General features: G+C 42.8%; 1 protein-coding gene across 2 annotated transcripts; it reads right to left on the bottom strand.

The window, feature by feature from the left end:
• Window positions 1-3,048: 3,048 nt before the first annotated feature.
• Window positions 3,049-37,974, bottom strand: LAMP2 (lysosomal associated membrane protein 2). Of its 2 annotated transcripts, none has more exons than XM_047081895.1 (9): window positions 37,736-37,974; window positions 25,569-25,687; window positions 24,717-24,930; window positions 20,189-20,347; window positions 18,053-18,240; window positions 16,896-17,018; window positions 14,418-14,481; window positions 13,757-13,921; window positions 3,049-3,557 (listed from the first exon to the last, which is right to left on the bottom strand). In XM_047081895.1, the coding sequence occupies exons 1-9, from the start codon at window positions 37,971-37,973 to the stop codon at window positions 3,418-3,420; spliced, it is 1,410 nt and encodes a 469-aa protein (XP_046937851.1). In that variant the 5' UTR covers window position 37,974; the 3' UTR covers window positions 3,049-3,417. The 2 variants fall into 2 exon arrangements, with proteins under 2 accessions (XP_046937851.1, XP_046937853.1); XM_047081897.1 differs by lacking the exon at window positions 3,049-3,557 and adding an exon at window positions 8,899-11,413.
• Between the last annotated feature and the right edge of the window lie 34,115 nt (window positions 37,975-72,089).

The raw sequence follows: 72,089 nt of genomic DNA on the forward strand, positions 1-72,089 counted from the left end.
GCCCAAGGCCACACCCACTGCAACAGGAATAAGAAAGTTGAGGTCAGAGTCAGCAGAACATTCTTCAGCTGTTAGAAAAGAACAGACAGAGAGCAAGGAAATTAGTAAGGAATGCAATTAAGCAGAAATGAGCCAACAAGAAACAAGCATTTCGAAAGTGAATGTAGATTAGTCTTTAATAGCATTACCCCCACGTCCTTATCTTCTTGATATTCACCCAAATATCTCTAAGGAACTGATCCTCCGATATCTCTCATTTTCACTTCATCTCAAATCACATCTAATTCCTCAGTACAGAAAGCAGAAGTTAAGGGATGAACAAGAAAAGAACTGTACTTGCCTAACACGGGAAATTTTTCTGTTTGTCTAATGGCACCAGGAAAAGAGCTGTCATCTGCACTTAACACACCGCCTGTGTGTTTTCCCACTCCCTTTCTCCCTTGCCACAACTATCATCAAAATAGAAGTAAGAATTCTGTAGGAGTAATACAATTTAAGTTAAAAAGGACTTTGGATCAAGAAAATGCAGCATAATGTTTCTTTCACACAGGTATCAGGTAGTGAACAGTGGCCTGGAAGAATAGTAGAACCTGAGACATGGCAGTCCATTCCAGGACCACCAGGAAGGCAATGTGTGGTGTAGGTTTTGAGCTGTGGATTCAGACAGAGCCGAGTTCGAATCTCGACTACTTCAATAAGGATTTAAAGGATCTTGGTCGGGGCGCCTGGGTGGCGCAGTCGGTTAAGCGTCCGACTTCAGCCAGGTCATGATCTCGCGGTCCGGGAGTTCGAGCCCCGCGTCAGGCTCTGGGCTGACGGCTCGGAGCCTGGAGCCTGTTTCCGATTCTGTGTCTCCCTCTCTCTCTGCCCCTCCCCCGTTCATGCTCTGTCTCTCTCTGTCCCAAAAATAAATAAACGTTGAAAAAAAAATTTTTAAAGGATCTTGGTCAAGTTATTTAAACTGGGCTCCACTTTTCCTCATCTGTAAAAGGGGGATAATAATACCTGTATTTTAGTAAAAGGGGGATAATAATACCTGTATTTTAAGGTATTTGAGGATTAAATACAATTGGATTTCTAAAGCATCTGACACACATCAGATGGTCAACAAGTATTCATTCCCTTCTCTTTTCCTCCCATGTTTATGATCCCATCCAAGGTTTAGGTTTTGAAGCAGCAAGTAGGGATCAAAATAAGAGTGTTCACTATATTTTTATTGGAAAAGCCAATATTCAGTGCCTTCAAAAAGTACTTAAAGTTGGTATCATGTGTTATTTATTGAAAGTAGTTAGTAGAGAAGCTCAAAGTGCCCCATTCTAATGTCACAATTTTATGTTTAAACTAGTTTTACTATTGAGTGACTAGATTTCCTTGGGACAATTTTGATCAAAATGCTAATAATAGTTTAACCTCAGTGAAGTCACCCTCTTTTCTGTAAAATTATAGGGTGGGGCGCCTGGGTGTCTCAGTTGGTTAGCGTCCAACTCCTGGTTTCCGCTCAGGTCATGATCTCATGGTTCAAGCCCCAAATCGGGCTCTGCACTACAGCATGGAGCCTGCTTGGGATTCTCTCTCTCCCTCACTCTGCCCCTGCCCCTCCCCTGCTCATGCTCTCTCTTGCTCTCAAAAAAAAAAAAAAAAAAACCACAAAACTTTAAAATTATAGGGTTAGAGGGGAGCCTGGGACTTCAGCTCAGGTCATGCTCTTGTGGTTCGTGGTTCAAGCCCCGTGTCAGGCTCTGTGCTGACAGCTCAGAGCCTGGGGCCTGCTTCAGATTCTGTGTCTCCCTCACTCTCTGCCCCTCCCCCACTCATGCTCTCTCTCTCTCTCTCTCTCTCTCTCTCTCTCAAAAATAAACAAACATTAAAAAATTTCAAAAATAAAATAAAATAAAATTATAGGGTTAGAGTAAATAATCTTTAGGGTCCTTTCCAGTATAAACCTAATGCGATTAACATGGCATATTTGGTGTGATTTATGGTTAATACCTTGCACTTTTTCCTCTAATTTTACCTTTTATTCCTCTTGTGTTTTTGTCATTAATTAAAAAAAAAAACAAGACAAAACAAAACAGAAACCAGTTGCTAAAGGTACTGAGTACATGAATTTCAGTAATGACCATAGCTTTTATTGGAAGGATTTACTATATTTCACTGAAAGCCTTCAGACACAGATGGCTGGGTACGAAGATACTGTCATCAGCGAGTTACAGAAATTCTGAACAAGCCAATATATACACAGAATGAATTAATAAAATAATCACTTCAGTGTGAATGTCTTCTCCCGTCCATTGGTTAAACTTCCTTCTCATTTGCCTATACATTCAATATGCACGCTGTACTTATAATGAGCAGTATGCTTCAATAGGGGCTGATTATCTAGCTCATTTTAATGCCAACAGCTTCTCTCTACCCCCCTATCTATGCTCTGCCCCACGGGGGCCTTCTCGAAGAAGCAAGAGCCTAGTTGCTATGCTTCAGTGCCTCCCTTCTGAGATTGCTGTTAGCTTACATTTTATAAGTACCAGTCTGATGACAACACTAAATAGATTTTAATGCTCTAGAGATCAACAAGATGAGGTAGAGAAACACAACACAATCTGTCCTAATTAGTTCATAGAATATTTCTATCTTTCAATGCTAATCAGGCATCCAAAGAAAAGAAAAACACAAGGAAAAACAAGGCAAGTGGTTAAATACGCTTGAATCTTTTCAGTCTATGTTGCAGAAAAAGAAGCAGGTTTTTTTTTTTAACTTTAATTCTGAAGCCAGTTTAAAGTTCTGTTGTGGTCTCTTGGGTCTGTTTTTCACCCAGGGAAAAGTCACAAGCCTGAGATCCTGGCTTCATCCTTAAATCAAACTCAAAGAAAACAGCAAGTCACATAACCTAAAAAATGTTGATGGTCCTGAGGACATTCGACTAAAAACCAAGTTTGAGCATATTTGATGGGCATTTATGTCACATCGATATTTATTGAATGAACTATATGCAAAAGTACTGTGATGAGTTTAAATCAGGATAGTTCTAATATTAAAACAGAACACCGGTAGTGAAACAGGATTTATTAATTCCATTAAGAGACAGCTACATATTTTATTCTTATAATGGCCAGGTTAATAAGTTTAAGGCATCTGAGGTTAGGATCAAAATTTGGCCAAGGCTTCTAAAAGGGTAGACCTTAACACACCACACACCAATGTTTTTAACCAGTTTGTCTTCAGGACCAGTAAATACAGTATTTAATTTTAAGCTGATAAAAGAGAATCGTTTTTATTCATAAAGACTTATCTCTAAATGCTGGGACTGATTTCAAAAGTTTCAACACATCAGTCTTAAGAGAGCAACGTGTTTCAAAATTGAAAGGCAAAAAAATCTTATGTGCATGTATTTTTATATAATCAATCAAACTACAGGTTCTAGAATTGCTCATATCCAGCGTGATGGCGCTTGAGACCAATAAAGTAAGCCAGCAACACTAGAATAAGTACTCCTGCCAATGCTGCTCCCACCGCTATGGGCACAAGGAAGTTGTCGTCATCTGCACTGCAGTCTTGAGCTAGACATGGAGAAAGGACAATTGAGAACAGAAACAGTGACAAAATTTCAAATCTGCAAATGTTAGGTTAAAATGACAACACTTCCTGACACGCGTATTTGTCTCTGACGCCAAGGGAACAAGTCACTGGCCCTCCGTATCGGCAAATGAGATGTTCCACCAAAGCGATTTTCCAAATAACCAAATCGTACACTTTTAAGGACCTCCCCCGCCCCCCTGCAAATGCAGTCATTTTGGATGAAAGGTACATAAACTGATCACATACACTTCCCAGGTTTCTGAAACGGAAGATAATGATACACAGAATGAATCTTTCCTTGATGACCAGGCTGTGAGCTTTCAGAGGCCAACTGTTATAATGTAGAAGCAGCAGAGTGCCCAGAACACTGCAGATTGTGAAGCATTAATGCAAGGAGCCAACTGAACAGCCATACAAAGCAGACATATGAACTCAACACGTAGCAACCTGAGGTCATTGAGCAGAAAGGAGAAGCTGACCCTGATAGCATAGCTGCCTGCCTCTGGTGTGAGTCAGACAAGAAAAGCAGGGGTTAGGATCTCAAAATGTGCTGTGATGGGGCGGCAGCCCACAAAGGGCCATGGAAGTGTTTCAGAGGCACACTCAACTCGGCCTTGTTACACAAGGCATACTTTGAAAGGGGTGACACTGGTGACTGAGGAATGAGCAGGAACCGGGGCGCCTGCGTGGCTCAGTCAGCTGAGCGTCAGACTCTTGATCTCAGCTCAGGTCATGATCTTGTGCTTCGTGAGATCGAGCCCCGTGTTGGGCTCTGTGATGAGAGCACAGAGCCTACTGGGGATTCTCCCCCTGCTTCTCCCTCTGCCCCTCTCCTCCCTCTCCAAAAAAAAATTTATGAGTAGGAATTAACCATGCAGATAATGCGGGAAGGGCATTCCAAGTATATGAAACAGCACAGACCAAAATATGGAGGGCAAGAAAACATGGCATTTCAGGGGAAATGCAAGCAGGTCGGCATAGCTAGGATGGATCAAGAGGTACTCTTGGCTGGAAAAGCAGCAGAAAAAGGACTCCAGGACCAGCTCACAAAGGCATTGTATGCTCTAGGTAGCCTGGCCTCATACTGATGGGGGAAAAAAAACAGCGTAGTAAGATTTTAACCAGGATATTGTTTTGGAAGTTACGGCAGCTGCAGGACTGGAAGTGAGGAGGCGTCTCTATTGCTAGAGGCCAGAAGACCAATAATATGGTCCCCAACCGGGTTAACGAAGCACAGATACAGAAAGGGACAGACTAGCGATCCAATGAGAAGGCAGAATTGACCACACAGATATTGGGGGTGTGGTAGGAGGTAATAAAATGGCTTTCAATTCCACACCTGAGTGATTATGTAGATACCGGTGCCGTTCATCATGATAGGGAATACAGGAGGGAGAATCTGTGCATTCAGATTTGTTTGTAGTTATTTTTATGTGTGTGGCCTGGGTTTTTTTAATTTATCTATTTTATTTTTGTGAGTGTGGACAGGGTGGAGAGAAATATGTGGAAGAGGGAGATGGTCAGTTTTGGATCTTCTGGGTTTAAGATGCCTGCCGGTGTCCCAACTGAGTGGTTGATGAACCTAAGTGACAATAAAAACCAGGGACACATTTATGTCTCAGCAAGGGCAAACAGAATTTAAAAAGGACCAGAGACAAAACCCTTGGGAACACTAATATTTGAGGAATAAAGGAGCAAGGAAAAGAAATAGAAAAGGCATGTAGAAAGTGGTGCCACAGAAGCCAAGGAAGGAAACAGCTTCAATCAGCATGGAAGAATAGTGAAAAATATTAGAGAACCTACTGGATCTCTAGCAATATGGAAGGTGTTGGCTGTGAGTCCAATTGCTATAGGTTTAGGAGCAAAAGGAAAGTGATCGGTTGGGAGATCAACGACTTGGGATGGGGAACATTCAGTAGTCGTTCTGACAAGTTTAGAAGAAGAGAGGACAAGGAAGTAGGTAGTTAGAAGACAAAGGCTAGCTTTAGGGTGGAAGAGACTTAAATACAGTCTGTAGACCAAGGGAAAGAGCCATTAACAATTGACTGAAGACGGGGCGCCTAGGTGGTCCAGTGGGTTAAGCGTCCAACTTCAGCTCAGGTCATGATCTCACAGTTCGTGGGTTTGAGCCCCGCGTCGGGCTCTGTGCCGACAGCTCGGAGCCTGGAGCCTGCTTCGGATTCTGTGTCTCCCTCGCTCTCTGCCCCTCCCCCACTCACACTCTGTCTCTCTCATTCTCCCTCAAGAATAAATAAACATTAAAAAAAGTTAAAACAAACAAACAACAACAACAAAACAAACAACTGACTGAAGACAATGGTACAAAGTCGCCTAGGAGGCAGGTGAAATGGGATCCTGGAAGCACCGAGCAGGAAAAGAAAAGCTACTGAGAGTGGAGAGGAGGAAGCAATGGTACAGATGGAGGGACACCTGCAGAGGAAGGCAGCTGGGATGTTGACCCATCACTTCTACTTTCCATTTCCTTGCCTCTTACTGCCCTGGCTTGCAATCTACCAGGGTTTGAGAAATCAGATAATTAAGCTCGTTAGAACTGTGTCGAAATAAGAATGGACAGGCTACAAGGCAATTCTGATTGTGCCTACATTTAAGAAATGGGCCAAGCTTTTGCTAGCCTCTGGGGCAATAACTGGGAACAGGATGCAATCCTGGAGTTTATGGACTTTATGATATCGGCTTTGGCTGCCAGCTCAATGATCTTTTTTACTTGCTTCTTGGTTCTGTTAGAGATCCAGATAGCTGAGATTGCCAGATGTGACTTGTGAGTATATGGGCAGGAGCACCCGGTGAGCTGACTCCTCCCCTTCAATTTCCCAAATTACCACCCAGCATATAAACTATGAGGTGACATGAACCATAAAGTATTATGCCTTGGATGTAATATAACTTGGTTTTTAAAAAATTCATTAGCAGATTAATTTCTTATTCTGGCAACGGATTCATAGTCCTCTCTTTCCCAAATTGGGTATTTGACCTAGTATTGAAACGACTTTCATAAATACTGCCAATAAGGCTTTCATGTAAGACAAATATTCCCAGAGTAGATCAAAAAGGCAATTCCACTAATACAAAGACCTTTCTAGATGCTGTCACTTACTTAAAATGCTCTCAATTAGTATGTGAAGTATTAATTTATAATAACTATTGATTTTACGAATTCAGCCTTTAAAAATTCTTTAGGTGATGGAAAGAAATTTTGGAAAACGGTAATTTTAACAGGATCACATCCTGAAGGAAAGAAAATCTCTCAGGTCATTTTGACCTGATATATTTGCAAAATGTAGACTTGAGACCCATACTGAAAATATTTCTGGAGAAACAAAGAGTGTATTTGTGGAAGAGTTCAATAATTAATTACAGAAGCACTGAAGATTTTTAAAGATAAAAAGGTTTCACGGCCGCTGAAATTTCAATGAAAAGTTTCATATAGACTAAAAATTCTATTAATCCTCACTTTTCCATTAGCTCAGAAATTTTTCAAAAACTATTTTCAGTGTACAGTTTTCAGTCGGAAAGCTGAGATATACATTTGTGACAAAATATAAAACAAACTCATCTTAAAAACCAACTGTCTCAAAATTTCTCTTTGGAAGAATCAGCATTAAGAATCGTATTTTTTTAAAGAAATTTTTAATGTTTATTTTTGAGAGAGAGTGCACAGGTGCACAAGCAGGGAAGGGGCAGGGAAAGAGGGGGATAGTGGATCTGAAGGGGCCCCCACACTATCCGCAGAGAGCCCGATGCAGGGCTTGAACTCACCAAAGGAACCGTGAGATCATGACCTGAGCCGAAGTCGGAGGCCTAACTGACAGAGCCACCCAGGTGCCCTAAGAATCATAGTCTTATGTGACACCTAATTATATACCTTTTAGATCTACAAACTGTTTGAAGTGTATCACATGAATCTGAAGATACTTGAAGCTACTCAGTATTACCCAAACATGTCTATACTAGTTTTCAAAAACAAGATATGGTAATTATTGATGCAGAAAGCTAGTTACCAGAATAAAAGAGATGGGTGGGAGCAAGAGGAGCCCAAGATAATTTAACATTATCTACTTAAAGAAACAAAGATGAAATGCTAAAATCTTAAAAAAATATCTGGGTCTTTCTTACAAGAATTCCTCCTGAAAAGTGCAAGAAGCTTCAGATGGTATATTTTACGCTGTATATAAAGTATGCTCTTGATTATATCTAGTAGCTTCTTTTCAGATTTGTTCTAAAAATACTCAAAATTTTCACTGAAATGGAAACTATCACTCAAAGAAATCAAGAGTAACAGGATTTTAAAGCCCTCAGCCCCCAGATGAAGAAATGGAGACCCCAGAAGTTAAGCAGCTTGGCCAAAGTCACATGGCAGCTAGTAGCTGGAAGTTGTGACAATTAACTGGCAGTCACATGGCTGAAGTGGGCAATCCAGAGGAAAGTGAGGTTGGCAACGCCAGGTTGCCAAGTTTTTGTGTGTGCTAGGTGACTGGGAAGCTAGGTGAAAATTGGACGATTCAAGTATTTTAGGGTGATCTGAGAGAGTGATTGCACCCAATCTTATTTTGGTTTAGATCAATAGCTGGGTTTGTATGGCTGCAATGTACAGCTACTATCTATAGATATTAAATATCAGCCTCAACTTAGGGAGTTGAGAAAAGTGAACAAAGAGGGGCACCTGGGTGGCTCAGCCGGTTAAGCATCCGACTTCGGCTCAGGTCATGATTTCACAGTTCATGAGTCTGAGCCCCACATCGGGCTCTGTGCTGACTGCTCAGAGCCTGACGCCTGCCTCGGATTCTGGGTCTCCCTCTCTCTCTGCCCCTCTCTGTCTCCCTCAAAAATGAACATTAAAAATCTTTTTAATAAATATAAAGGAAAAAAGAAAAGTGAACAGGGAGATACTCTAAAGCTCTTCCTATGAAATAAATATTCCAGATCACTGGTTCTCTAATTGGCTACATGCCAGATCTTACTGGAGCGCTTACACACACATACACGCGCACACGCACACACACGCACACGCACGCACACACACGCACACCCAGACCTGCTAAGTGAAATCTTCTAGGAATTGAGGCTGGCATGTGAATTTTTCTAACAAGCTTCCCAGGTGATTCTTAATCTGTAGCCAGCCCAGCATCACTACAGACCGATGCACGGGACCACTCTTCCAGATGGTAATACACAGAATATTTTGGAAATAACTTAGTTCCACTTCTAAGCTTTTCTAAAGTTTTCCCTTTTGGAAGAAATCATCATCATAAAGTATACAAAAGTTTTACTTTAACCAACGGGAAAAAATGTGAGCAAATTTCCTTAAGAAATAAAAGAATCTTTATTGTTTGTTTTAGAAGCAGTATGTTGAGCAAATTGGACAGGCAAATATCTAAACACCATACATCAACTAGTGGTTTAAACATACGAGAAAAAAACATGAAAAGTATTTACATGGACCAGTTTCTTTATACAAATGCTAAAACATGAGAAACACCTAGAATCAAATAGCATGTGAGACCAGCAAGGTGTAAACCCAGTACAAAGAACAAAACTACAAAAGGTACAAAGAACATGTGGCTATAGAAAGTAATAGTGTAAGTAAGAGGATATAAACTGGCCCATGTAAAATACAAAAATATTCAATGAAGTCAGATTTTCTACAAAACAGTGCTAATTAGAGGTATTTTAATATGAATTAGGTATATAATCTAAATGTAAAAACTTTTAGAAACATCAACAGCATTAAGCAAGCGCCACCCACTTGTGCTTCCGGTTTTTATTTTCAAATAAAAAGCTGCTTTATTTTGACTCATGAGAAATATCTAACGCCCATTTTCTTATAAGCATTATCTATTCATGTAAGGTTAACAATCCTACACTAGAACACTATTTAAAGTAAAAAATAACTTTTAAAAATCAGATTTATATTTAGTCTTTAAAAAGTGCCTTAAGCTGGCAATGCAGCTCAATGTAGCTTTAAGGGAGGGGCTGGCCAAGAATCTGATTCTGAGCCAGTAAGAGTTTCAGGCTACTCTAAGCAGAGAGCAAATCTAAGTGGGAGAAAGTATTTGCCACTCCAGCATAACTCGAAAGATACCTATAGACATACACATGCTAACATGCAATTGCCTGTGTGTGTGTGTGTGTGTGTGTGTGTGTGTGTGGTATATATAGCCAGACTACCAAAGTAATTCAACATCAGTCATAGTTTGGAACCCACATATCCCATTTTCTAGTGAATGTGGGGGCACATAATCTCCCACTCCAAAGTCACAGGAACCTCCCTTCCATATATGGCTGCATATTAAAAACTTTTAAATATTTGCTCAGCCATTCCAATACCAAAAAAAAAGGTCTCCTAGAGCAGTGAAAACTACCTGATGTGTTAACTATCAAGCTGAAATGTTTTGCTTTCTCATATAAACATTAGGCAGTGCATGATAAGTGGACAATTGGTGCATCTCTCCAGGGCACAAAACTGAACACAAAGTACATGAATTAGTAATGATTCCATCATAATGAACAATAATAACGTTAAGTTTTGATTAGCACAGAACCATTTAAATGTGAAAGTCAAATTAGTAAATGCTGTAGCAATCGATGCAAGCTGGAAGAAAGCAGAACTTTTTAATGGACTAAGAAAAGACCAAGACTTTTAGGTTAGGTGCGAGTTACTTTCTAAGTGTAAGTGCACTTCTTTGTCTGGGTTCTAGGACATCCTGGCATTTCTTCTTTAAGAAAAAGAGAAGGAAAGGAAAGGAGAAGAGAAAAAAAAACACAAGAAAAGAAAGAGCATACTACCACCGAGAAGCATACTGCAAGGCTAAAGAGAAACCACATTGATTTCTGCACTGCGTGTAGAGGCCAATTTACAGGTACAAAGGTCTAACGCCCCAAACTGGCACTGCCTAGCAATTATCTCTAAAGCACCTAGAAAATGGATTGAAATGCCCAGTTGGAATAGTCTTGTGTCTTGCCATTAAAAGATCGAAAGAAATCCACTTTTTTCTTTTTTTAAAAAAAAAAGGATTAAACAAGATTAACACCTATTCCAAAATTTATACAGCTTTTGTATCTTTTGTCATTACAGCCACATTAAATACAAATGTATTCAAAAGGCATTAGAAAAGCATTCATCGCTAAGAACATAATACCAGACCCTGTTCAAATCTATTGGCATATCTCTCATAGGTCAAATATGCAGCAATGCCAAGGTAGCTAAGTTAACCTGCAAACAAAATCACAAAAAAATGCAAAAGGAGCAAGTACAAATCCACTGTAGGATGCACTGTGTCAATTTTGACTCCATGTAGGAAAAAAAAATCTCTTTTTGAAATCTGTTTCCTGAACTGTAGATTGCTCACCAGAATACCTAGAGCAAATATGCAGAAATACTAATTCAAGACAATAGAGTAGAACCAATAACCCAGGTGATTTCACACATGCTTTTTTGCCGTGGAAATAAGTTTTAAATTCCTTGGCTGGGTGGGGGGAAAGACCCAAAATCATGTGATTAATGTGTAGTTTATAGTTTTCGGGGGGGGGGGCTCTATTTATTTAAGTTCGAAATCCCCCACACCACCCATTCTAAGATCAGAACTGCAACTAAAATATACCTCAAACTGAACAGTATTGCATGTTGGAACTTGTACTTGCTTTGTTATTTTGTAACAGAGATCACATATGGATCAGTATTACAGAGTCTGATATCCCGCATAGCTTTTTCTTCTGCCAATTAGGTAAGCAATCACTATAACGATAATCAAGCCTGAAAGACCAGCACCAACTATAATTGGTATTAGAATGGTGTCATCATCCAGCGAACACTCCTGGGCTGTAGGTGAGAAAAAGTGTGTGACAAATAATGAGTATAATCAAAAATGAATGTCCAAAAGTAAAAGATGTTGATTCAAAAGTCAGAAACGCTCTTACGAAATCAACGTTAAGTAACTAAGACAGGTATATTGTAATGATAAAGCTACAGAAAATTATGGATTGCTCTAGAATTAAAATCCTAAAACTTACTGGTCTTTTCTTTCGTGTGTGTATGAATATAGGTATTCACGTATATGAATACATATATACTCCTTTATATCTCTGAGTAAGCACATACATACGTGTACGTGTTTCATATTTCAAGTCCTTTCCAAAATAGAGGAATGTTACTTTACCAGAAATGAAGAGAACTAATCCAACCCATTTCTACATGGCCAGATTAGCCTCTTAGTGGTAGTAGAGTCTTTTGGGAAATTGAGCACAGATCAGAAAGGTTTAATCATGGGATTAGAACCGTGATGGCTCTGGAATCCTTTAGAGCAGAGAGCAAACTATAGCCTGGAGGCCAAATCTGACCCAAGAGCTAAATATGGCTTTTCGGCATTTTTAAATGATTTTAAAAAAAAAGAGGAAGAAGAAATTTTGTGACACATGAGAATTATATGAAATTCAGATTTCAGTATCCATAAATAAAGTTCTATTGGAACCCAGCCACACTCATTTGTTTATTGCCTGTGGCTGTTTTCATGCTACAACAGTAGAACTGAATAGTTGTGACAGAGCCCATATGGCCTCCAAACTTAAAAACACTTACTGTCTGTGCCTTACAAATACACTTTGCAGATCCCTGACCTAGAGTGTATGATTTTAATGGCTACAGAAGTCAAGAGACTGGGACCTCTTACTAATTTGTGTGTGTTTACTGCATTTATCAACCTGCCCAGGGCTGGCAGCCCACACGGGCTAGCTTGTCTATTTCTGGAGAGTAGTCCCATCCAGTACAATCCAATCAACACTCTTTTACCTTACTGCAAGTCTATTTCCTCCTCCTCTACAGTCAAGTATATCATATTTATGGGTACCCATGGTCAAGAACCTAGCTCCATGAGTACATTACACATCCATTACCAGGATTAAATGCTGTATATTCCCTTGGGTACCATTTTTAACTCTACATACAAAAAAACCAAAGTTTCAGATCCGAAAAGGAACGCAGCCCATGTCTATCTCTATTACAGCTGACTAGCTAAGCAGACCCGAGCTGCTATCACACTGAAAATGATTTTCAATTCTAAACACAAATATGGGCCTAAAATTAGGGTAACAATGTAGGGGAGCTAGATAAAGACTCAAAAATAAAACTATGAAAGGATCAAAATAATCGTAGTACATAAGCAAAACTGACGAGGGAAAAGGAAGGCTTCAAAACAATTTCTAAGTGTGATTGACCTCTCCGGTCACGAGAATGGTGGGATAAAGGCCCCCCACTTACCCTAGCCTAACCAGGTCGGGCAGGGGGATTCAGCACCACTGCAAAAGCAGTTCAGGGGCTCATGGCACATTTGCTTTTAAACACAGCTTCCACATTTCCTTCTAAACCAGAGAATTAATTGTTAAAAAGGATGCAGACGGTTTGAATGGCTCTGCTCAGCAGAGCTGTGATCCACAAACCCCCAATTTTAGGTAATCAGTCTAAAAGGACAAGTCAATTAAGGAATTTTATGTACTTTTTTTCCCTGTGTGCAAATGTTAATCTTGTAATGCCAAATGCATCTTTCATATTCATATCAACGCACTGAACTGAGCCCTCCACAAAGGTTTCATTAAAAAATCTGATAAATACCACCATTAGCCCTGAGTAGATCTTCCAAAAAAACCTCATTCACACTGGCACATGCTTTTAAAAACTCTCCAAGTCATTTTGGCTGACCAAAACACTGCTCATGGTATTTGAGGCTTTGCTAATCATAATCTTTTGTCTTAACAAAATAAGACCCAACTGCTTTTATTCGCGTATGAAAATATTTCCGACGAGAAGATGGCCCCCCAAAAACAGATCCAAGATGCTCAAAGCTGCCATCCTTCTCACAAACTAAAACCTAGGAGTTTCTGTACCTTAAGCTCACTTAAGCTCACTGAAAGCTTCCATCAGTTTTTAGCCTTAAGAACTTAGGTGCAAATGGTTCTCAGATCCACACAAAAAAATCTAGTTTGAGCAAACCGATGTGCCAAATACAGTTCACACAACTTGCTCAAGGCTATGCGAACTCTCCAACAGAGTCACAAGAGGTGAATTCATATTTCTGTATTTCAATGCTTCGATGCCCATGAGTCAAAGGAAAAGCCACCTATCAGTCAACATGAGAACATAAATTATCAACAGAACTTGCTCAACTCTTACCTGTAGAATACTTTCCTTCCATCACGTTGAAAGGCTGAACCCTTAGATCAAAGGTATTTATCTGAAATGCTCCAGACACTGAAACAGTCTGCTCTTTGTTGCACATATAAGAACTTCCCAGGGGCGCATCCCAGTAGCTCAGATTGTTATTTGCGATGCTGAAAACTTTAAGGAAAACAGACATGTTAGTAACTTCTTTTTAAAGTAGGCTCTACGCCCAATGTGTGGCATGAACTCACGACCCTGAAATCAAGAGTCGTATGCTCTACCGACTGAGCCAGCCAGGCGCCCCTGTTAGTAACATCTCATCCTGTCGACCTAAGAAATGGGACAGTCCTCAGAATTTTCCAGGGAAGTATGGAAGCTTGGGGTACAGGGTCTACCCACAAAAAGCCATTCTTACGACCACTAGGTTTCCTTTCTTTCTATAGAGGTTTCTATGGTCAAAAAAAATCAGTCACATCCTTGACTATTAGCCACCACACTTTGAAAATAAGGGAGACTTAAGTTACTGATTTTCATGTGTGGTCGAGGTACAATTTCCACACAGAGTCTTCTGTTGCATTACATAAGGTACTATTTGGTAACAAGACAGCTATGGTTTCTATTTCTTCAGTGAAACCCAGCCCACTCTTGTCCCCGAGGCCAATGCTTTGCTTACCAGAGCCATTTACCAAATACATGCTGATATTCACTTCCTTCAGATAGAATCGGTTTTCATTTTTCTGTTAGGAAAAGAGCTTCGAGTTAATCAACACATCGCAACTGTCCACAGGTACAGTTAATATCTACAGACAAAAAGCAATCTAATACTATTATCCAGAAAATAAAGCCACAGATTAGACCCCGGGGCAAGAGAATAAACTGCAATGAAGTAAAACGTGACAGAATCTTTTTTCCTCTGCATTTTGTTCCCATTTTTGGACCAAAGGTGTAGTCACATGGCTCTTCGACACTCAACAGTTCAGCCCCTCATTTTATTCCTCGTGTCACTTGCTGAGCCCTCGCCTCCTCTAGCCTGGATCTCAACAGTCTCTTCTTAACTGGGCTCCCTCCCCGCCTTTTCAGCCTCTCCAGCTGGGATCTTTCCTTCGCTGCTATTATCTTTGTGAAGCACTCATCTGATCAGCCAGTCATTCTAATTATTTTAATGCTTAGCATGTACAAGGCAACATTATCTGAGTGCTCCAGGGAGCCGGCCACGTGAACCAGACTCAGATCCCACCCCCACCATGTTTGCAATCTGCCAGGAAAGATAAGATAAATACATAAAGAAATAACCATATTGCAAAAAAAAAAAAGACAGCGACAAGTTATAAAAATTAAAAGGAGACAGATGACATCCAAGTAAGAAAGAAGCAAAGTGATACAAGCTTAGGGATAGGCCATTTGAACTAAGTAGGACTTAATCAGGAAACAAGCAGGAAAGGGTATTCGAGAAGGCAACAGCATGAGCTAAGGTAACCAGAAAATAAGCATCGTCACAAGTACGCTAGCATTTGAAACGTACTCAGTACCAAGCAATGTTCTTAAAACTTCACATCGAATAATTAAAATGCCCCGGTCTGGGATGGGGTGATCGAAGTAGGGAGATGTTAAAGTGATTTTCCCCAAGTCTATATGGTTGGTAGTCAGTGAGGTGGGGTTTGAACCCAGGAAGTCTGGCTACAGAGCCTATGTACTGATTACTACTATGCTCTCCTACCTCACTGAAAGTGCACAGGGCACAGGGTGAGGGGAGCGTGGGATTCATGAGAAGGGAGAGAAGGAAACAAAGCCGGACATGCAAGTTACGTTGCATGGTGAGGGCGGGGGGTGCCGGGGGAGACACTGGAAATACACTGCCGTGGAATTTAGAGGTTATCTTGTTGGTAAAACAGAACCACTGCAGGTTTCTGGGGGAAGAGCTGTGCTGCAGGAAGGTTACGCTGATGCAGAAGAACACTGAGGGAGGAGAGGAAGAGGAAGGACTAGTTAGGAGGCTGTTTCAACAATCCAGGTAAGAGGTCACGCAAGCTGGAATCAGGGCCAGAAAGAAAGGTGACAGATGGGGAAGGAAAATGGAAGGGAGAGACGCAGAGAAATGTCAGGAGGAAGCATAAAAGAGGCTATCTCTCTCCTTGACTTAGGCTACATCTCAGCGTGGCATTCAAGGCTCCTCACAGTTTGTCCCAACTACTTTTCCATACCCATCTTTCGTTAAACATGCCACATGCCTCATTCTCCTAGCTGGTCTTGACTGTGTTCCTTTACCCAGAAAGTACCTGTACTTTTCCACTTACTCCCCTTAGCTCCATATGTATAAATCTAACCCATCCTTGAAGGTCCAGCTCAAATGTCATCTCTTCCGTGAAACCTTGACTCTCCTCCACCCAAAATGAACCACTGCCTCCTCTATACTCCCACAGGCTTTGTATTTTCTTCTGGTCTATCACTCATCCCACTTTAAGTTTAGTTATTTGGTGGGGGGAAGGGAAGAGAGAGAGGGAGGGAGAGAATTTTAAGCAGGCTCCGCAGAAGGTTCCCAGGGCTCAGCCCTGGATTTGAGCATGAACAAAATCCCAAACACTGCCATTATAAACTATCTTGATTTAATGAATTTATGCGTGTTAAGTACTTAAGCCAGAGCCTTGCACATGGCAAGTACTCAATAAATGTTAACTATTATCATTGCTGGTACTGTGACAAACAGTAGAGCCTCCAAAAAGCACTAAGATATTATAGCAGACAAACACGAATTTTCTAACCAGTAATAGAGAAAAATATTATGGAAACTACTTTTTATCTTTTATAAAATACATGACATATAAATTCATGCACACTTTATGATTAAGTATATCTATATGAGATGGATTACAGAGTTTCGGGGGGGGGGGGGAGGTGGGTTAATTCTCGCTCCTATCCTAAAGTCTGTGTGACGGCAGAACGGTCACTTTTGGTGAACATTAATACAACCCACGGACCACTGAGGTGACTCTCAGGGATGAAAGCTGATCAATGGACTACACTTTATAATTAAGTAGTGCTGAAATGGAAAATACAGCTAAATAGCCAACCCCCCGCCAAACACACAGCTGTTTAGACTTTCAGATGTGTTCCTAAGAAAACGAACCTAATCTTAGAAAAGTCTGTTACTCACCACGGCAAAGACAAAGTCAAGAAATTTGATGTTGCTGCTGTTCAGCCTAAGCAGAGCGCTCTGAGGATGGCAGTTACCGGTGAAGTCGGTTGTGTTGGGGTTGATGTTAATAATCGAAGCAACCTGTCGTGGAAGAAGAGGGAGAAAAGTACACATTAACCATACGAGTCCACGGCAAAACCTTATACTCTAATCCGCCACGTCGGTGGAGAACAGAAAGTCCTTTTGTCTGGATACCTAGGTTCATGGTGTCTTACTTTCAAACAAAGTTGGCACGGGCTCTCAAGCTAGGACTCAGACAACTTTAAGGAAAAAAAAGAGAGAAAAACAAGAGGGAAGCTTCCTCAGCAATGAGCCAAATGACAAGACACATTTTTATGGAGCACAAGGGCCAATCTGTCCAGCTTGTTTAAGTCGCCAGACTCTGGGAACGGGCTTGGGCGCCGGCACGCCCTCTGTAGCCTCAGCGGAGCACTGCAGCTAGAGGAGTGCATCTCTCCGACCTGAGTCATCAAAGAGCTGGAGACACAGCTGCGCCGTTCCTGGCATCATCAACCTACACTGCGCTTCAGATACAAATGCGAAGGATTCATATTTTAAACGGACTGAAATAAAGATCAACTATTTGTACTCCGATCTGCTGATGGTAAATACAATCCAAACCCCAAAGAGTCCTGGATACAGCTAGGTTTCCTGCTGGCCAAGACAAGGCCTTGACAGTGACATTAACTCTTTGTGTAACTCCAAACTAATCAAACCTCAACAAGTCAACATCAAATCTCTGTTTAAAACAGAATCGGTCTAGGGGCGCCCGGGTGGCTCAGTAAGACTCTTGATTTCAGCTCAGGTCATGATCTCACAGTTTGTGAGATCGAGCCCTGCAATGGGCTCTGTGCTGACAACGCGGAGCCTGCTTAGGATTCTCTCTCTCTCCCTCTCTCTCCGCCCCTCCCCTCTTCGCACTCTCACCCCCTCTCTGTCTCAAAACAAATAAATAAAGTTTAAAACGAAAACCAGAATCGGTCTAGTGCTCGCTTCGGCAGTACATATATTAAGACAGAATCAGTCTAGTAACAGGACTCTTGGGTCAGACGTAGGATATACCGTATTTGAAAGGAAATACGAGAAGAACGTACCAAGAAAAATAGACAACTAACCTTCTCGTGAGTGATGTTCAGCTGCAGCCCCATGGTAGCCAGGAGACAAGTACCATTGCTATTATTAACCGAGTAGGACCCAACCTCTGGTTTTTCCTTTGGAATGGGCGTTGTAGTAGGAGCCGGTGTGGTGGTGGGAGTGATGGGCGCCACAGTGGTTGAAGTTCGATCTTTTTCACACAGAAATTCTAAAAGAAACAAAGGACAAAATAAACTAAAGGGGACTTTTCCTCAATTCATAAGGCCAGGAAAGAACAAAATATCTCTCACAACAGAAGTCTAAAGGTTACATTAGGGGCAGGGGCCACCCTGGTACTACAGAGGTTCCCCAACTGCTGCCTCAGATGCACACCGTCTCTAAGGGTTATGACACACCAGACACAAACGCCGTATCTACTTACACATGGCCACGTACTCCCATTTGTAGACCCTTAAGTCCCTTTATTCCCAAAGAACTTCACCTGCCTCTGATGTGAAGATGAGAGATTTAAGCTTTTTTAAAATCGTTTTACTTATTTATGTTGAGAGAGACAGCTTGAGCAGGGGAGGGGCAGAGAAAAAGAGGGAGAGAGAGAGAAAATCCCAAGCAGGCTCCCTGATGCCAGCCCAGAGCCCGACTCGGGGCTCAAACTCATGAAACCGTGAGACCATGACCTGAGCCAAAACCAAGAGTTGGACGCTTAACCGACTGACCCACCCAGACACATGGAGAGATTTAAGTTTGAAAACATTCTACTCCTACCTAGGCCCACCCTCCTCTTCCCCGCACACAGCCACTATAAGGAAGGAGAGTGTTTACCAGAAAAAAAGTTTAGAGATCATTAAAGGGTTCAAATGGTAAACCCATTTTTTGGTAGCACCCCTACAGCAAATCAGACACATTTCAAACTCCCCTTAGGCAGTGTTGGTAGTTTTCCAGAGCTCGTGAATGAGAAATTACGACATTTCCATAAAGTCATATATTAAGTTACAAAAGCAGTTTATAAAATTCAAGCTTCGAACACAAGCTGTGACAACGCGGAGACTGCTTAGGATTCTCTCTCTCTCCCTCTCTCTCTCTGCCCCTCCCCTCTTCGCACTCTCACCCCCTCTCTGTCTCAAAACAAATAAATAAAGTTTAAAATGAAAACCAGAATCGGTCTAGTGCTTGCTTCGGCAGTACATATATTAAAACAGAATCAGTCTAGTAACAGGACTCTTGGGCCAGACGTAGAATATACCGTATTTGAAAGGAAATACGAGAAGAACGTACCAAGAAAAATAGACAACTAACCTTCTCATAAGTGATGTTCAGCTGCAGCCCCATGGTAGCCAGGAGACAAGTACCATTGCTATTATTAACCGAGTAGGACCCAACCTCTGGTTGGTCTAAGATCATCCTAAGATCACAACCTGAGCTGTGGTCTTAGATCATCAAAAGCTAAAGAGCTGATGATCAAGCTAGTTGAGGATTTGTTCAAACAAAGATTAGGTTTGATCAGCTGAAAACATTATAGGTGAGACATTTTTTAAAAACCATCCTCTAACAGGTACGTCATCAACTTAAAATTCCAAGTTCTGGGGTGCCTGGGTAGCTCAGTCGGTTAAGCATCTGGCTCTTGGTTTCAGCTCGGTTATGATCTCACGGTTCGTGAGTTCGAGTCCCACATCGGGCCCCGTGCTGATAGTGTGGAACTTGCTTGGGATTCTCTCTCCTCCCACCTCAAAATAAATAAGTAAACTTTAAAAAATTGCAAGTTCCACAAGAGTACGAATTGTCACTCTTTACAAAAACTTTACAGTCCACCGTAAACCATGAACAAATCTCAGGACAGAAATACTTTCATGGGGTGCCTGGGTGGCTCAGTCAGTTAAGCGTCCGACCTTGGCTCAGGTCATGATCTCACAGTCCACGAGTTCAAGCCCCGTGTTGGGCTCTGTGCTGACAGCTCAGAGCCTGGAGCCTGCTTCCGATTCTGTGTCTCCCTCTCTCTCTGCCCTCCCCCCCCTTTCACACTCTGTCTCTCAAAAATGAATAAATGTTTAAAAAATTAAAAAAATAAAAAGAAATGCTTTCAGATAACAAGTTCAGTTAAAGCCAGCTGGTATACTCCAACCTTAAATTAGGACCCAAGTATCTATACTTTAAGTACTCACCTTTTGTGCTCACTGTGCCATTCTGGACAAAAGCTTGTACGTGAACATCCCAATAGTACTGGACAACATCATCCTTTTCTAAAGTCGATAAACTATTGCATCTGAAGATGTTGTTCAATGGAATTCTGAATCGCACAGGGTCATAAACGGTCAAGATCCCTGTAAAACAAGATTAACACCAGCCATTTCCAAGAAGGTAGGAGAAAAGCAATAACGTAAATACATGTGTAGACTTTCTTCTCCTTCCGTCTGCCTGTCTTAACCCCATCCTCAAGTGACAAAGCACATGGCGCGTTGAGGAAATGACAAAGTCACTGTGGCTGAAACATAGGGAGTAAGAGGAAAGACGCGATGGGGGTTAAGAAGGAAAAACGAGCTGCAGGTGGCCACACACCGAAGCAAACCAAATAAGCTGAGGACAGGTTAGGCTTTGTTTTGTTAGCAGTGGAAGGTTAGCTCCAGTTGTTTTTTTTTTTTTAATTTTTTTTCAACGTTTTTTATTTATTTTTGGGACAGAGAGAGACAGAGCATGAACGGGGGAGGGGCAGAGAGAGAGGGAGACACAGAATCGGAAACAGGCTCCAGGCTCCGAGCCATCAGCCCAGAGCCCGACGCGGGGCTCGAACTCACGGACCGCGAGATCGTGACCTGGCTGATGTCGGACGCTTAACCGACTGCGCCACCCAGGCGCCCCAAGTTAGCTCCAGTTTTTAAAGCTGGAAATAAATAACACACATATCCTTTATTTTCAGGAAGATGGCAAAATCGTGGGGGCTGGGCAGGGGAAAAACTTTTAAGAAAAGTCATTTAAGAGGGAAAGTGCTTAGAAAGCTGCTGACCTGGTTAAGGGAAAAGGGGAAGGGGTTGCCTGAATTAGGATGGTGAGTGGCAGAAGAAACAGCAAAGAGGCCAAACTGAATACATATCTAAGGTAGAAGCAACAGGGCTTGGGGGCACCTAGGTGGCTCAGTCCATTAAGCATCCAACTCTTGGTTTCGGCTCAGGTCATGATCTCACGGTTTCGTGGGTTTGAGCCCTGTATCCAGGCTCTGTGCTGGCGGTGCGGAGCCTGCCTGGGATCCTCCCTCTCTCCTCCTCTCTCTGCCCCTCCCCCACTCGTGTTGTCTCTGTCTCTCTCAAAATGGATAAATAAACTTAAAAAAAAAACAGGGCTTAGTGCTCAAGGAAGGAAAAAAGATGGATTAATCAAGGATTTTACAGTAAATCCTTATTTTTGTGCTACTATCCCAGAGGAAGTTGCAGTAACTAAAATGAGCTTTTGAAACCTCTTCCTGGATAGCATTTACAGACTATTCCATTTCAGGAAATCTTCAGAATGTGAAAGGAATGAGCTATGTCCATTCCGAAGAGTTTTGAAACTTTAAAAGACTATGATCACAGTCATCCACCCAAATGGCTTCATTTCTTGCGGAGAAGCGGCAAGGAAGGAAGGTATTTAAGGTCCCTAATACAGGCTGCCTTCCATGCTCTCCATCATGTAGCAAGGCAGACAAATAATGCTGTCTTGGCGCCCCCTAATGGCTACAGGGAAAAACATTTTTTAACCAACGACTAGAACATTTTTTCCCCCAAAATCATTTCTCACTGTCAACATAAATGAATGGACACTTGACCTATCTTACATAGACAGACCTTAAAAACAATCTGTAGACATCCTGCAGTTAGACTATGAATTCTTTAAACTATTTTTATTTATGAATATGTGTGTATTCGTCAAATATGAACACATGCATAGCAAGACTACAACTCAACATTCATAAGAGTGGCTGCCTCTTGGGAGGCAGAGAGGAAAATGGCTCTGGGGTCGCAGTGAGTACAAAGGAAACCTCAAATGTATCTGTAAGGTTTTATTTCTTTAAATAAGTAAAAAAGATGAGGCAAATAAGAAAAAAAAGGCAATTTAATAAATTCTGGGTAATGGGTACACGGAGGTCTATTATTCTCTGCAATTTTCTGTATTTTAATCATGAAAAAAAATTTTAAAAGAAAACAGCAGCTTCAAACTTACTTCAATTATCAGACACCTAAAAATAAAACACTAAATCAAAACCCAACAGTCCGTTTAAGGAAACCATTTTAAATTCTCAATAGTTTCAAATATCTTAGTATAGAGATGTTAGTAATAAAAAACTGCATCCTCCCCATGTTTAAAAGAAAAAGGAGGTGAGTTAGGTGTTTGGAGTCCCCAGTTTTTCCATTCAGATCTGTCAGATCTGTCCTTTTCCGGCCGCCCCCTTGGTCTAGGCACGCATTACGTCATCCCTCGGTGACCACAACAGCCTCTTAAGCTGGCATCTCTGCCTGCAGTCTCCTCACTTCCAAATTAATCCTGCAGAACATTCTTTATAAACTACCGTGTCTGCTTTGGTTATGGCATCCTCCTGCTTCAAAACCTAAAACAGTTCCCCGATGCCTACCCCATCAAGCTGAATGCCTTTCCTTGGCTTCCAAGGCCCCCTATAATTTAGACCCACTGCACCCAGCCAGCCTGATTTCCCCTCTGCTACACACACAGCCTCTATTTTAATCAGGCAGCTCTCCAAACACTGCTCCACATGCTACGCTTCCCCCTGCTGGAAATCCTCTGCCCAAATTCTCCACTTACCCAAATTCGACCATTAGCTGAGTTTTCAGCTCGGGTCCTTCTTTATACCAAGCTTTCTCACCCCTCCAACGCACACTGACCTCTCCTTTCTCTCTGCTCCTAATGAGACCACTTGTGAGGGCACTTTTTTTTTTAAGTTTATTTATTTATTTTGGGAGAGAGAGCACAAGCAGGGGAGGGGCAGAGAGAGAGAGGATCCCAAAAGAGAGAGAATCGGGCACTGAGATTGCACTGATCTCATGAACCACCAGATCATGATCCGAGTCGCAGCTGGACGTTTAATCGACTAAGCCCCAGATCAGGCACTCTTAACCATGGGCACTCATAGACGGGCTCAGGAAGTATATACCATCTGCAAAGTTTACTCTGTACTTTGAGAGAGAGGGTCTACAGCTTTCTTCCTGTTGCCACCCCCTCAACAAAATCACAAACAACAACAAATCACACTATCTCAATGCTTTCTACTTTTTTCCATATAACTTGGAAAAATAATTTTGCCTTGTGTCCCCAACTAGTTTTAAAGCTCCTTGAAGGTGAGGGGCAAGTCTTATACTAGTTCTAAAAGACAATGTCAGGCACGAGGCTAAATATGTAAGATAACCAGTAACAGACTCGCTCTAGTTACCCTCTCAAACTAAGATTAAGAAAGAGAAAACTAGGACTGATTTCCAGGTCTCAGTCCGTGTTACCTCCCAAGTTTTACATGAGCTCATTCACTTCTGGGTCTTGAAAATATGGCCTTTTGATGTCCATAAATTCCAGTAAATCATTCACCCCCCAAGCCTCACAACTGAAGGTCATCTGCCTGTGTTTTTGGGGTCAGAATGAAATCCTATCTGTGAAGAATGCTCGGCTACCACGTTAACCCAAATCTCAGTAGAAGGGAAAGAAAGGAGAGAATTCTATCCCTAACAAAACTGAAACCTCCACTATCCATGCCTTCAAAATGTTTAGTACAAAAAAAAAATCTAGTACACATTTCGATTCTAAGGGTTACAAGAATGCCTTATTACTAATGCTTTCCCAAATTCGTTTTGACCTGAAATTGTCTCAAAATAACAACAGATGTTGACTTCACTTGGCCTTTACTTAATCACTTAGCTTTCAATCAAAATCTTATCTAAGTGGTAAAAAGATCTAAAGATGAAGCATTTCTGCTGATCTCAGGTTACTGAACTTGTACATATTTAAAATAGTTATCAGCTAAAGGATTTTCTCATTCATTCAGATTTGATGAACTACCCACTACTGAATGAAATAAATGATAATAGTCAAGTGCATGAACTCTGTAGCTTAACAGACTTTGGTTCAAACACCAGCTCATCCACTTACTAGCTGTGTAACCTCTGGGAAAGTTATTTAATCTCATTAAGCCTCATTCCCTTTACCTGTAAAGTTGAGACAGTATCTACTTCCCAGGCTTGCTGCTCTGGATTGAGACGCAGCTGGTCACACATTTAGGGTACTACCTAGTACAAAGTAAAGCACTCAGGGACACTTGGGTGGCTCAGTCGGTTAAGCGGCTGACTTCGGTTCAGGTCATGATCTCGTGGTTCATGGGTTCGAGCTCCGCATCGGGCTCTGTGCTCACAGCTCGGAGCCTGGAGCCTGCTTTGGATTCTGTGTCTCTCGCTCTCTCTCTGCCCCTCCCCCGCTTGTGCTCTGGCTCTCAAAAATAAACAAACATTTTTTAAAAAAGTTAAAAAAACAAAGTACGCAAACAATGACAGCAAATATCATCACTGTGTTGAACACTGCTGTATGTGGGGCGGAAACAAAGATGTGAACTTTCCATTCTAGTTAGGAAGACAGTCATGCATACAGATGACTTTTAAGTCATTTACATTTGTATTATTAATAAAGAGTAAGAGAACAGAACACAAATCTAATTCTTAAGTTTACCTTTATCTTTGGCATCAGGAAATGTTGTGTTGTCACTAATGTTGTAGGAAAATGAGATACCGTCAATCGAGTAAGTAGACCCCTCCTTTGTAAAATTCACAACCCAGGAAAAACCGGATCCAAATTGCACGGCTATTTTGGGACCATTCTGGTCTTCCCCGCAAGCACTTCCATTATATGTTGCAGTGCTGAGGTCTGAAACGGTTACAGTTTTCTAAAAGAAAAAGAAGTTTGGGGGTAAGGAACACACAGGCGGAAATGACCATCAGGCATTTACGTCGGATGTGCCAATTCAGTCTACGTTACACATCCCCCCATGGCCAGGCTGCCCTTTGGCTGGCCTGTTGTGGAAACCAGTCTCAGATTCTTCATCTACAGACCAGTCCTCTGGACAAAAGGAAAAGGAAAAATGGCCTGAACTTCTCTTCTTGATTTTTTTTTTTAAATCAGGTTATAAGCAGGCAGGACCTTAACCAAAAGAAAATAAGACAAAAAGATTGAGAGGGCACCCCCCCAAAGGAGATTATAACAGCAAACTATTAGAAATGGGAATGCTTTGATGTCAGTACATGTTAAAGCAGCACCGATGTGGTGAGGCATGAACACCACACAGTCTTTGGATCACGTGCCCTTAACCGACTGCAAGGAAAACTCCAAAGAACCAAGGAAGTAAAATATTCCTTCTAACACTACACAGAATACCTTCAGGTATCTAGGTTTTTAAAAAACCCACAGAACTGAAGCATTAAGTCAGTTAACATATGAAATCTCATCCATAGAAGTGTATGTAAAGGATAAAGAATGGAACTGAGTTTCTACTAGAAACCTCAAGGAAAAAAGAAAAATACTTACATAACTTTTGCTTGTAGTCTCATAGCGTATTGTGAAATTCATCTGCCATTTTGCATAAAGGCAAGTGGCTTTTCCTGAATCTGTCAAATTAAGTTCTAATGCGTAAGATGAGACAGCTCCTAGATTTATTAAAAAGAAATAAGATTGTGAAACTGTACCACAAAAACATATCTAAAATAAAAACGACCCCTATCCACCACTGAAGTTCAACCAGCTCTAAGATGAAACAAAGTCCTTTGGTATCTTGGTGATGGTTTTTCTTTGTATTTTTAGTGGACTCCTATTCATAAAGTTAGCATTACCCCTTCCAGAAGGAATGGTTACTTGACCTAGGATGCCGCCTAGTAGTCATAGCCACACTCGCCTGTGCCTGGCTAGTTTTGTTTTAGGCAATTATAGTTTGCCCATTAGACTTTTGTTTTTAAGGTAAAGGAGGTTAAGGGGGAGCTCAGAAGGGGGCGTTAAACGGTCTCTCTCAAACCAGCTGATGGAACTTTCTCTGCAAAAATAATGACAGATCGGATGTTCTATGGTCTTGTTGCCTTCAACCCGGTCACAAGCTATGTGGCCTATGACGCGTGGACGTCTTGTTGAACTGTTTTATTCTTTTTTTTTTTTAATTTTTTTAAATGTTTATTCATTTTTGAGAGACAGAGACAGACAGAGTGCGAGTGGGGAGGGGCAGAGAGAGAGGGAGTCACAGAATCAGAAGGAGGCTCCAGGCTCTGAGCTGTCAGCACAGAGCCCGACACGGGGCTTGAACCCACAAACCGTGAGATCATGACCTGAGCCGAAGTCAGACGCTTAACCAACTGAGCCACCCAGGCACCCCATGAACTATTTTATTCTGATGTGAAGATGTGGGATGGCTCTTTGTAAACATGTGTACCATGTGACCAAAAGAACAGACCTTCAAAGGTTGTTAGATCCATAAGCAAAATGTTATTTTTTTTTATAAATGTAACATTCATCACTTGGTTCCATTTTAAAATCCAACTAATCAGAAAGGCTGATGAATCTTTTGACATGGATTCAAAGTCACTTCCTGTGTTCTCAACCTGCTACCTCTTTAGGCAGAGAAACCTTACCAGGACAGAAAAGCCATGGGGCTTTTGAGCTAACTTGGCTCTCATCTACACTAGGTTCAACACAGGGACATTCCCTATTAAACTGAAGAGCCCAAGAACTAAAAATACTATGTGCCAGCAAACACACCAGCAGCATAAATGACAGGCAACCAGTTTTCTTCACTGTCTCCCACATTACCCAAGGGAAAAGCAGTTTCCTGCTAAGACAGCCTTTAATGATAGCTGGGCAATCCGGCGTCATCTACAAGCAGGGACATGCTAGGGACTACAGAGAATCAAGTCCTAAGAGGACTACCAAGAAGGCGTGCCTCAGCAACAGCTTTCAAGTTGTACACAAAAGCCCGTGGTCATGATGCTCCGGAAGCCAGGCTGTCCTGCAAGCCTGAATATTATGCTAAAGCGTGTGGTTACTGAGTGCTTAAATGTATTGGTTAAGGCTTGAACAGACCTCCCGAGGCCTGAGCAGGTTCTGTAGCCATTCTTTTCTAAGTGCAATATGGAACGGAGCTGTCGTCCCTGATCCAAGGCTATCTGGTAGTGGAACTGAGGGCTCTGGCTTCTAATTTTCCTTTTTGTTTTCTCTTGCCTTTTCTTTCTTTCTTTTTTGGTTTATTTTTTAGTTTATTTATTTATTTTTTGAGAGAGCGAGAGAAGAGAGAGCAAGCCGGGGAGGGGCACAGAGAGATGGAGAGAGACATCCCAAGCAGGCTTCATGCTGTGAGTGCACAGCCCGACGCTGGGCTCCAACTCACGAACCGTGCGATCATGACCTGAGCCAAAACCAAGATTCGGACATTTAACCGACAGAGCTACCCAGGCGCCCCTGGCTTCTAATTTTTCTTATCAACTGGAAGCCTGCGTTTTATATGCTGCCTTTCTTGGTCTTTTTTTTTTTCTTTCAGAATTCCAAAAATTTATTTTTGTATTTATAGAGAAGCTTATTCTTTTTTTTATTCTTTTTAATTTTTTTTTTAATTTACATCCAAATTAGTTAGCATACAGTGCAACAATGATTCCAGGAGTAGATTCCTTAGTGCCCCTCACCCATTTAGCCCATCCCCCCTCCCACAACCCCTCCAGCAACCCTCAGTTTGTTCTCCATATTTAAGAGTCTTTTCTGTTTTGTCCCCCTCCCTGTTTTTATATTATTTTTGCTTCCCTTCCCTTATGTTTATCTGTTTTGTATCTTAAAGTCCTCGTATGAATGAAGTCATATATTTGTCTTTTTCTGACTAATTTCACTTAACATAATATCCTCCAGTTCCATCTGCGTAGTTGCAAATGGCAAGATTTCATTCTTTTTGATTGCCGAGTAATACTCTATTGTATATATATAGCATATCTTCTTTATCCATTCATCCATCGATGGGCATTTGGGCTTTCTATACTTTGGCTATTGTTGATAGTGCTGCTATAAACATGGGGGTGCGTGTGTCCCTTCAAAACAGCACACCTATATCCCTTGGATAAATGCCTAGTAGTGCAATTGCTGGGTCGTAGGGTAGGGTAGGTAGGGTAGTTCTACTTTTAGTTTTTTGAGGAACCTCCATACTGTTTTCCAGAGTGGCTGCATCAGCTTACATTCCCATCTCTTGGTCTTGTTTAAAGTCCCTAGCTTTAACAGATCCTCCTTGTATTCAAAGCATTCAAAACTGTTAGACATAACCAAGAAAAGCCTCACGTGAGTTAATCTTTTACTTTTCAGAGATATTAAAGGAACAGAAAGAAAATGGCATAAAATAGTAATAGCACCAGTGTGTACCCATGTGGGAGACCTCATACCTTATGAAGCAGAAGGTACAGGTTGTGGTTCAAATTTACCACTACATTAAATTCAAGATAGTCTAGCTGTCAACCTAAAAATAAGAACTGAGAAGTGCCCTGAGGGCTCCAGCACTTTCTGTTCTAGTGCCTTTCTTCCTGTGACAGCTATCCCTTTCACAGAGCTTCCTGGCTTCCCCTACATCTCCAACTGCACGGGGACCACTTTTACTCCATATCTATCACCTCAAACTCAACAATTCCAAAACGAAAATTCACTCTTCTCCTTCCTCTAAACTGCTCCCCTTCTCTGGCTGTAAAGGAAAGGCAGGACCTTGAGGATTCCCCCTTGGGAATTAGGGGCACCTGGGTGGCTCAGTCGGTTAAGGGTCCGACTTTGGCTCAGGTCATGACCTCACAGTTGGTGAGTTCAAGCCCTTCATCGAGCTCCGTGCTGACGGCTCAGAGCCTGGAGCCTGCTTTGGATTCTGTGTCTCTCTCTTTCTCTGCCCCTCCCCGACTTGTGCTCATGCTCTCTCTCTTTCTCTACCTCTCTCAAAAATAAATAAACATAAAAAATATTTTTAAAAATTTTGGGGAATTAGCTTCTACTTCATTCTCTTCGTGAAGTTCTACTGATGTTTTTTTCCCCTTCAAATCCTTTTAAATCCAAACTTTGCCTTTTATTTATTTTTTTAATGTTTTTTTTAATTTATTTTTGAGAAAGACAGAGACAGAATGCGAGTGGGTTGCGGCAGAGAGGGAGACCCAGAATCCAACACAGGCTCCAGGCTCTGAGCTGTCAGCACAGAGCCCGATGGGGGCTTGAACTCACGAGCTGTGAGATCATGACCTGAGCCCGAAGTCGGCCGCTCAACCCACTGAGCCACCCAGGCGCCCCTGCCATTTACTTCTATTCCCTATCCACCATCCCACCCCTAAATTACTACAGACGCCTCCTAGCTGTCCCTAGAAATGCTCCCTGATTAATGGTCCTTCAATACCTCTTCCTGTCAGGACATTTGTTCAAATACTTTTATTAGCTCCAAAATCCCATATTAAATTTAAATTCCTCCAGCTGACTTTCAAAGTAATCCTTGATCTCATCCCACCCTATTCCTTCAACTTCTCTCAAACCATTTTCCCAGAACACACCCTTTAATCTGGTTAAACTTGTTCCACTGGACCCAAATGCCATGCTCTATTCAACCTCTACCCCTAGGCCTCTACTGTCCCTAACATTTGAGATTTACTTTTCTTCTACCGATCGATCTAAGTGTTCACTTGAGGAAGGACCGCCTCTCTTTCGGGCTGCCTCCAAATGTGCAACACTGTCAGACCCTGCCTTTTTCTAATAACTTCTGGCAGATGTCACCACCTACTGTAAAAGCTGAAAATGTCAGATGCTTGCTTTCCAGCCTCCCTTGCAGCAAGGATGGACGAGGCTCCACCTAACACAGGCATCTGCCCCAGATTTTAGATAGGAGGGCGGCGGAATAGAGCCAGGAATGGAAGTGTCACCCTCAGGTGGCAGTTGCTACAGCAGGATCAAGGTCCCAGGCAACAAGGCCTGCAGAGCTGGCGGTGGTGACAGTAGTGCGCGAACTGCAGTCCAACGCCTGGCGGCGCTCGTGCAGTTCAGCGACATGACGGGGAAACTGGGCCAGGCCTTGACATCCACAGCCAGGAGCCCTGGTAATTCCGAGCCACTCGATATGCATGTTTTTTTATAAAGAAAAATGTTATTGATGCCTAACATACAGAGGGACGCACACTATCACATATGAAAGGGAAAGGTACATGGAACCTTAAGCACACAGCTCAAAGAATTTCCACAAGCTGAATCCACTTGGGTTAAGAAACAGAACATTCCAAGTGCTCCCGAAGCCCCTTCCAGGTACTTTTTCCCTCCCAAGGGCAACCACTATCCCGACTTCTAACAGTACAGGTTAGTTTTGCCTGTTTTTCAACTTGATGTAAATGGAAGCACTCACTCTGTTCCTTTGTGTCTGGCTTCTTTCACTGCATATTAAGTTAGTGGGATTCGCCCAGGTTGGTGTGGGTAACTGCAGTGTGTACGTTCTCACTCTGTACATATAGCTTTCTATTATTGGGTAAATATTCCACTACTTATCTACGCTATTGCTAATGGGCATTTGGATAGTTTCCAGTTTGGTCCTAATGCAAATGGACACGTCGGTGAACATGTGTGTATGTGTGCCTGTTGGGTATGTATCTAAGAATGAAACGGGGGATCAAAGGCTATGCATATGCCCTGATAACTTTTTAATAAATTCTTTTTCTGCTTAAAAACTACCAGATTTTCTTTCTTTTATTTTTTAATGTTTATTTATTTTTGCGAGAGAGCGCACATGCGCGGGGGAGGGGCAGAGAGAGAGGGAGACAGAGGATTCAAAGCAGGCTCTGCACTGACAGCAGAAAGCCCGATGTGGGGCTCAAACTCACAAACCATGAGATCATAACCTAAGCCAAAGTTGGACACCCAACCAACTGAGCCACCCAGGTGGGCCTATCAGATTTTATTTCTGTTGCTTACAATTAAGAACCTGGAATGATAAGCTATCCATTTTTCAGCAGCCATTTTCTCCACAAAGATCTCCTGAACTATAGAAGCCTTGAAGAGCAGTCATAGTGCATACCCCCGCCTTTCAGTATATTTTTGTACTATTCTGAATTATTCACTTATTTTATGCCCGTAAATCCTAACCCCTGTATTGTCACAAGCTCCAAAACAGCAGTCTTCAACTGTAACTTCATAACCAACTGATGTGTCACAGTAAATTATTGTATACAGCAGGTAATTTGTTAACTAATAAAAAAAGGACCCAAGTCTGTGAATGAATGATATATCTGGATTCAAGTTTCCCTTTTGATAATGTCTCTGCCACTCATTTGAATTCCAATATGCTCCCTTACCAACAGATGATCCAATCTATGCCACAGCCCCTAGGAGTGGGCCTTCTATATGAATGTCATCCATCACGGGTGCCATGGTCAGAGAGACCATGTCTATTACTTTTCCTCCATCTCCTCTCATTCCTAATTGTGCTGAATATATATTAGTTTCTCAATAAATATTGACTGATTATATCAATGCAAAAATATCCTGCAACAAGGACCTGAAATATAGCTTAATCTAATTACAAAAAGGCAAATCTTCTAGTTTTGCCAAATCATGAACCTAACCTATCAGTCTTCTGGATTCTTCCTCAACCCCCAAGTCAGTTTTCGCCTCAATAAATTCTGACATGAATTTCAAGCTAGGAATAATGTATTTCCCACAAGGCAAGTTGATAGTTGAAACATTTACACTTTGCTAAAAAATCTCCAGAAAGCCATTTCCATCCTTATTGCTGTATTTTCTTTTAGCATAGCTAAATCGTTTTTGTTTAAAAGTCTTTATGGCATTAAAAAAAAACCCCAAGGGTGGGTGCCTGGGTGTCTCAGTCAGTTAAGCATCCAACTTCGGCTCAGGTCATGATCTCACGGTTCGTGAGTTCAACCCCCACTTCGGGCTCTGTGATGACAGCTCAGAGCCTGGAGCCTGCTTCAGATTCTGTGTCTCCCTCTCTCTCTGCCCCTCTTCTGTTTGTGCTCCCTCTGTCTCTCAAAAATAAATAAATGTTAAAAGAATTCAAAAAGCCCAAGGCTGTGTCAACTATACTCAAATAAAAAAATAATTAAATTAGTTAAATAATGTTTAAAAAAAAACCCACACAGCTGAATATATCCTAGAGTGTGTAATTACAGAGCTAAGAGTTTATTCTCCAAAGAAAAAGGCATGCCTCAAAATCAACTTTCTCAAATTTAAATATCTTCTCAATCTTATTTCCACAAAGTTCATTTATAGGCTCTTATAGAACTCAACTTATTTTTCCGAGCATGAGATGCTGCAGAAAGTGGCTAGGTTTTTACAAGTCTATCTAACCCAAAGCATAGTTGAAAAATACATATATTCGTAAACAAAATCGGGGCAGGGTGGGAACATAATACTAGTCGTACGACATAACCAATAAAAAACAATAATCTAAGAGGCGATATAATGAGGCGATTAAGAGCCCCATCTTTGGCACTGAAAAGCTAGAATTCAAATCAGTCCAATTTATTAGCTATGAGACTCTGGGCAAGTTAACCTCACTAAGAATTGGAGTGTGTATTTCTTGAACAGGTTCTTCGAAAGCATGCGAGCCCTTCAGAGCTAAGAGAACTTTGCCAAGCAAGCTGGATATTCCAGCTTACAAGCTTCCCTTGTAGTAAAAGTAGCAAGCACCTAAAGGAATCCTTCCCAAATTTTAATTATAGGTTTTTTTCATCATGTCAAGTTATGAACTCCTGAAGCCAAACTGATCCGTTCACAATGATGTTGGGCAAAGGGTCTTTAAAAAAAAAGGACATAGGCATACAGTATCTACGTACTCTTTCTCCTCTGTCCCCAGGTTTGATAAATCAGATTAACTGTTCCTCATTTACAAGTCCTCATTTATGCTTCCTAATATAAGTACAATCACCCATTCAGTTGCTGATACTTTTGATTTCTGGTACATCTCTTTTGAAAAGAAAAGTAATGAAATGATTTTAAGCTACAAAATAATTTTTTTTAAGATCAGAGAGTGGGTAAGGAAGTAAGGTTCAACACTATTCAACTAATGGAAAGTGCTTATTGCTGAGTGTGTGGTGTTTGGCAGACCTCCAGAATTCTTTTGCAATGCACAGCAACATACCAACAAGTACTTATAAAGTGTGCTTTTGGATCTGAGGCGATCTCTGATCACTTTAATATGGAATTATGATCGGAATGCTTTTGTCACTACAGGAGGAAGAGCAGTCTTCCTGCAGGAAGGATCACTTAGGTGAGCTACAGTGCTGTGAAATAATCATCGATCACAAATTCCATCCAAGGATATAGGGGAAGAAAGCTGCACTCAAATATTTGAATATCCAGAATCCTATCGGATGTGATAACCAATGACTAATGGCCAAATAAGCCTGTCCTTTCAAGTATCTCTGTTACAGCTAAAATAATTTTAGCAGAACCTTGAAATCAAAATAATCAGGTTAACAAAATGTGGTAGGGTTACAGAAAGATCCCACGCTTACTTTCTCTCTTTTAGATCACCTGCAAAAGGGAAGAGACTGGTTGTTTGTGAAAGCCTTAATCTCATTCTCACCAAGGACTTTCCTGCTTCTCCATGCTAACTCTCACTACTATGTAGGTATATCTGAAGGGGTACAAGTAAGATACTAGTATTATTATATGGGATTATAGTTCAGTAAATTGGTTTAAACTATCTGTATTGTTTAGCACTGATCTTGAAGTTCTAAGTCCAAAGACACAAAAAAAATTTGTTTCGGCAAAGCATAATTTAAGATTCGCAGAAGAAAAAGGAGACCAAGCTGGTCTAATTTACAATCATCCCCAGTACCCACCAATGAATACCCTCAACAAAAATTCACTGAGGGTTAACTACGTACCAAGTGCTGTGCTAAGTAGGCAATGGGAAATGACAGTCCATAAGAGTCTTCACTCTCGGAGACCAGTGCCATAGGGGAGACTTGACTGGCAATGATATTAAGGAAGAAAAAAAAAAAAAAAGAATGGGGGGTGCACCTGGGTGGCTCAATCGGTTGAGCATCTGACTCGATTTTGGCTCTCAGGTCATGATCTCACAGCTCGGGATCCTCTGTCTCCCTTTTTCTGGCCCTCTCCCTCTCCTGTGCTCTCTCTCTCTCTCAAAAATAAACAAACATCAAAAATAAATAAATAAAGTGGAAAACAGGCTAGTCTAAAAACCTGAGAGTTTGGGAACGACAAGATTTACTCCTATTCCTTCAGATGGTCACCTGGCTGTCCCCCCCCCCCCCCCATAAGACTCAGGTCTCTGCTCACCAGGCAATGGATAAACACTTGAGGGAGGGAGGGGCTCCTACCCCTTAAGTTCACAGTCAGGATATTTATATGAGGTTTTTCCCACCCTGAGAAGCATCAACCCTATCAAAACCAGGAGTCAAACTAGTTACAAAAATCAATAACCACAGAAGAATTCTGAAATCTCTGAGGTCTCAAAGAAAAGACCCTTAAGACAATGATGCTCGGAAATGAGTTTCACCTACTACTCTCTTTACAATGCATCTACACAGTTTTTCTTCAGAAAAATCATATAGGTCTTCTTCAGAAAGTTCCCTAGTCAGTTAGAATTCACTCAAATAAACAGCACAATGTAATCTCTGTGAAAAGGACCAATGCATAAACCTTTCAAACTCTTTTCTATGCTTGCTGTAAAGCAGCTGTTTTGTTTTGTTTTTTTTTTAAGAGTTACCCTCTGGAGCCAGGATAGTTACAGAGTGAAACTGGCACAGCTTGAGTGCTCAAGCTAATGAGACTATAAATTCAGGACAGAACCTCCCCTCCGTTCGAACCCAGGAGCAGCACAAGATTCACAACAGGTCTTTTATCAGTATTTATTGACTGCTTGAAAAATTTTTGGTATCCACTCTGATATATAAAAGTAATGTACACGGGGTCACCCAAGTGGCTCAGTCAGCTGCGTGTCGGACTCTTGGTTTTGGCTCAGGTCATGGTCTCACTGCTCAGCTAGTGAGTCAGGGCCCCTCGCCGGGCTCTGCACTGATGCTGATAGCTGGGGCCGGCTTGGGATTCTCTGTCCCTCTCTCTCTGCCCCTCCCCCACTTGACTGACTGACTCTCGCTCAAAAAAAAAAAAAAGTAATGTGCCAAACCCATGAAGCAACTCAAGATCTGCTCAGTTCTTAGACCGAAAGCCACATGAAGGAGTCTGAGCCCCACACTGAACCAACAGCTGTCAGAAAAAGCAGCTGTATACAAGAAATGCTTTCCATTTCATCCTGATACCTTCTAAAAATCTAATCTAGGTACATTATGAACGTTTACTTCTCCAAATCCTGTTCTAAACCTGGAGGTGGAGGAAATCGATCTTGGAAATCTTCCAAGAAGATGAATCTAGTTAGTCCCAATCAATAAATGGCAAACTAGCAGATGAGCTGATGGGTTCTTTTATGTGCTTCTTTTTGCCTGTTTATTTTCTGCATTGAGCAAGCATTGCTTTTGTAAAAACAAGACAAAAAAGCTTTCAGTAAAAAAGAAATCTAATGACACAAAAGCCAACAAGTAAGACAACTATTATTTTTTTTTCACTTTCTCTAAACAATAACGGCGTTGTGTTTGTGCAGATTCAATTGGCAGTGAACTACTGATTAACAGATGCCTTGGTCAGATGTGTTCCATCACTGATAAGGTGCTTTTCGTTGTAAACAATCCTCTCTTAGGGTCGCTGGCCCCTCAGTAAGCGCTTCACTCCAACGTTACAGCTTTGAATTGTGTTTGAGCGAAGCCTCCATGGCCCCCTTTCACAAGGGCTATGGAGGCGTCTCCTGGCCTATGTGGACAGCTGCACTAGGGGCAGGGAGTCTGAACCATTTGGTGTCAGGACCCCTCACTCTCTTATCCACTGAGAACTTGAAACAGCTTTGGTTTACATGAGTTATGACTACTGGCGTTGGCCATATTTGAAATCAAAAATGAGAAGTGAATACAACACAACATCAGAGCCATCAGAGCGGTGATGTCACCACACATTATGTAGCCTCTGGAAAACTCCACTGTACACTGGTGAAGAGTGTTGAGTGAAAAAGACAAGTAACTTCCTAGTATTACTTTAGAAATAAGTTTGTATCTGACATACGCCTCCTCAAAAAGATCCTTGAGAGTCACTAGACTAGATCATCAAGAACCCTTCCAATACTATCACTCTGGAGCCAGACTTGTCAACTTCGGCACTAGTGACATTTTGAGGTGGATGAGTCTTTGTTGGGGGCACTGTCCTGTGCATTATAGGATGTTCAGCAGCATCCCAGCCTCTACCCACTAGATGCCAAAAGCAATCCCAGATTGACAACCAAAACGTCTGTTTGACAACCAAAAACGTCTCCAGATGTTGCCAAATGTCCACTGTTTGAAAATCCACTATTTTCAGGTGCTGATTTTATTCCACTGAAATGGGAGTTAGAATGTGTACCTCTCAGTGCCTTCTCAGACTCCTATTATGTCTATTTCCTCCCCACTCCCATCTGGGTCTGTTCCTTCTGTTCATTTATTTGGTCACAAACAGCAAGAGTCAGTGGATAGCAGCAAGCACAGGATGAATCAGGTCAGGAAGAGACCTTCTGGTCAAGGTTCACCTTTCAGGCATTAAAGCCCTCAGGGACTCAGCAATCACTGGGGGAGGGTGGTAGAACCCAATCAGCCAACATTCATCCAGCCATTCTTAGGACTTGGTAACACCCCAATCTTTAGCAAGTTACCTATGGTCCTCCTCCGAAAATGAAGTGAAAGGCCAGTTGTGTGGCTACGAACACAACCTTCTGAAGGCAAAGAGGCAGTAGACGAAGACTCCAAAACCTCACATCTAGGAGACCCTCCCAGCTGAAAGAGCTGAGGATTTTTTTAAAGGATTTTTAAGGTTTTTCTTTTTTGGTTTGTTTGTTTAAATCAGGATCTGGCTGGGAGGAAATAGCCGACTGGTAGAAAATCGACATCTTCAACAGTTCCAAGTCAGATCTTCACTCCCCACCAAAGTCCCCCCTCATCCCCTTCGTTTCCAGACCTTACCTCCGTGCTTTCTTGCCTGGAAGTTGCCCCGGGCCACCCGAGGTCCCTACCCCTCCAAACTCGAGCTACCAAACTCAAATACAGCATCATTCCTCGTCTCTTTAATCACCCTTCCTCCACAGCCTCAAATTCCTGCCCACAAACCGCCCCCAGCCCTCTCACTGCCCCCTCAGACTCTACTGTCATATCTGCCCCTACCCTCCCCCATTCCCCCAAGTTTCTCCACGCAGGCAATAGTCTCTTCCCTCCCCAATTTTTGCTCTCGCCCCTAAGATCCTAAGAAACCAGGACTCCCCTGATTGTCTCTGCCACCCCAGAATCGCACGTACCTACGCTCACTCCTCAGTATCTTCCCCAAGTTACTCCTTCTACCCGGATGTGCTCCACTCCTCCCTCTTCCCCACCTACTCCCTCGGCGCCCACCCCCCCTTACTTGCCCCTTCTTACTCTCACGGGCCCTTCTTCCCCGCCATCCCTCGGTCAGGCCTTCTCTAGGTCACGGCTCGCTTCCCTGGGCCAAGCGCCACCGCCCAGTGTCAGCCTTTCAGGTTCTCACCCCCACCCCCCGGACCAGTCTTGCAGGTTGTGGCCTTTGAACTGGGCGCCCCGGGCCCAGGCTGAGGGACTAAGCAGGAGGGCCCGACAACTCACCCAGGACTAGGCAGAGCAGAACGAGCCCCGAGCCCGGAACCGGGGAGAAGCGGAAGCACACCATGATTCCGCAAAGGAGGCGGCGGCGGCGGCGCGGCGGCAGTGGCGGTGGCGGTGGCGGTGGCAACAACAGCAGCAACACCAGGGAAAAAGCTTGCTGGAACCCGGGCAAGAGGAGCGCGGACCACCGACCACAAGTGCTGCAAACGCCAGGACAAGGCGCTTCAGCGCGGGTCATAAGACTAGGGGCGGGGCTCTTTCTTGCCTTTAGCCAATCTCCGCGCTTGAAAGCGGCGAGAAGGGTGGTGACGTAGGAGCCGGTGGGCGTGGCGACCACGCCCTGGCTTTTTGGTTCACAATCATTCTTATGCGCCTAGGAGATATGCGCGGACGGCTTTTTCTAAGGCTTAAAAGAGAGAATTAACTTTTGGGGGGGTACAGATAGTAGAGTTTATTTCAGTTCCAACTCCTTGAGGAAGAAGAGAGTAATTTTACTGGAGTGAAACAGTTGCTAAGCATCACAACATAATATATATAAAAATAGTACCCAGTTATTACTCCAAACACTGTTGTTAGCTCTGCAGTTCGTGTTATTAAATGCACAAGGGCGCTGAGGGTAGTATGGTGTCACGGACAGCCAGAGCAAGACGTGGCCTCGAAGTTCGCCCTAGTTATAACACCCTGTTTTTCAAATGGAGGAGTTAAACCCAGAAAGAGAAAGAACCTTTTTTGAATACAGAAAGAAAGATAATAGGAAATAAAAAAATAAAATAGAAGGGTAAAGGGGAAAAATAAAGACCCAGAGAGAGATGGTTATCTATCTACCCTTCCAGCTATTTTTCCTATGCATATCCACATGTGACTATTCTTTAATGAATTCGGACTAAGCATACTATTTGGTATACTTGATAGTTGAATAGATGAAACCTAAAATAGTAAACAAATGAAAGCATTCAAAAACTGTAAAAATCTCACGTTGGGATAAAGCACTAATTCTCAAATATTAGTGTCCCAAAGAATCATCTAGGGAGCTTACTATCATACAAACTCCCATACCTCATTCGTAAGAAATTCTGAAACAGTAGTTCTGTGACTGTCCTTGGAATCCGTTTTTTTAAACAAGCACCCCCAAGTGATTCTGATTTCTGTGGTTCCTGGACTACACTTTAAGAAACACTAAAAAAAAAAAAAATAGAGCTTCAAAAGCTTCTAGTCCAGGAGATCTTAATCTGGTGACCATGGATGAACTTGCGGGGGGGTGGCAGGGGGGGAGGGTCTGTGAATCTCCAGAAATTACATGCAACATTTATGTATGTGGATTTTTCAGGGAGGGGGAGCAGGTTATAGCTTTTACAAATTCTCAAATGGAACCTGAGTCCTCACCCTAACACCCACCCCTGCTCAAATATGAACAATCACTGATATACCCTATCATTTGCTTTAGCATGATTAATTCCTGAACGTGAGAACACTTATTCATGAATGTATTCTTTCATGGGTGAAACTCAGTCAGGAGCAACTGACTTGCTCTATGAGGAGCTAACATATACTATAGTAGTAGGCACTGCTTTTAGCAATGAAAGGTCATTCGACTGTCCCACCACCAATAAGACTAGACAGGAGCCATGTCCTGGAGAACCCTTGATTGAGTTGAGTCCTTAGATGTTTCCCCACCCATCTTTAACTGATGGACTCTGTCCCTTCTCCCTCAACTGTAAATCACCGAACTGCACCATCAACAATGGCCAAATTATGGAAAGAGCCCAAATGTCCACCAACTGATGAATGGATAAAGATGTGGTATATAAGTGTGTGTGTGTGTATACACACACACACACACACACACACACACACACACAATGGAGTATTCCTCAGCCATCTAAAAGAATGAAACCTTGGGGCGCCTGGGTGGCGCAGTCGGTTAAGCGTCCGACTTCAGCCAGGTCACGATCTCGCGGTCCGTGAGTTCGAGCCCCGCGTCAGGCTCTGGGCTGATGGCTCAGAGCCTGGAGCCTGCTTCCGATTCTGTGTCTCCCTCTCTCTCTGCCCCTCCCCCGTTCATGCTCTGTCTCTCTCTGTCCCAAAAATAAATAAATGTTAAAAAAAAAAAAAAATGAAATCTTGCCATTTGCAATGACGTGCGTGGAACTAGAGTGTATTATGCTAAGTGAAATAAATCGGTCAGAGAAAGACGAATACCATATGATTCCACTCATATATGGAATTTGAAAAACACAACAGACGAACATAGGGAAAGGGAAAGAAAAATAAGGTAAAAACAGAGAGGGAGGTGAACCATAAGAGGCTCAAATACAGAGTATGAACTGAGGGTTGCTGCAGGGGAGGTGGGTGAGGGGATAGGCTAAATGGGTGATGGGCATTAAGGAGGGCACTTGTGATGAGCACTGTGTATTAATATAAGGGATGAATCACTAAATTCTACTCTTGAAACCAATACTACACTATATGTTCACTAACTTGAGTTTAAATAAAATCTTGAAAGAAAAAAAATCACCTAACTGCAATGTTCAGCAAAACTCTAAGCTCTAGAAGAGACGAGAGAGCACAGTGGAAGGAACAGTGGATGGGCAGTCAGAAAAGTTAGGGATGAGATCTACTTACTGGCAGCTTGACCTTGGGCAAATCACTTCATCTCTTTAACTTCTGTATTTTTTTTTAAATTTTTTTTCAACGTTTATTTATTTTTGGGACAGAGAGAGACAGAGCATGAACGGGGGAGGGGTAGAGAGAGAGGGAGACACAGAATCGGAAACAGGCTCCAGGCTCTGAGCCATCAGCCCAGAGCCCGACGCGGGGCTCGAACTCACGGACCGCGAGATCGTGACCTGGCTGAAGTCGGACGCTTAACCGACTGCGCCACCCAGGCGCCCCTAACTTCTGTATTTTTATCCATAAAACAAAATAGTGAGACTAGAGCAGTTTCTCAGTCCTGGCTGTGTTGGAATAACTTGTAGGACTTTAAAACTAGCCTTGCACCTTGGTCCCACCCCTTGAGATTCTGATTCGGTGGGTATGCAGTGCGGCGTGGGCATTGTATTTTTCTCAAGACTCCCCAAGAAAATATTAATGGCCCAGAGACCATCTCGAAGGTGGCCCCAGCTAAGACTCTATAAGAGTAAATGCTCATTTATTCAAAATAGAAGGAGGGGGAACGCCTGGGTGGCCCAGTCGGTTAAGCGTCTGACTTTGGCTCAGATCATGATCTCACCATTCGTGAGTTCAAGCCCTGCGTCGGGCTCTCTGCTGTCAGCACAGAGTCTGCCTTGGATCCTTGGCGCCCCTTTCTCCCTGCCCCAGCCCACTCATTCTCTTTCTCCCTCTCAAAATAAATAAATAAACTTTAATAAAATAGAACAAGATAAAATAAAATAAAGCAAAATAAAATAAAATAGAAGGAAACAGTGTCACGATTAGTCAAATGTCCAGTTTAATAAATGGTTGCCCTTAACATTCTGCAGGTGCCATCAAATTACAAAAACGGAACACAGCGAGATACGAACAGCCTTATAAGCTAACTCCCACCCCTTATAACCTTTTCCCCTGCCAGAAAACAAACGCTCGTTCCCCGACTGGGAACCGGGTGCAGTTCGTCAGGAGACAGAACAAAGTCTTTGAAGTGGTGAGTAAATGGAACAGGTACCTCATGAGACACAACGATGTGTTTGAAGTGGTTAGTAAATGGGGGGCATCTTGTTAGAATCAATAGATTAAACATTCCCGAGCCTTAGGCTCGTCTGAGCTTCCACATTCCCAGTCTTCTCATGTGAAACACTGAGAACGACTCCCGTTTGCAGGCAGCCTCCCATTACCCCTGCCCCCCAGTTGAAGGCTCTTGCCCCAAGCTCTTCTGTGGCGGAAGCAGATCGGTGCATGGGGACCAGCATCCGTGTTGGGGAACCCTGTGAGATCCCCTCTCTTCTGAGCTTCAGATGGGGTGGCTTCATTGTTGAAACTGCTATATCCTGAGTGCGCTTACGTACACGTCCTCTCCTACCGTACCTCAACCCTCCCCACTGTGCAAAATTCCTCAGCACACCCCCTCCGTACCCTCTACCCCCAGAGGGAGTTTATGACTCTTTTAAAATTTTTATTTATTCATTCATTTAAGTTATCTCTACCCCCAACGTGGGGCTCAAACTCCCAACCCCCAAGTCAAGAGGGGTTTTGCTCCTCCGACTGAGCCAGCCAGGCACCCCTGTTTATGACTCTTTTGAGCAGCTTTGATTTTTTTTTAATTTTTTAAACATTTATTTATTTTTGAGAGACAGAGTGTGAGTGATGCAGGGGCAGAGAGAGAGGGAGACACAGAATCCGAAGCAGGCTCCAGGCTCCAGGCTCCGAGCTGTCAGCACAGAGCCCGAAGTGGGGCTCGAGCCCACGAACCGTGAGATCATGACCTGAGCCGAAGTCGGACGCCCAACCAACCGAGTCACCCCTGGCGCTCCTCTTTTGAGCAGCTTTGAGAGCTCCTGACTTTTTGGCCAGGGAGCAGGGCATCACTGGCAAACACATCCCTGAATGTGAACACACTGAATGGTGTGAGAAATAATGACCCTATCAGATTTGGTAAATGATGGACAATGAAATGTGTGGGTCAGAGCAAGGAAACGGACATAATGATACAGAGATATAGAATGGGAAAGTGATAAATGTTTATGAAACATAGGAGATACAGGCGATGGCATTGTCATGGCGTTGTATGGTGACAGACGGTGGCGAGCACAGCACTGCGTATAGATTTGTCCGATCACTATGTTGTACACCTGAAACGAATGTGACATCGTGTCTCAATGATACCTCAATGTAAAAAGAAATACGTTTTTTTGGAAAAAAAAAGTTTATGAAATAAATGATTGAGTGGCCCTGAGGTATTGGTGTCATCTCTTTGCCATCATGTGGTGGTTTTATTTGCATCCTCTGTGCAGCATCTTTCCTTTCCCTACTCCTCCTCCCTTAAGTTTCTCACTCTAGCAGGTCCCCCTTTCTGGATAATGCTTCCAAACCGTGGCAATATGTCATCACTCAACTCCAGCAGAGAGGTCACAGTGGCCTCAAGAGGCTGTCAACCTCTGAGCTAGAGCTCTCTGGGTGAATGGAGACATGCCGTTTTGAGTTATTAATTTTCTCACAGGGTTGTTCTCAACACTCCCCTCCACCCCCCCGCAAAAGACATGGTCTAACCTGCTAAAACGAAGTGGTTCTCAGCCTCGAGTACACATCAAAATAACCAAAAGGACTTCTGAAAACACCAGTTACTGGGCCCCACTATGGAGTTTGAGCAGATCTGGGGTGAGACACAAGAATCTGCTTTTCTAGCAGCTTCTCAGATGTTCCTGATGCTGCTGTTCTGGAGACCATATTCTGAGTAGTGAGGTCCCAAACTCATTTCTGTGGTTACCTGTCCTCTGGGGAATGGGATTAAGAGGTGACGGGAGAGGGACTTTGATTAACTTCTGCAGTATTTAAATTTTTACAGCAATTGGATGGTTTTTGTGATAATGATTTTTAAATTAATGAGTGCAAATCATTTAAAACATCAAATAACTTAAAAAGGGATAAAATCAAGGAGAAGCATCCTCTCCCCTCCCTCAGACCCCGATCCCACTCCTCAAAGTAATAACTGTTAGCACTACTTTTTAATACTCTCAGGAAAAAATGATGCGTGTACCTGCATACGTATTTATATTCTTTTTTTTAATTAGACAAATATGCGCATGCTCTACATTTTGTTACTGACTGGTTTTTCTCAGTTATTTATTGGCATATCTTAAAGATGTTTCCTAGAAATCATATAGCTTTACCTCATTATTTCAAATGGCTGCTTAATATTTAATTGTGTACCTATATCATAATTTATCAAAATACAAATATGCTTAAACCTCTCCTTTCCGAACAAATCCCTGCATCTGTCTGCAGCATCACCTTGTGGATAACATAGGAATTGCATCATAGAGCAACATCAATATATGGGAGTTTTAATAAACCATGTGACTGAAGGCGCAGTTTTGAACATTGGAAACTTACCACAAGATAAGCATTGCTGGTGTGGCCAGAGCAACGTGGGGTCCAGCAGCTGTGATACTGAAGTGGGTTTTTGGAACCCATTCAGCCATCAGATTACCATGCAATCTTCGGAAAATCACTTCACGCATCGTGCATCTGATATCCGTGTCCACGCCCAAATGAAGACTCGCCCCTGTTCCCCTTACCTTGACATGGAGGACACAGAAACATAGTCAGCTGATGGCAAGAAGTTGCTTCTTAGAAGAGGGCGAGGTTTAAAACGCTAGTTCGTCTCCTGTGTGTATCGCTTGGCTTTACTCTCTTAAAGAGGGGCAGTCTAGCCTAGTAGTCGAGAGCCAGGGCTCTGGCTGTATTTGATTCCTGCTTCTTCCACTTACTAATTGTGTGACTTCTGGGCCTCAGTTTCCCCAGCCATAAAATGGAGATGATAACAATGGTATCTATCACATAGGATTATGGCAAGGATTAAGTGAGGAACATGGAAAATGCTGACATATAGAAAGGACTCAACAAACATTTCTAATACTGTGATTAGAGTGGTCATTGTCGTGTCCCCTTCTCTCCCTGCCAGTGTGTCACAGACCTAAGTTCTCGTTGGTGCTCACTGACTAAGGGAGGGCTGTTGCTATCCTGCAAATTCTAAAATTCTTTCTATATAAATGTAATCCATGTCCAGTGAAGAATATTTGCAAAACACTGCTAAGCACAAAGAGAAAAATTAAAATAACCTGTAGTCCTATTTCTGCCTACAACATTCCTTCTCTTCCCACCTCCTCCAACACTAGGCTGGATTCTGCTTCTCCTTCAAATAACATGGCTTTCTCCTAACAAACCTTCTTTAACAAGCGAAGGCTGAAATGGGGGGGGGGTTCATCAACGTGCTCCTCTAATATCCTGGACTTCCATCTTCACGGCATCTGTCATGCTGTTATCGTCTGTTCACTGGCTGAGACCCCATAGTAGCCTGGGAGCTTCTTTAGGGTGGAGAACACGGCCATTTTTTCACCAATCTCTTGTCATAAGTGCTTAGGAAATGTTTTCTTGAATTAATGAATGAATGACAGATCTAAGAATAGGTCCTGGCTTTTGGAGACTACATGACGTCAGTGTCGAGCTGGAGGAATGGTCTCCCCAGCAGAATATTTCCCAAGCTTTTTCCGTCTGAGTCACACGAGGGAAAGTGGCTGGCTATATGCCTTCTTTCCACTGGACTGGCCAGCTGACCATTGACACACTTCTGACTTTGACCACTTTCTCCTTGTCTCTGTCTTTCTAAGTCTCAGACTCTCTCTCTCTCTCTCTCTCTCTCTCTCTCACACACACACACACACACACACACACACACTTGTAAGCCTACCTTACTTATATCTCCCCTGTGATCTCCACATTCTCTTTCAACACCATAGATTATATAGGAGAGTGATCCCAGGACATTATGACCCACAAAACTGTGAAATGATGTATCACTTAGGAAGTAATGTCACATTTCCCTTCCTTTGCAGTAGGAGTTTGGAGGACAGTGTTAAGATTCAGAAATCCTTACTCCCCCGCCCTCCCTGGGACCGTATTGGTGATGACAATAACTTGGCTCTGCAGATTTTTACTGAGAAGGCCCCGGCCAGCTCTCTGGTGTAAGATATGGACTAATGGACATTTTTTATTACTTTTTTTTAACATTAGTTATTTTTGAGAGACAGAGCACAAGTGGGGGAGGGGCAGAGAGAGGAGGAGACACAGAATCCGAAGCAGGCTCCGGGCTCCGTCCGAGCTGTCAGCACAGAGCTCAACGCGGCGCTCGAACTCACGAATCGCTAGATCATGACCTGAGCCGAAGTTGGACGCTTAACCGACTGAGCCCCCGGGCGCCCCATGGAATAATGGACATTTTAAAATCGCAAGGGCCCTTGTCTGCGTCAACCCTTTCATTTTGCCCACAGGCCTCAAGTTACTTGCCCAAGTAGGCAGCCGAAATGGGACTAGAACTCTCACCTCTGTATTTCTTATCTAGTGCTCTACTCTTGGTTAGCTCAAACTCCGTAATCGAAAAGGCCCCATTCATCAAAAGTTCCATGCCAGTGAGAAAGGCCGGGAAAACAATGAGGGCTGTGTTCCGTTCTGGTACCGAATTCATCGGCTGGAAAGCCGAGCACTCTGCCGAACTCAAGTGTGCGAGTTTCCTGACAACCTCGCTCTTCCAGATGTTATTTATCCCCTTCTCCAGCAGACTGCTCACATAAGCACTTTCTGGCTTTACAGTGGCCTTGAAGGAAGACCGTCCAGCCAGCCCATCCCTTCATTACTTGATTCCATCCCTTTCTTTCCAGCCACACTTCTCCATCTTTTCTCCCCAGACACAGTGATTTCTGGAAGCCGGGGTGGCTTCCAGAGGTAGACACATCCACCTGAAGGCCTGTAAGCGGGATGAAGACACCAACCCTCCGGACAAAACCTAAGGGATGGGCTTCGCAGGGCCCTACTGAAGTTCCACCGTAATACCACATCAAGCCCCCGCTCACATCAAACATTCGCTCACCCTCCTCAGCATAAAGCTAGGAAAGCTGGTTTCCGATCCCAGTTTGTCCACTTCTCACTCTGTGGCTTATTCAGGCCACTTAATATCGTTGGCCACTTAATCACACTATACTGTCTAAGTGTTTGAACTACACCAGTGTTTCTCAAAGTGTGTTCCACGGAGTCCTCGGGTTCAGGGGAGGTATCTCACAGTGAGTAAGGAAGAGAATGGCTCCAGTTTTCTTTGTTTTAGAGCATGAGTTTTTGTGGCTCTGTGGCTAAAAAAAATTACCAGAAACATTGGACTGGGAAATCGCCATGTTCACTTTCAGCTGTAATAGTCTAAAATTCTAGGTTCTTTCTGAGTTTCCAAGATGGGCCTGTCTGATGATGAAAGATTCTGGTGGATTTTGTTCTAAAAATAGAAGTTCAAACAAGAACACTCAAAGAGCATGTCTGTGGCAGTCCTCTAGAATCATCTGTAATCTGGTGACACCCAAAAAGCAATAACAGCAAGCATGTCCTATGAGCCAGGGTCTGTGGTAGGCCCTTCATATGCACTATCTGATGGAATTCTCACAACCGAATAAGGCAGGCATTGTTACCTTTGTTTTACACAGGAGGAAACTGACTAAATATAAATAACTAAATATAAATAAAAAACTAAATAACTTGCACATCTCTGTCAGTTTGAATTGCTGTAATGAGTTATCATAAGTTTTCATTCATTTATGGCAAATGTTCATTACATCTGTAGCAGCCATAGCTTGTTGCCTAACCAAAGAGTCATTCCTCCTACTTCCTTAGTGACAGAACCTTATGTTACAGGTGACGGTGTGTTCAGCTCCAAGAGATGAATCACAGTTGCTTTAAGCCAGCCATGCAAGCCTGTGCTAATAACGGATATAAAGGTGACCAAGTGACTTAGTTCTGGCTAATGAGACATGAAGAGGACCCTGAAGGAGCTGCTGAAAGAGATTTTTCTTCTCTGAAAAAGAGATGAACTTGGGAAAGGCCTCCATCGACCTATTGCTTGAGAGATAGGGTGCAATGTATGGTGCTGTGGCAGCCATATTGGAACCATGAGGGAAGACTTCATCGTGCTGAGGATGTCGGAGCGAAAAGGCAAAAATATATTTTTTAAATGCTTATTCACTTTTTGAGACACAGACACAGAGCGCAAGCAGGGGAGGGGCAGAGAGAGAAGGAGACACAGAATTCAAAAGCAGGCTCCAGGCTCTGAGCTGTCAGCACAGAGCCCAACATGGGGCTCAAACTCACGAACCATGAGATCATGACCTGAGCTCAAGTCAGACGCGTAACCAACTGAGCCACCCTGACAAAAATATTTTTAATATCGTTGAGTTGCTACATAATCCTCTCTGGGACTGTCCACCTCCCAACTTCTTGTTAAGTGGGATAACAAATGTCCGTGTAAACTTAAGTCAGGGCACCTGGGTGGCTCAGTCAATTAAGCATCTGACTTCAGCTCAAGTCATGATCTCGTGGTCCATGGGTTCAAGCCCCACGTCAGGATCTGTGTTGACAGCTTAGAGCCTGGATCCTGCTTCAGATTCTTTGTCTCCCTCTCTCTCTCTCTCTGCCCCTCCCCCACTTACACTCTTTCTCTCTCTCCCTCTCTCTTAAAAATAAACATTAAAGAAAGGAAATCTAAAAAATAAAATAAATAATAAGCTTAAGTCATTGTTAGTTGGGGAACTTTATTGCTTGACTTGAAGTCATCTGAAGTCATATCCTTCGTCCGGGAAACCGTCCATCTGTTTCACCATCAATTCCAATCTTGAAATGTTTTCAAGACGCAGCTCAGACGCTACCTGTAGGCTTTACCAACCTCCTTCCCTCTTAAGGTTCTGAACCAGTGTTTACTGTGTGCTCTATCATTCGATATTTCAGTATGATGAGGTTTTATAGAACTTTTCACTCTAGATTCCCCCACGTTCACTTTGACTGTCCAACGAGACTAAGGTCCTTGAGGAACATGCCTTCTACTAGCTTATTTATCTCCAGCCTTCCCAGCAGTGCCGAACCCCCTGCTGCACATTCGGTAGTCATCAACCCCTCCTATCTGAATAATAATAATGGCAATTACTGTTGGGATTTTTAGTGCTGAATAAGAGGCACGTCGTGTCTCTCCTCACAATAAGTTCGTTTTTACTCTAGGACAACTAACTCAAAGTCCAAAGTAATTAGGTGACATTTTATGAGCTCAAAGGGTTTTCTTGAGATTTGACAAGCTGTTAAAGATTATTTGACCCTCAGATCTATACTGTAGAACATATAAATCAGTGTTTCTCAGTAATGGCTACACATGAGAATCCTCTGGGGAACTTTCTTCGGCACACAGATACTAGGGTCCCACCCCCAGAAATTCTGAGTTAATAGGAGGTGTGGTCTTGACATGAGAGGTTTTAAAAGTTAAGGCCCACTGCTGTAGATCACTGTGTTGAAGTCCTAAAGCAGGGTTCTTAAACTCCAGTGTCCATAAGAATAACCTGTGGTTTAATGTCAAATGATAATTTCTGAGCCTCACTACTGGAGAATCTGAGTCTGACTTGGACCCAGGGGTCTGCACTTTTATTTTTATCTTATTTAAAAAAATTTTTTTAAGTAATCTCCACACCCAACGTGGTACCTGAGCTCACAAACTTGAGATCAAGACTTGCATGCTACATGAGCCAGCCAGGCACCCCAGGGGTCTGCATTTTTAGAAAATAGCCAGGGGCGCCTGGGTGGCTCAGTCGGTTAAGCGTCCAATTCTTGATTTTGGCTCAGGTCACGATCTCACAGTTCGTGAGTTCAAGCCCTGCATCCAGCTCCATGCTGAGCACGGAGCCTGCTTGAGAATATCTCTCTCTCTCTCTCTCTCTCCCCCCCCCCCCGCTTCTTCCCCCCCCCACCTCGCACGCTCTCTCTCTTTCTAAACAAACAAACAAACAAAAGGTTAAAGTTATAAGGAGCCAGCCAGGATTCGATTCAGTAGGAAGACTTTTCAACCTTAATAAGTACTAACTCATAATGACTTGTTTTGAGTCACTACAAGTGTTTAAAAGAGAAGCTAAATGAGCAGTTGTCCAGAAAATGCAGAATGAGTTTCAGAACTGAAAGAAAAATGAGATAAGATGACCTCTAAGTGCTCTATCGACTTGGATCCCACAGCTTTTGGAAATTCCTTGTGCCTCAGTAGTTGTTCAAGGAGGGAATTTACAATGAACGAAAATACAAAGCACAACGACATCATAAAAGGAAAGGGACTACAAGATAAGGAACGTGGGCAGCCGATACAAAGTAGGAAAGGCAAGAAAACAGATTCTCCCCTAGAGCCTCCAGAGCGAACGTAATCCTGCTGACACTTTGATTTGGGGACTTCTGGCCTATGGAACTATAAGATAATAAATATTTGCGGTTTTAAGCCACCAAGTTTGTGGTGATTTGCCAAAGCAGCAATAGAACACTAAGAAAACCACCCTTGTATGAAAGACTAGCAGATTTTAGGGAAGGAGCGGTGGGTCCCTGAGTACTCTGCCCCTGAAGTTGGCATTTATAAGATTCTGGCGGAAAATGTAATTGTTATTTTGGGGTTTGCGGTGGTTTATTTGCTTCCTTTGCTGCTTAAAAGCCCCAGAATAAGAGCACAGGCCAGTTCTCGGTGGGCTTGAGACAGATTTCTCATCTAGCCCTCTAGAACCTGAAAGTCTTGACAATGATTGTAGGGCAGCTCGAGGCCGTGGCTCCATTTTATGCACCCTGGCCGCCCTCCCCCACCTTCCACCACTCAAGTTCAAGGAAGCCTGCCCAGAACCTCCATCTGATCCCTTCTTTCCAATTCAGCAGCTTCCCCGGCCCTCATACCTTCCATCTGCAGTGTGGGTGGTGTTTTCATACCTGCTAACACCCTCCTTTGTAATCTAGCCATTTACTCACTTGCTCCCTTCCGTGCATGTTAACCGCCTTGCCATTCTTCAGGTACAGTCTCACTCCAGGGCTTTATGCTGGCTGTTTTCTCTGGAATGTTCTCCAGAATGTTCTTTCTTCAGATACCTAGATGATGAACTCTCTCGTTTCCTCCAAGTCTTACTTCCCATTTTCTTTTTTTTTTTTTAATAAAGAGAATTTTTTTTAATTTAAGTTTGTTTTTGAGAGAGAGAAAGTGAGCAGGGCAGGGACAGAGAGTCAGAAGATCCGAAGCAGGTTCTGCACTGTCAGCACAGAGCCGGGTGTGGGGCTCAAACTCACGAACCGCGAGATCATGACCCAAGCTGAAGTTGGACACTTAACCGACTGAGCCACCCAGGCACCCCCCTTTTTTTTAGTTTATTTATTTTGAGGGGGGGCAGAGAGAGAGAGAGAGAGAGAGAGAGAGAATTCCAAGTAGGCTCCACGCCGTCAGCACAGAGCCCAACATGGGGGCTCAATCTCATGAACTGTGAGGTCATGACCTGAGCCGAGATCAAGAGTTGGACGCTTAACCAACTGAGCCACCCAGGTGCCCCTCCTGCCACTTTCTTAATGAAGCCTATTCTGACTACCCTAGTTAATAGACACACACACACACACACACACACACACACACACACTTTCAAACTCCCTTTTCCTGCCCATTTTTTTTCACAACACTTGTCTCCTCCGAATATAAAATATAATCTATTATAATATTTATTGTTTAGGGTCCATCTTCCCCCCATTAAAATGCTTTTATGGGGCGCCTGGGTGGCGCAGTCGGTTAAGCGTCCGACTTCAGCCAGGTCACGATCTCGCGGTCCGGGAGTTCGAGCCCCGCGTCAGGCTCTGGGCTGATGGCTCAGAGCCTGGAGCCTGTTTCCGATTCTGTGTCTCCCTCTCTCTCTGCCCCTCCCCCGTTCATGCTCTGTCTCTCTCTGTCCCAAAAATAAAATAAACGTTGAAAAAAAAAAAATAAAATGCTTTTATGTCTTTTATGTTGCCTTACACAGCCTAAGCACCAAGAACAGTTCCTGGTACACAGTAGATACTCTAACTATTGTTGAGTGAATGAATTTATTCTCTTCTCTGCCCTCATGCTAGGCCAGATCCTGGGGCGGAGCTATAAAAGAATAGGACGTTGTGTGACTTACAATCTGCCTGCCCAGGTTGGCACACAGGTTTGATTTCCCTTTGACTGGCTGGGCTGTAAACAGCTGGGGACACGGCTGCTCTCTCACTTCCAGCTGGTCCCTTGGCGCTCGGCCCTTCTCCCCTCCTCCACGCTAATTGCGCTTCTGGGGGTGCCCATTCTCGCCACATTTCTCTCCTCTTCTCAGTGGAAAGGACTGGGTGGGAAGGGAGCTAAATCACTCCTTCCACTGGTCGAGGTGCTTATGGATGTATTGAAACACATTGGGAAAAACACAAAAGGTATTGAGAATAAGAGTTTTGGGGGGCTGGCAAACATACATTTATAGGAAAACCTCAAACCACTCCCAAACTAAAAAAAAACAAAAAGTCCAGGGGCACCTGGGTGGCTCAGTCAGTTAAGTGTCTCACTCTTGATTTTGGCTCAGGTCATGATCTCACATTTTCATGAGTTCCAGCACCATATCAGGCTCTAAACTGACGGTGCAGAGCCTGCTTGAGATTCTCTCTCCCTCTCTCTCTGCCCCTCCCCCCCACACACTGTCTCTGTCTCTCTCAAAATAAATAAACAAAAAAAAAAAAAAGAGTCCAGGTGTGCTCTACCTTACATAAACCCAATAAATGAGAACTCAAGAAACTTATGGCCGGCAGCAGAATACAATACTTGGGGTAGAATTGTGTCATTTTGGCATGTGGGATGTTTGGAGCTGAAAGGCAATTAAAATCCAGCAAACTCGGGGAAAGCTCTTTTCTGCCCCCTCGACTGCTTAAAAGAATTTAGATAGGATAGGGGCACCTGGGTGGCTCAGTCGGTTGGTTAAGCATCTGACTTCAGCTCAGGTCATGATCCGGTGGTTTGTGGGTTCGAGCCCCACATCAGGCTCTGTGCTGACAGCTCAGAGCCTGGAACCTGCTTCGGATTCTGTGTCTCCCTCCCTCTCTGCCCCTCTCCTGCTCATTCTTCCTCCCCCCTCAAAAATAAATAAACATCAAAAATTTTTAAAGAAAAAGAATTTATTTTTTTTAATTTTTTTAACGTTTATTTATTTTTGAGACAGAGAGAGACAGAGCATGAACAAGGGAGGGGCAGAGAGAGAGGGAGACACAGAATCTGAAACAGGCTCCAGGCTCTGAGCTGTCAGCACAGAGCCCAACGCGGGGCCTGAACTTACGGACCGTGAGATCATGACCTGAGCCGAAGTCCGACGCTTAACCGACCAAGCCACCCAGGCGCCCCAAGAAAAAGAATTTAGATAGGATGCCTGCATTGGGAAGAGAACTATTACCAGAGATAACATTTTCTATCAGAAAGATTTCTCTCCATGGCTGGCAAATATTTGTTCTTCTCATCTCCATGTGAATTGTCTTCCTCTCCTTTGAAGCCCCAGACCGCTAGCTACCCCCTTCCCTGTGGCCAAGGATGACACAGAGCTTCTAGTACCTGACTGCCTGGAGTCTCATAATTTTGTTTGTTTTTCTCCTGTTAATGTTAATCTGTCTTATGTCAATGTGATTCTTAGGCCGGCCTAAGAATCATAGAAGGAAAAAAGAGAAAAGTTTTTCATTCCTACACGTATAAAAATAGATTGGGTCTGAGAATGGCTATTTGCATTTCAAAGGAGGCTTCACTCCACAGAAAGGTTATTTTAAACAGTTTGCTCAGCTGAAAATATTGAACCTGAATGTCCCCAAATGGAAGATTAGATGATGCATGTTACATTAATGCAGTGGACTGCTAAAAACAGAAAAGTTATGTTCTTTCTTTTAATGTTTATGTACTTTTGAGAGAGAGAGAGAGAGAGAGAGAGAGGCAGAGCACGAGCGGGGGAGGGCAGAGAGAGAGGGAGACACAGAATCTGAAGCAGCCCCCAAGCTGTCCACACAGCGTGACTTGGGGCTCGAACTCAGGAACCCTGAGATCATGACCTGAGCTGAAGTCAGACGCTTAACCGACTGAGCCACAGAGACGCCCCAAAAGTTATGTTTTTAATATGATAGGAAGATGCTAACACTGTAATGAGGGGGGAAAGTTGGAATGGAAAATGTATAATTATGTAGGGGAGGAATATTTGCCACCCCAAAATGTGTCTCTTTGGCATGTGGATTATTTTAAGCTGATTCTTTTTAAGAAATGGAAGTCTCAAGGGGCACCTGGGTGACTCAGTGAAGCATCTGACTTCGGCTCAGGTCATGATCACATGGTTTGTGAGTTCGAGCCCTGCATCGGGCTCTGTGCTGATAGTGAGGAGCCTGCTTCAGATTCTGTTTCTCTCTCTCTCTCTCTGTCTGTCTCTGTGCTCCCCAGCTCAAACTTGCATTCTCTCTGTCTCTCTCTCTCTCTCTCAAAAATAAATAAACATTTAAAAGAAATAGAAGACTCACAAAGCTTTTCTTTTCTGCCTCCCCTCTCACTGCCTAAAAGAATTTAGATAGGGGACCTGCTCCAGGAAGGGAGAGGTCACCTTAGACACCTACATTATGATAAGAAGTAGCCGTGTTAGACGAGGCGATGTTAGCAAAATCTGTTTGTCAAAACTCCTCTCTATGTCCCATTGTTTCTGTATGACCCAGCGAACGTTTGTTTACCAAACATTTACACTTTTTCATCTTCCTATGAATTGTCTTTCTTCCCTTTGAAGATCAAAGAACGCTAAACCCTTCTTCTTAGCTCTAGAAGGCATAGGAACCTCAATTGCCTAACTGCCTAGGGGTCTCGTATTCTTATGGATCCCCCTGTTAACCTGTCTCATGTTAATCTGTCTGATGTCTCACTTTTTCGGGGTAATCTGCCTTTTGTCCATTTAAATTTTGTAATTTTGTAATTTAAAAAATTCTTAGACCAAAAAAAAGATCTTTGAATGGTCGAGAAAAATTTTTCTTTCCAACAATTAAAATGGTTTTCAAAATTCCATAATAAAGAGGATAGAAAGACACCAAATTATTAACAGGGATTGTTCCCAAGTGTTGAGATTGTAAATAATATCCTTTTTGTCTTTTGAATTGTCTGATTGTCCACATTTTCTACAATGAGTGCTAATTATTTTCGTCATAAAGATTAAAATAGACTTTTAAAAACAAAATTCAGGGTTTGTATTCTAAAAATTTAATTTGCACAAAATTTTTCAGAATTGTCATTATTGGTATGTATCTATGGGGAAGGGAGAAAAAGTCCCAGGACGATTGTTTGTTAAGTCTATCTAATTCCCCCATCTACTTAAAAATGGATCTGTAATAATCCAGAACTGGTAAAAGAGTGAAAAAGAAGACCCTGATGATTTTCTTAATGAAACGTGTGGCAGTGGCTTCCGTGGGGAATGAAGGAATCACTTACGTGATTATTTAATCCACCACCCCTATCTTCTCATTTTGCGGGCTCGAAATGAGTTGGTTAAGTGAATTTAACAGCTAATTTATTCGCTCTTTGTATCGAGTGGAAGAATTCCGCTTCAATGTTCAAAATCGGTAGGTAGGACTGTAAAAGAAAAGGTGAAGGCGGTGATGACAAACCAATAAATTAAAGAAGGCTGTTTGGAGAAATCGCTGAGTCAAGAGTCGGGCAATCACGTGAAGTTTTTAATAAAAACGAAACTTAACCAGTAGTGGTGAGCCTGCCCTCCCCTCCCCACCCCCTCTTGGTATTGTTACAGGCGCGGGGAGCGTCGGTTTAGTCAAGCCTTAGGCTCCTCCACTGGGCTCACCGGGAGCCGGTCGGAGCGAGACGGGTGGTGGAAGGAGGGGGATCTGGGCGGGCAGGCGCGCCCTTGCACTTGTGGGTCAGCGTTTCGGGTACAGCAGCGCATCGATCTGGACGAGACATTGGCTTTTTGTGTCTCCTGCGTTTGGTAACTTTGGAGGGCCGGCTGCAGCGGCGGGAGACTGCGCTCGCTGCCAGCGGTCAAGGAGACCTTGCTCGGCAAAGCGACTATTGTACTTTCAGCTAGCGACTCCGGAGGCTTTGCCGCTTTGTAGACATTTCTCCAGGAGCTTTCTCCCCCTGGAGGCCTAGCCTCTAAATGCAGTTTGTTTTTTGCCGCGTGATGCTGTTTTATTCTTGGCTTTGGCGCCAAGAGTAGAATGCAGTCCTTACCAGTTAATTATGGCCTCTTGGTGGAAAGAACAATAAAGTGCCTTCCTTTATGTCCAAAGTTGGTGCTTCTGAGTTCAATGGCAGTAGGTGCTTTGAAGTCTTTACCCAGTGTATTACTCACCTAGTACTCTTTGTGAGTGCAAGAACCTGCACCGAAGCCCAGTGCTCTCCTGGGTTGGCTATGGTCAACTTCCAAACTAAGAGACACCCCAGTCGTGTCATGCGTATACATATGGCAAAACTCATCACATTGTACACTTGAAGTATGTATAGTGTATTGAATGTCAATAATACCTGAACAAATCTTTTAAAAAAGAACACATTCAGGGGCACCTGTGTGGGTCAGTCGTTAGGTTCCCAACTTCGGCTCAAGTCATGATCTCACAGATTGTGAATTCAAGCCCCCCATTGGGCTCTCTGCTGTCAGCCCAGAGCCCGCTTCAGATCCTCTTTCCCCCTCTCTCCCTGCCCCTGCCGCCCCCCTCTCTCAAAAATAAGTAAATATTTTTAAAGTGTTAAGAAAGGAGCACAATTCAGAGAATTAAATAATAAATGGTAATCAGAATTAAGGAAGTGATAAAATACAAAAGTATATTTCTTTTATCTATGTCACTGAGTAGTGAAAAAAAATCATTCCTGCCTTTTCTTGGTGAGTTAACTGTTACTTATTTTAAAGCCTTAAATTTCTGTGAATATAGACACATGGTTTTAAATGCAAAGATTTTCCTAAATGAGGACACTTCATTAGTACTTTATTTACTACGGCTGTGACACCTAAGAAGACACAAAATCATCAGGCCTCAAAACAGAAAAGCTACATCACTGCCCGGTAAGGGGTAACACAGCACCAGAGTCAGGAACCAGGCTAAGGAGTCAGGCTGGCCTAGGTCTGAACGGAAACTCTTGTCATCCAGCTGTGGGAGCAGAAGGAAGCTCCCTATTGTCTCCGAGCCTCAGCTTCCTCACAGAGTCTTGAGTGAATCAGGGTCAGCGGAGGGGCCGTTCTAGAGGGATCATTTGGCTGCAGGCTCTCTGCTCTAGCGGGACCTCAAATCTGGGGGGCTGCATGGTAGTAAACTACGTGAAATTGCTAGTAGGATGGTTAACACAAAAGTTAATCCTGGGGCGCCCGGGTGGCTCAGTCAGTTAAGCGTCAGCCTCTCGATTTCACCTCGGATCATGATCCCTTGGTTCGTGAGGTCAAGCCCCGCGTCGGGCTCCAAGCTGAGTGTGGATCCTGCTTGGGATTCCCTCTCTCTTTCTCTCTCTCACCCCCTCCCCCACTCATGTTCTTTGTCTCTCTCTTTCTCTCTTAAAATAAATAAATAAACTTTTAAAAAAAGTTAATCCTAAGTGAAATCCATGGAACCCTGGTACTAACTAGAGGGTGGAGGTTGGTGAATGTCTCCAGAATCTGAAAGCTTTCCAGGCCTCGAGGATGTCTAAGGAATAAGTGAGATAACAATGAATGGGAAGGCTCAGAACAGTGCCCAATAGATAGTGAGTACTGTACTCCATCGATGGACTGATTTTTATTTTGTTATTGTTGGTGGTGGAACCGCTAACCCCATAATATCATTGTGAGCAGAGCATTAACGGAATAATATACAAGTAAAGTTCCTAGCAGATAGCCTGAGACATAAGAGGTAAACTTAGTGGGTATTAGTTCTCTCCCCGCTCATCTCTCCTTTGAACTGTTCACCTCAAATTCAGACTACTCCGTGAGGCTTTCCCCGCTTCATGTCCCCCAGCTCAACACCTGTGTCCCTTCCTGTGGCCCTGGGACAGGATATAGGCATTGTGGGGTGGATTTTCCTCTACCCCTCAGAGGTCTTCTGGCTGGTCTGAGAGTTAAATCAACATGAGACAGATTAACAGGAGAAAATAAGATTTATGCAAGTGTGGGGAATCCACACAAACGTGAGATTCCAAAGACAGGCAAAATGAGGTGTGTGTCATCCTCAACTGAGGAGAAGGGGGTAGGGTTCTGGAACCTCAAAGGGAAGGAGAACAATTCACAGGAAGCTGAAAAAGTAAACGTTTGGTAAACAAGTGTTCGCTGGGTCATCTAGAAACAACGGGACACAGAGAGGAATCTTAGCAAACAGACTTTACTAAATTCTTTTCTGTCTGTCACCCTAATTCCTAATATCATATGAAGTAGTTGTCTATGGTGATCGCTGTCTTCCTGGAGCAGGTCCTCTATCCAAACTCTTTTTGGCAGTTAGGGAAGGAGGTCGAAGTTTCTTCTTGAGGGGCCCCTGGGCGGCTCAGTTGGTTGAGCGTCCAACTCTTGGTTGAGCATCTCTTGATTTCAGCTGGGGTCATGATCTCACAGTCATGGAATCGAGCCCTGCATCAGGCTCTGTGCAGAGCCTGCTTGGGATTCTTTCTCTCCCTCTCTGTTTGTCCCTCCCCCCCCCCGAAAAAGTTTCTTCTTGAGTCTTTGGGTCTTGTTTTCAGCTCAGAATAACCTGCATGCCAAAGTAGCGCATCTTGGGGACGCCTAGTGTGGGAAACCCGGATTGGCCACTGAGGTCATTGCCAGCATTTCAGTTTGCACTGAAGTGTCGCCCTGGACTTTGTGTACTTTAGTTGTGGTTGCTATAAGGGCAGGAAGTGGGGTATCGCAGATTGGGGTTTTCAGAAGCAGATGCTGAGGTGGAATTTTGGGTGCAAGATGTTTAGAGATCAATATCTGTGAAAGAAATGGGTGGGAGGCAGTTTTGGGCAGAGGGAAAAGCTGAACAGTGATGCCAGCCTAACAAAGTCTTGGTCAACTTCACAGGGAGGTCTGGAACAAGTATTGCCCATCAGAGTGTCCCACAACAGGCTGACAAGACCTGGCCTTTATACCTCCCTCTCTTTCAATCACGGGGTGTGGGCTGCCCCAGAAAGAGCACAACCTCATGACCCAAAGTGGAGGCAGACCCTGAAGTGGCTGAAGGCTGGTGTCTGAGCATACATTCCACAGCTGGGCAGCAGGTGCTTCCTCGAATGGCAATCAGGATGGCGTGTTGTCTGTCTCTACCAAACTGGGGGTAAACCAACAATGTTGTAACACATACCAAGATGTAAAGAATGGGCAATCTACGGGGTGCCTGGGTGACTCAGTTGGTCAAGTGTCCGACTTCGGCTCAGGTCATGATCTCACGGCTGTGCTGTGCTGACAGCTCAGAGCCTGGATCCTGCTTTGGATTCTGTGTCTCCTCTCTCTCTGTCCCTCCCTGCTCATGCTCTGTCTCTTTCTCCCTCTCTTAAAAATAAATAAACATAAAAAGAGAAAGGGCAATCTGAACGGGTTCCTAAGTTACGGAAATAAACGGTGTGGTTTCCCTCCTAGTCAGTGTCCTGAACTCTCTGACTCTAAGCCTAGGGTCTGTAGATAGAGTTCAGAGGGGCCCATGAACTGGGATGGGAAAAAACATAGCATCTTTATCGGAACCAGCCACTTACTGAAATTCAGGATTTCCTTAAATCGTGGATATAGGCAACAACCCACAGTAGAATTAGCAATACCTATATTTGGTCACCAATAGAAACCATGGATATATTTTATATCACATTACTATTATTGTAGGTATCTTGACACGTGGCTTATGTTCATCAGTACTTCAACACTGTTACTTTTTACATCTCTAGATCTTGATATTTAATGTGTTAATAGAGAGGTGCATATATTATTACATCACATATTTCTTGTTAAATATTTCAACAATTGTATTATGGTATAATTGGTATTTAAGAGACTATTCTGGGGTGTGCCTCGGTGGCTCAGTCACTTGGGCGTCTGACTCTTGACTTCAGCTCAGGTCATGATCTCACAGTTCATGGGTTTGATCCCCAAGTCAGGCCCCATGCTGAGTGTGGAGTCTGAGTGAGGATTCTCTCTCCCTCTCTCTCTGCCCCTCCCCTGTTTGCGCACATGTGCTCGTGCTCTCTCGCTCTCTCGCTCTCTCTCTCAAAACGATAAATAAACTTAAAAAAAAACCAAAACACTATTCTAGGGGCGCCTGGGTGACTCAGTTGGTTGAGTGTTTGACTCTTGATTTCAGCTCAGATCATGATTCCAGGGTTGTAAGATCAAGCCCCATGTCTGGCCCTGTGCTGAGCATGGAGCCTGCTTCAGATTCTCTCTCTCTCTCTCTCTCTTTCTCTCTCTCTCTCTCTCCCTTTGCTCCACCCCCCAAAGAACAAAAAACAGAAAACAAACCCCAGAAAATGACTATTCTATGTCAGGGTCCATAAGCTTCATCAAATTCTTAAAGAGGTGCATGGCACAAAAGACGTTAAGAAGTCTGGTAGTAGAAAAGTCTATGTAGCTAGTGGTCACTTACATTAGGTAATTTATACACAAACCATCCGCCAACCCCATACAACACAACTACTCCCAACATTTCCCCCCATTATTTGCCAAATAAGACACATTAGAAAGGAGAGGGGCACCTGGGCGGCTCAGTCAGTTAAGCATCTGACTCTTGATCTTGGCTTAGGTCATGACCTCATGATTCATAAGATCAAGCCCCACGTGGGGCTCTGCGCTGACAGCCTGCTTGAAATTCTCTCTCCCTCTCTCTCTGCCACTCCCCTGCTCACGTTCTTGCTCACTCTCCCTCTGTCTCTCTCAAAATAAATAAATAAACTTTAAAAAAAAAAAAAGAAAGGAGAGACAGGGAACTCTGCTTCAAGACCTTGACGTTGGGTAATGCTGTTGTTGCATTCACTCATTCGTTCATTTATTCATTCCAACAAATATTTATTGAACACCTCTTATGAGCCAGTAACTCTGGTGGGTCCTGAGGACACAGTGATGAATAAGATAAATATTGTCTCTTTCCTCAAGAAGTTTACATTCTAGTAGGGGAGACAAGTGAGAATCAAGTAAACAGACAAAATAATTTCAAGTTTTATTGCTTTATGGAAAAAAACAGGGGATAGAGATAATAATAGCCAACAGTTATTGAGTGGAATGTTTAATATGTGCCAAATACTGTTCTAAGCTTTACACTGACTAACACAACTCTCAAGGTCCCCATAGGCTTAATATTCTCATTTTAGAGATAAGGAAATTAAGGCACATAAAAAGGGCCAATATTACATAACCAAGGTTCAAACCCAGGCAACAGTTCCTTTTTTAGACATGTTAATTTTGAAATTCCTCTAAAACAACCAGGTAGATATGTTGGATAGGAAAGCAGGGATATGAGTCTGGGTATAAAGGAAAAGCCCAAGCTGCAGATATAGATTCAGGAGCCATCAACATAGAATTGGTTTGTTTATTTTTTATAATTAAAAACAGTTTTTTAAATGTTTATTTATTTTTGAAAGAGAGAGAGATAGAGCATGAGTGGGGAAGGGGCAGAGAGAGAGGGAGACACAGAATTTGAAGCAGAGTCCAGGCTCTGAGCTGTCAGCACAGAGCCCAACGCGGGGCTCAAACCCGCGAGCTGTGAGATCATGACCTGAGCCGAAGTCAGATGCTTAACCGGGTGAGCCACCCAGATGCCCCTAGAATTGGTTTTTAAAGCCATGGACCTAGATGAAGTTCCCCTAGGACGAGACACAAGCCCTCGACTGAGCCCTAACACCCTTTAACATTTAGAACTTGGGTAAAGGAAAAGGAACATCAGAGTTCAGATAAAACTCCCCAGAAGCCATGGGAGAGAAGGATATTTTAAGGATAGTGTAATCAATGGAGTCATCAAAGTTCCAATGGGATCAAAGTTTCTCATCATCAACATCATCATTGTCATCATCATGTTATTACTCTAGGACATTGATTAAGACCATGTGGAGTTGTTAAAGGGGACCCAATTTAATAAATGATAATCTGGTGAAAAATCATGTACCCAGGATGAGCATGCATTCTTGGTTTGTCTGGGACAGTCTTAGTTTATACCCATTGTCCTGCCTCTCATCCAATTTAGCATTTGTCTTATACTTTAATTTTTTTTTTTTTTTATTTTAAGGGGCTCCTGGGTGGCTCAGTTGGTTGAGCGTCCGACTTCAGCTCAGGTCATGATATCAAGGTTTGTGAGTTCGAGCCCCACATCAGGCTCACTGCTGTCGGCGCAGAGCCCGCTTTGGATCCTTTGTCCTTCTCTCTCTGCCCCTCCCCTGCCTGTGCTCTCTCTCTCTCTCTCTCTCTCTAAAAAATAAACATTTTAAAATTATTTTATTTTATTTTTTATTATTATTTGTTTTTAGTTTTTACTTATTTTGAGAGAGAGAGCGTGTGCAAGCAAGTGGGGGAGAGGCAGAGAGAGGAAGAGAGAATCCCAAGCAGGCTCCGCACTGTCAGTGCAGAGCCCAATGCCGCCTGATGCGGGGCTTGAACTCACAAACCATGAGATCACCACCTGAGCTGAAATCAAGAGTCAGACGCTTAACTGACAGAGTCACCCAAGTGCCCCTAAATATTTTTTATTTTAAATTGAAGTATAGTTGATACACAATATTACATTAGCTTCAGGTATACAGCATAGTGATTTGACAATTCCATACATTACAAAATGCTCATCATGATAAATGTAGTTACCTGGTCACCATACAAAGTTACTACAATATTACTGATTATATTCCCTATGCTGTACTTTTCATCCTTGTGACTTGTTTTATAACTGGACGTTTGTACTTCTTAATCCCCTTTACCTATTTTCTCATCCACCCCTACCCCCATCCCCTCTGGCAACCTCCAGTTTATTCTCTATTTATATGAGCCTGTTTCTGGTTTTTTGTTTGTTAATTTGTTTTGTTTTCCGGTTTCCACATATAAGAGAAATAATATGGTATTGGTCTTTGTCTGATTTATTTCACTTAGCATAATACCCTCTAGGTCCATCCATGTTGTCGAGAATAGCAAGATTTCGTTCTTTTTATGGCTGAGTAATAGTCCAGTGTGTGTGTGTGTGTACCTTATATCTTCTTTATCCATGCATCTATTGATGGACGCTTAGGTTGCTTCCATATCTTGGCTATTGTAAATAATGCTGCAATAAACATAGGGGTGTAGGGGCGCCTGGCTGGCTCAGTTGGTGGAGCATGTGACTTTTGATCTTGGGGCTGTGGGTTTGAGCCCCATGTTGAGTGTAGAGATTAATTAAAAATAAAATCTTAAAAAAACAGAAACAAAATCTTGGGGGTGCATACATCTTTTTGAATTAGTGTTTTCATTTTCTTCAGGTAAATACCCAGAAGTGGAGTTACTGGATCAGATGGCGTTTCTATTTTTAAGTTTCCAAAGAACCTCCATACTGTCTTCCATGGTGGCTGCATCAGTTTACATTCCCACCAACAGTGCACAACGTTTTCCTTTTCTCCACATCCTCGCCAACACTTGCTATTTCTTGCCTTTTTTATTCTAGCCATTCTGACTGCTGTGAGGTTTGTCTCACATTTTTTTTAACCTTTAGTTTTTGAGGGGGGGGGAGGGTCAGAGGGAGAGAGTAGAGAATCCTAAGCAGACTCCATGCTCAGCTTGGAACCTGACGCAGGGCTCCATCGATCCCACGACCCTGGGATCACAACCCGAGCCAGAATCAAGAGTTGGATGCTCAACTGACTGAGCCACCCAGGCACTCCGTCTCACATTTTTCATCTTTGAAATGGGTATTATAATTAAGAGCTGTGCTAAAATAATTTGGTTTGAGTTTAATAGATTTCCACTTTGAACTTCCAGTTTCTACAGAGTTCTTACTTTGGTGCTCACATGATTAAATCTGATTGACAACCATCTCTTTCCTAACCATCTTTCTTAACCTCCCCGTCCAGGAAAGCAGGCAGAGAGCTCACCGATGAAAGAAAATGTGGCCAGATAACAGCAGTTAGGACACCTAACAACCTCAGGTCTCAGGTGGTGGTGGAGAAAATATTTGACACTGTCAAACCGCCTGAGTCAGTTGTTCCTTGGCCTGTGACTTCCAGGTGTGCGTTGCAGAAGCTATTGGCTCACCAGTTAGCAGGGTCAATGGGAGATGTGGGAAATTACAGGTTAGATGTACGTGAAATATGTGTAGGGAATAGAGGCTAAGCAGTTCTGCCATATAGCATGTAGAGAGAGCAATCTGAAAATTCTTCCAACAGTGATTATGTAATTTATGCATGGTATAAATCTACAACTATCGGGCCATCTGGGTGGCTCAGTTGGTTTAACGTCTGACTCTTGATTTCGGCTCAGGTCATGATTTCATGGTTCTTGAGTCCAAGCCCCGTGCTGGGCTCCGTGCTGATAGTGCAGAGCCTGCTTGGGGGATTCTCTGCCATCATTTCTCTCTGCTCCTTCCTCGTTCATGTGCGTGCAAGCACACTCTCTCGAAAGCAAACTTTTTAAAAAATAAATCTACAACTATTTATTTTACTGACTGATAATGCTTTTCTTTTCTTTTTTATTTTTAATTTATTTTTTAGGGGCGTCTGGGTGGTTCAGTCGGTTAAGTGTCCAACTTCGGCTCAGGTCACAATCTTGCAGCTGGCAAGTTCAAGCCCCACATCGGGCTCTGTGCTGACAGTCGGAGCCTGGAGCCTTCTTCAGATTCTATGTCTCCCTCTCTCTCTGCCCCTCCCCTGCTCACACTCTGTCTCTCTCTCCCTCAAAATAAGTAAACATTAAAAATTTTTTAATTTATGGAGCGCCTGGGTGGCGCAGTCGGTTAAGCGTCCGACTTCAGCCAGGTCACGATCTCGCGGTCCGTGAGTTCAAGCCCCGCGTCAGGCTCTGGGCTGATGGCTCGGAGCCTGGAGCCTGTTTCCGATTCTGTGTCTCCCTCTCTCTCTGCCCCTCCCCTGTTCATGCTCTGTCTCTCTCTGTCCCAAAAATAAATAAACGTTGAAAAAAAAATTTTTTTTTTAAATTTTTTTTTAATTTATTTTTTAAAATTTACGTCCAAATTAGTTAGCATATAGTGCAACAATGAATTCAGGAGTAGATTCCTTAATGCCCTTTACCCATTTAGCCCATCCCCCCTCCCACACCCCCTCCAGTAACCCTCTGTTTGTTCTCCATATTTCAGAGTCTCTTCTGTTTTGTCCCCCTCCCTGTTTTTATATTATTTTTGTTTCCCTTCCCTCATGTTCATTTGTCTTGTCTCTTAAAGTCCTCATATGAGTGAAGTCATATGATATTTCTCTTTCTCTGACTGACTAATTTCGCTTAGCATAATACCCTCCAGTTCCATCCACATAGTTGCAAATGGCAAGATTTCATTCTATTTGATGGCCAAGTAATACCCCGTTGTGTGTGTATATATATATATATATATATATATACCACATCTTCTTTATCCGTTCATCCATCGATGGACATTTGGGCTCTTTCCATACTTTGGCTATTGTTGATAGTGCTGCTATAAACATGGGGGTGCATGTGTCCCTTCGAAACAGCACACCTGTATCCTGTGGATAAATGCCTAGTGGTGCAATTGCTGGGTGGTAGGGTAGTTGTATTTTTAGTTTTTTGAGGAAACTCCGTACTGTTTTCCAGAGTGGCTGCACCAGTTTGCATTCCCATGATAATGCTTTTCTATTTTGCAATAAACCCTCTTAGTAGTAATGAGCAGAAATAAATGAACATATGTGTTTATGAAAATTTAGGTACTGCATTTAATGATTTACATGTAACTCACACAAAATGTCTATTGACATCCACCACCCACGGGGGTAACAGTGATACAACTGGCCACAAAAACCAGAAGACACCTATCCTCTGACAAAACACCAGCATCTACCTCAAAAGTTGGTAGTTGTTTCACAATGGACTATTATTCAGCCATTAAAAAGAATGAAATCTTGCCATTTGCAACACGGATGGAGCAAGAGAGTATAATGCTAAGCAAAGTCAGTCAGCGAAAGACAAATACCATATGATTTCACTCGTATGTGGAATTTAAGAAACAAACAAAAAATAAAATAAATAAGCAGGGGCACCTGATTGGCTCAGTCAGTTGAGCATCCAACTTAGGCTCGGGTCGTGATCTCGCAATTCATGATTTCAAGCCAGGCATTGGGTTCTGTACACAGAGCCTACTTCAGATCCTCTGTCTCCCCTTCTCTCTGCCCCTCACTCACTTGCGCTCTCTCTCTCAAAAATAAATGTTTTAAAAAAATAATAAGCAAAGGAAAAAATAAAAGAAAGAGAGACATGAAATGGACTCTTAACTATCGAGAAAAAAACTGGTTATCAGAGGGGAGGTGGGGGGATGGATAAAATAGATGATGGGGATTAAGGAGTGCACCCGTCGTGACAAGCACTGCGTGATGTATGGAACTGTTGAATCACTAAATTCAACACCTGAAATTAATAGAACACTGTATGTTAACAGTACTGGAATTTACAATTAAAAAAAGAACTTGGGGGCACCTGGGTTGGCTCAGCCAGTTAAGCGTCCAACTCCGGCTCGGGTCATGATCTCACAGTCGGTGAGTTCAAGCCCCACGTCAGGCTCTGTGCTGACACCTCGGAGCCTGGAGCCCGCTTCAGACTCTGTGTCTCCCTCTCTCTCTCTGCTGCTCCCCTGCTCGTGCTCTGTCTGTCTCTCTCTCTCTCTCTCAAAAATAAACATTAAAAAAAGATTTTTGTAAGAAGTTGGCCATTACTGTAATAATGTACTCAAAGATCCCACTGCAGATACAGAAGGTTTACATATAATGCTGTGAAGCATAACTTTTCATGTAGATCAAATGGTTGTTCTTCTAAATTCATTTTGCTTATTTTGTATTTTGTTCTAAATTTCCTTATGCATATATGAAAAGTGAAGCAGTAGCTGTTTAAAGTGGTGGCTGAATCGGTCAGGTGAACGGTTCCATGACACCAACTTTACCTCAGTGTCTTTGGGTGTTTCAAATACAAGTTAAATTAATACGACTTCAATTCTTTTACCCAACGTGTTGAATCAAATAACAATTTTGGACGTTAATTCTGGTAAAGTGAAACATTTGACAGCATTGTGAACACTATTGTAAGTTCAGTCACAAAGTTTAACACTGAAGATAAATTTGGGGTTTTTTTCAGTGATAATATGGACACAAAGTCGCGCAGAGGACAATGTGGTAAAAGGAACATTTTTACTCAACTGAGAAATCCGTAGCCCAGGAACATCCTTGAGATTTGTTACAGTGCACACACAATTGATAACTCTATCCAAACAGGCTGCAGTATTATACAGATGGGCAAAGCTGTAGTGTCAAAGTTACCCATATACTTTGTCTGTAGGTACGATTAGTGTCTGAACAGTTTTTGTTAGGTGACAAAGTTCATGTTGAATCCCCCCCAAAATAAGAAAAACCTAGCGTGGCAGCAACTGCTTTCTCTCCTTGCTGCCTGTCATCAGATTTCAGAAACGCTCAGGCTCTTGAAGAAATACTTTGTTACTCTACCTAAGTGTCTTAAAATGGCACTGGATAAAAAAAAAAAAAGAGTTCCAGGGGCCCCTGGGTGGCTCAGTCGGTTGAGCGTCCGACTTCAACTCAGGTCATGATCTCATGGTTTGTGGGTTCGAGCCCCGTGTCGGGCTCTGTGCTGACAGCTCAGAGCCTGGAACCTGCTTCCCATTCTGTGTCTCCCTTCCTCTCTGCCCCTCCCCCACCTCATGCTGTATCTCTCATAAATAAATAAACTTAAAAATTAAAAACAATTTTTTTCAAAAGAGTTCTCAAAATTTCAGGCTATTTTGTTCAAGATCACTTGGAAATATTTAATGAAAATATTCAACAAATAGAGTGCTAAAAAATCCCTTTGGATTTTGAAGTTTTTAGCAAATTGCAGTTATTGAAAACAGGGAGGCATTAAAATGTCTCCCTGGGGGCACCTGGGTGGCTCAGTTGGTGAAGTGTGCGACTCTTGATTTTGGCTCAGGTCAGGATCTCCCGGTTCGTGAGTTCAAGCCCCACATCAGGCTCTGTCTGTGCAGAGCCTGCTTGGGATTTTCTCTCTCCTTCTGTCCCTCTCCCATTCTCACTCTCTCTCTCTGTCTCTCTCTCTCTCTCAAAATAAATAAATAAACTAAAAAAAAATGGCTTCCTAAAAAAGGATTGGGACAAATTATGGTGAGCAACAAACAGGACTGAATTGTGAAATTCTATGATGGTGCTTTGGGATATCCTGACTTGTGAGAAGATATTTCTTAGTTGGATAAAATTTTAATTGGGTACATTTTTTTAAAGTCTATTTTGAGACAGAGAGAGTACCCACGCGTGAGCAGGGGAGGGGCAGAGAGAGGGAAACGGAATCTCAAGCACACTCCATGCTGTCAGCACAGAGCCCGATGCCACACTCCAACTCACCAACCGTGAGATCATGACCCGAGCCGAAGTCAAGAGTTGGATGCTTAACTGACTGAGCCACCCAGACGTCCCTAACTGGGTACATTTATATTCTGTATGTGAACAGAACGAAATTGAAAAGGCCTATAATTTTCAGCATCCAAATTTGGTGAAACTTTCAAAAGAAACACACAGACAACTTTTTCAATGAGTTTTGTTTTGCGAAAACATTTGTTGAAGAGTAATACTTTGAATAGGCAGTTTCTGTGAGATTTGGGGATTAAACATTTACACATTTCAATATTTTAAAAAATGGAATTGTGAATAATCTCTGTTTAGTAGAACTTGATGAGTTGCAGGGCGCCTCACTACCTTGCAGGCATAGTGTTTTCTCAAAAATTATGCTTTACAGATACGAGCCATTGGGGTGTGAACAATTTCAAACTTCCTAACCATAAAATCCAAGTTTCAAAATTACTGCAATTTTATTTTTAAAAGTTTTAAATAATAAAACCATGTTGAAAAAAATACATTCTCCACAAAAATAGCAGTGATGCATTGTAAAAGGCAGGACTAAGAAGTTGATCAGATCACATAGAATATGCACTAATAATAATTACTCGACTTATGCTGTTTTAAAATATTCAGATAATCAGGGGTGCCTGGGTGGCTCAGTCCACTAAGCATCTGACTGTTGATTTCAGGTCAGGTCAGGCTCAGGTCTTGATCTCATGGTTTGTGAGGTCAAGCCCGGCATCGGGGCCTGCTTGGGATTCTCTCTCTCTATCCCCTTCTCTTTCCCCCTCCGCCACTACACTCTCTCTGGCTCAAAATAAATAAATAAAATTAAAAATTTTCAGGTAATCAACATAAATCATTTATATCTTGCTTTGATATACAGATTATTTTTCATTTTTTTTAACAAAGGAGTTTACTTTTGACTGGTTTTTGCACACCAATGAAATAAGTCTTGTTGAAAAAATAAATATTTCAAAAATTATATAGTTATTTTTAGAGCCCCCTTCACTCTCAAAAGTGCCTCCATTTGGATAAGCAGCTATATTCACTCTAACTATGGCACCAGCCGGCCAAGGCTTCAATCCCAGCTTTGCAATTGAGTAGCTTTGTGACCTGAACTAAGTTACTTAGTCTCTGTCAAACTCAAGTATCTTCATCTTTAAAATGGGGACAAAGGGCGCCTGGGTGGCTCAGTTGGTTAAGAGTTCGACTCTTAGCTCAACTCAGGTCATGATCTTACAGTTCGTGGGTTGGAGTCCCAAATTGGGCTCCACGCTGGCAACACAGAGTCTGCTTGGGATTCTCTCTCTCCCTCTCTCTCTCTGCCCCTTCCCCTCTAGTGTTCTCTCTATCTCAATATAAATAAATAAACTTTTTAAAAAATGGGGATGGTAGTGGGGACACCTGGCTGGCTCAGGTGGTAGAGAATGCAACTCTTAATCTTGGGGTTGTGAGTTCAAGCCCTACATTGGGTGGGAGATTACTTAAAAATAAAATCTTAAAAAAATCTTTTTTATGTTTACTTATATTTGAGAGAGAAAGAGACAGAGAGAGAGCGGGGAAGGGGCAGACAGACAGAGACAGAATCTGAAGCGGGCTTCAGGCTTTGAGCTGTCAGCACAGAGCCCCACGTGGGGCTCAAACCCACGAACTTCGAGATCATGACCTGAACCAAAGTCAGACGCTTAACCGACTGAGCCACCCAGGTGCCCCTTAAAAAAAGTTTTAAAAATGGAGATGATAATAACAGAAATGCTCTCAATGGGTCATTGTAAGGATGAAATGAGGTAACATGTGTCACGCACTTAGCACAGTGCTTGGCATATGGAGCACTTGACAAACATGAACTATTGTTATCATTGTTCTTCTTACTGTTATTAAGAGGCTATGTTCATGATCGCTGTCAAATGATCTTTATCACTCACTTGGTGTCCTAACATTAGCAGATTGGTTGCCTGACCTCGTCTTTATTCAGCAAAGGAACCCAGTGATCAGGAAGATGCACCAAATTAAATCACTGCATAGACCAGCATTTTCAAGAATGTTTTTATTAGAATACTGGCACCGCGGGATGCTCTGCCAGCAGAAGGTCCGGCAGTCAGCAGCCATTGGGAAGCTACAGCCACGTTCTTGCAAATTCAGAATACTGGATTAGCACTGTCAAATCTCTGAGAAGTCCTGCAGGAAAGAAACACTTTAATTTTGTTTAACCCTCATTTCTCCAATTTATTTGTAGCATCTCGTCTTCTCTCGTTTGTATGTGATGCCTCAAAATTAAGAGTATTCTACAAAGCATATTTCACGAAACACAGATCTAGTCTTTTTCATTTAAAATATGGAAGGCTAGGGGCACCTGGGTGGCTCATTTGGTTGAGGGCCATGAAGCCAGGATGGTGGGATTGAGCCCCACGTCGGGTTCCATGCTGAGTGTGGAGCCTGCTTGAGATTCTCTCTCTCTCTCTCTCTCTCTCTCTCTCTCTGTCCTTCTGCGCCTTGCTCATGCTCTCACTCTCTCTCTAAAATATAATATTTAAGGGGCGCCTGGGTGGCGCAGTCGGTTAAGCGTCCGACTTCAGCCAGGTCATGATCTCGCGGTCCGTGAGTTCGAGCCCCGCGTCAGGCTCCGTCAGGCTCTGGGCTGACAGCTCAGAGCCTGGAGTCTGTTTCGGATTCTGTGTCTCCCTCTCTCTCTGCCCCTCCCCCGTTCATGCTCTGTCTCTCTCTGTCCCAAAAATAAATAAACGTTGAAAAAAAAAATTTAAAAAAAAAATAAATAAATAAATAAAATATAATATTTAAAAAATTTAAAAAATAAAAATGGAAAGCCCAATTGGAAGGACTTTCCCAAGGCCACATAGTAATAGTGGATTCATAGGCCTTGATCCTAGGTCTCAGAATCCTTGTGTCTTTTCTTCTAGGAAAGTCATTTTGTATGTTATAATCTTTGTTCCATGGATATATTAACGTGGGCTATATATTTAGTAGCTGTGTGGTACCTTTGAAAGATCAAGGACAAGAACTTTCTATAATAGCCAAAGGTTTTCTGTCATTAAATCTACAGCTTGAACAGCCTCCATGAGACTGAGGGTTTGTGCTCAGAGGGACCTTAGACCACAGTTAATGGGACACTGTCTCTTGAACTGATGCAAGATGAAGGCCAGAGGGTGCACTTTCCTAAGGATATCAATTTAGATCGGAGCCAGAAGGCATAGAAGCATCCTTTCAAGAACACTATCATTGTGGAGGCATGATAATGTTTAAGATATTAAATCCAAGATATTAAATCCAAAAAGCACCATAGCAATGTATAAAACTTCTGTTTCATAACCAACAAAGTTAAGATTAAAAAATGTAATGTGAAGGGGTGCCTGGGTGGCCCAGTCAGTTAAGCACCTGACTCTTCATCTCAGCTCAGGTCTTGATCTCAGGGTCAGGAGTCAAGCCCCGTGTTGGGCTCCGTGCTGGGTGTGAAGGCCTACTTTCAAAAAAAAAAAAAAAAAAAAATATATATATATATATATATATATATATATATATATATAAATTAATATTGGGGTGAATGGGTGGCTCAGTCGGTTGAGCATCTGACTTCAGGTCAGGTCATGATCTCGTTCGTGAGTTTGAGCCCTGCACAGGGCTCTGTGCTGACAGCGTGGAGCCTGCTTGAGATTCTCTCTCTCCCTCTCGCTGCCACTCCCCCACTTGTGTGCATGTGGGCGCACACTCTCTCTTCCTCTCAAAATAAGTAAACTTAAAATAAATAAAGTTTGTTTTAGGAATCTCTACATCCAATGTGGTGCTCGAACTCATGACCCTGAGATCATCAGAGTCACATGCCCCTCTGACTGAGCCAGCCAGGCGCCCCCAAGGGTTGGACTTTGTTAATGACAAGGAGTGTGTCCCTAAGGAGAGGTGAGAAAGGGGCAGGCTTGCTCTGTTGGTGGCATGAGGAAGGGAAGCAGCAGCAGCAGCCCTAGCCCTTGGGTTTTGTCCCCTGGCTACTAGTACTGCCCACTGCCCTGGCCTTTGGGCAACATTCCTAATCTGTTCAGTGGAAAATGCACATTGCTGACCTGTACTCTTCAAATGCAATCCTGGCCAAACTGTGTGGGGCATGATAGGTTTTGTGCATCCTTTCAAAACACTATGTTCTGGATTAGGCCTTTGGGCAATTGGTCTGGTGACAAATTGGTCTTGTATGAGTAATTGCATCTTGTCCCATGAGTCTTTAGGGAAGTTGAACAGAATGACTTATTTGAGGATTAACTCTTCATGTGCTATTCTGGAACCCAGGGCTGGCTGGGAAGGGCCAGGGTGCTAGGGGCAGAT

Source organism: Lynx rufus, unplaced genomic scaffold, assembly GCF_022079265.1.
Source record: "Lynx rufus isolate CCGP_SWC_20201006 ecotype Redwood Valley unplaced genomic scaffold, mLynRuf1.p SCAF_19, whole genome shotgun sequence".
Taxonomy (NCBI): domain Eukaryota; kingdom Metazoa; phylum Chordata; class Mammalia; order Carnivora; family Felidae; genus Lynx; species Lynx rufus.

Coding starts and splice junctions, on each gene's coding strand:
- LAMP2 (XM_047081895.1), bottom strand. CDS start 37,973: ATGACCCGCGCTGAAGCGCCTTGTCCTGGCGTTTGCAGCACTTGTGGT. Junction 20,348..24,716: donor TCCTGATGCCAAAGATAAAG/GTAAACTTAAGA, acceptor CTTGTTTTACAG/GGATCTTGACCGTTTATGAC. Junction 18,241..20,188: donor TGGCACAGTGAGCACAAAAG/GTGAGTACTTAA, acceptor TGTTTCTTTTAG/AATTTCTGTGTGAAAAAGAT.